Here is a 71426-nt window from a genome sequence, read left to right on the forward strand (position 1 = left end):
GTGCTGAGATTCTGCATTTCTAAATAACCCCTAAGGGATCCCAATACTGCTGGTCAAAGGACCACATTTTAAATAGAAATGCCTTAGAAAAATATTTACCCTGGAGTTCACACTCAGCTGCCCCAAATTCTAGCATTAACACTGCTTCCTCAAGTGCTAGTACTATCATTAGTTATTAATATGTTGCTGTGAATCTGTCAGTAGGTAGCAATAATTCACAAGCAAGGAATCATTTTCAACCAGGAAGTAGTTTAGTACTGAAAAACTATATTAGTTGAATAGTCTTTTATGTCACAGGAACTGAAGAGTAATAATTATATAATACTGAACCATAGTGCCGCAGACACACAGAAAGTCCCTCTAGTTTGGCTCCTGAACTCTAATCCAGGAATTGGAGGCCACCTGAGGAGATGAGGGTTGAAAGTGAAACAGGAAATAATAAGGACATTGTATTGAGATTTTACCATGTGCCAGACTCTGTGTCCAGTGTCTGTTGTCCATTGCCACTTAATCTCAAAACGACCTTGAAGCAAGTGCCATTGTCACCCTCATTTATATACGGGATACTGAGGCACAGAGGGGCTCTGTAAACCCTCTCAGCTGGTAAGTTGCAGCCTTCTCTGTCTCCAAAGACCATCCTTAAATTTTTGTTCATCCATTCATTCAGCAAATAATTTATCTATGCCTGGAACCCTAGAATGTTCTAGATGTACAACAATAATTAAAGAGATTGTGTGTCCTCAGATGAACCTGACCCAGAGAAAAATCCAGTGCTGACTAAAGAGCACTGTATGGAAGGCCTTTGGGAAGGAGGTTTCTGACGTCTTCCAGTATAAAGATCCAATAGCTACAAGAGCAAGAGTGAAACTTCCTAAATTCTCATTAACTGCAAGGATGCCTTCACCTGGTTTTCCACCTGTGGATGGCGTTGCTCCAAAAAAGTAAACAAAGGGTGGTTTGGTGGCAGCTGGCGTTTTGTAACTGAGCCCCACCCCTAAAGCGGCAGTGAACAGTGGCTTCGGTCTCAGCGAGAGAAGGCAGGCCGTGGAGGCTGGCAGCCCGGGAAGCAGCCCCAGGACCGCACAGCCACACCATGGAAAGTCTTTGGCTAGCTAGTAGGGTCTGAAGTGTCTTAGCCGCGCTTGTCTTTGGGAGAAGAAAAGTGTGGCAGATATTGAGCGGGCCCACGGAAGTTGGGTGCCCGTGCTCCGTTCCTGGGTGAGGGCATTCTAATGATTGTCCTGGCTGCAGTGAGGGGGCGCCAACGGCGCTGAGGGCAGAGCCGCAGAAGGAGCCACCCTCACCTCTGTCTGTTTCTCTCGCCCACCCACCCCCATTCCAGTCAAATACTCGAAACAGTAAATGATGTGGGTCCTTGTGAAGTCTTCCCATATGTCCATTCTCTGATGGGTTTTTAGTCAGAAACTCTTGAAAATATGTCACCTAAAAGCCTAGGCGGGAAGGTCTCCATAAACAATGGGAAGTTCTAAGGTCAACTTCTACACAAACCAAAGTACTTCTCATCACAAGGAAAAATAATTTATAACTACATTTGGCAGCAGATGTGAAAAAGGCTTATTGTGGTGATCATTTTGCAGTATGTACAGACATCAAATCATTATGTTGTACACATGAAACTAATATAATGTTGCATGTCAATTATACTCAATAAACAAACAAAAAAACCAAAGTGCTTCTCAATGATTATTGTGAATATTTTTCTGCAGGAAAGTCTTTTGTGATCACTATTTAGGAGAGTGAAAAGTTTCCTTAAAACATTTTCCCCAGCATAACTAGCAAGCAGGTAAACATCTTTTCAGGAACTGGATATAGTGTCGCTGAGATGCTCTATCTCATAAAACAGGTGGGGCTGACCTCCAATGGGCTGCTCGGGCAGAGGGGACTGCAGCTGGAGACTGCAGCGTGTGAGCAGGCTGTTTACTGAGCACTTGCATTAATCCTGGAGGAACCAGGAAACCAGACCCAGTGCAAGATGAGAGGAGAACTAGCATGGCAGGTGCACCAAAATCAAGAAAAAAGAGGCCAGGTGGCTACAGTGGTATGAGAGAAAGGGAAGCAAAAGGATATGGGGGGAAATCAGGAGGCTTTTCCTAGTTTGGAGCCCTGGGGGTCCAGGGGCTTCCTGGGGCTGGGATGTAATGGGCCAGGTCTGTGCCTTGGCCCCCTTCCCTCCTGTCGTCTGACACTGACTGATCCACCCACTCATTCAACACACGGTTATCAAACACCTACAACTTGCCATATATTCTTTCAGGCTCTGGAAATATAACAGTGAACCAGATAGACTCCCTGCCCTCGTGGCGAAGAGGAGGTTGGCCAATAAGCAAATAATATCATCAGAGGCTATGGCAAAGCATACAGCAAGGTAAGAAGGTTGGCATGGTATGGCCTGGGTGGACTTGCTATTTTATAGAGAGTGTTCAGAAATGCTGTAGCTGCTGATGGGCAGCAGAGACCTAGAGAAAGGCAGGGGCAGGTTCTGCAGACCTCTGTAGCCATAGTGCTTTGGGCAGAAATGTTATGGTCCTTAAGCACAGGAGGCCTGGAAGCGCCCAGAAGCTTATATGACCGTGGGCTTTTAGCATCCACACAATTGGCCTGGCTCACAGAGCATTCTGTTAGCTTTCAAATTAGTTGGTCCCATAACTGGATTTAGGTGGAATGAGGCTAGCTGAGGGGTCCAGAAAAGGCTTTCCTACCAAGTGACATTTCAGGTGAGACCTGAAAGATGAGTTAAGAGTCAGCCAGAGATGGGGGAAAGGGCCAAGTAGCCCAAGCAGAGGGAACACCATGTCAAAGGGCCTGCGAGGGCTCGCTCATCACATCACTTTCAAGCTGATACTTGAAATGTCCAAGCACAGGATGGGTGCTTTCTCCTTAGTGCAAGCCAAAGCTGGTAGCCCATCCACCCTGCGGGCATGCTGTCTTCTGCATCCTGGCCCCGTGCTGCTCTCCAGCATCTTTTTTATATTATTAGATGCTGGTCTTTTATTTATTTTTTGTGCTTTTTTTACTTGTTGATTTGAGAGAAAGAGAGGAAGGGGGAGAGAGAGAGAAGCACTAATGTGAAAGAAAAACATCGATTGATTGACTCCTGTATGTACCCTGACTAATGACTGAACCTTCAACCTAGGTATGTGCCCAGATCGGTGATCTAACCCACAATCTTGGCATATCAGAATGACACCCTAGCTAACTGAGCCACCCGGCCAGGGCTTGGTCTTTTAACTTCTAAAGCCCTCCCAAAGCCATACGACCACTGCTTAAGGCTCTTTCTGATGTGGGCTGTGAGGGCAGCCGACCTGAATTCCTGTTCTCTTGCTTCATTGCCAGATGCGGCCAGGCTTACTCAGTGACCTCTGGAAAACAATTTTCCTGCTCCATGTTTTAGCTTTATAAAACTACATGCCATTTGAGTTTAGTATTCTTTGAAGAAAATATGTAGTTATATTTAGTTTTATTCTAGATGTAGCAGAGAACCAGAAGTGTAATTATAGGTGTACCCAGTTTTTGGAAAAACTGATACATGAAAGTTCTCATAACATCATTATATTTGGAGAGACTTTTTCACATTAAAAAAATCACCATAGTTTCCTCTAAATAATTTCCCCACTGTAGTTAAAATAAGATCAAAATTTTAAAAATTCAATCCACAGCCAATTCTTCAGCACCTGTAGAAAGACGTTCCTTGTATACAAAGAGGCACATCTGTATTGCTCTTTGCTCCACACCAAGATTCTCCTGCCTCCACCGCCTGTAAGTTATGCCTTCAGTTTCGCCTGCTCGTGCTCATGCGGAGACTCCGCCCTCATGTGGAGACTCCGCCCAGCTCAGACTCTGGAATGAGAGCTGTCCTTGCAAGGCCTTTGGCTCACTGGCCTCTTGATCCCAAACTCCAGCTACCACCCCATTTCTTTGCTCTCTTTCTAACAAAACTCTTTAGAAAGTTGCTTATACTAGTCTCTAATTCCTCTCCTCCCATTACCTCTTGAACCCAATTTAAACAGGTTCTCACCTCACCACTGCTCTGAAACTGCTCTTGTCAGAGTCACAGGCAAATCTAATGGGCACTGCCCAGTCCTCATCTTAGTTTACCTCTCAGTAGCTGGTTATTCTGTCCACGGTGAAACCCTTTCTTTTTGGCTGGACCACCACTCTCACATGCCTCTCCTCCTTCCGTGGTTACTCCTTGCTGGTTGCTCCTCATCTCCCCAACCCCCAACCACTGAAATTCTCTGAGACTCAATCCTCAGATTTCTCTCTTCCCTCTGCATTTGCTCCCTAGGTGATATCTTAGCTCATGTGGCTTTAAATATATCATGACAACCACCACCAAGTTCCTGTTTCAGTTGGGACTTCTCCTCCGAACTCCAGGTTTATTTATCCAACTGCTGACTTGGATAGTTAACAAGATCTCTCAAAGTTAACATGTCTACAGCTGAGCTCTGATTCCACCTTGCAAAACTGGCTCCTTGCACAGTGTGACTAATGGCCTGCCAAATATGTCCATGTCCTCATCCCCAGAACCTGTGAACAGGGCAAAAGGGACTTGGCAGTTGTGATGCAGTTAAGGATTTTAAGATGGGGAGATTATCCTGGGGGGGCCCAGTGGAATCACAAAGGCCCTTCTACAATGGAAGCAGGAGGATCAGAGTCAGAGAGAGAAAAAGGAGTTGTGACAAAAGAAACAGAAATTGGGATGATGCACTTTGAAGATGGAGAAAAAGTCCATGAACCAAGGAAGGCAGGCTGCCTCTACAAGACGGAAAGGAAATGGTTTCTCCCCTGATGCCTCCAGGAGAAACATAACCCTGACAACACCTTAATTTAGACTTGTGACCTCCACAACTATAAGAGAATATGGTAAATTCATGCTATTTTAAGCCATAAAGTTTGTGGTAATTTGTTACAGCAGCAATAGGAAACCGAGACACACAGGATTCTCCATGTCAGTAAATGGCAACTCCATCCCTTTAGTTACTCCAGAGGGACGCTGGAGTCATCCCTGTTTTTCCTTTCATATCCCACATCCAATGAATCCATCAGCAAATCCCACTGGCTCTACCTTCAAAAATATCCAGAATCCAACCACTTTTCACAATCACCAACAGTACCATGTACTCCAAACTATCACAACCTCCTTATTGCAAATATCTCCTAACAACTCTTCCTGCTTCCCACCTTCCTCATCTATAGTCTATTCCACTTACCTGCCAGAGCGATCAGATTAAAATGAAAGTTAGAATTTAGCACGCCTTTCTCAAAACCTTCGACTTCCTACCTCAGGTGGAATAAAAGCCCACTTCTTTACCAAGGCCTATGTGGAAACAACTCAGAATTTGGAGGCTTTGACTAGAAATAAATGATACAGATTTATTCAAGAGTCTTAGAGTCTGTGAATGGGGAACACAGCTAGGCAAAAAACCCAGAAGTGTTCCAAAGAAGAAAGAAAAGTTAAGAGTTCTTATAGTAAAAAGTACATTCTTAAGAATTATCTGTCCTGCATTCTTAGTTGTAGCATTGATCCAGGGCGGCTATCGGTCAGAAGCCCTGCAGTCTGCAAGGTAGGTGCCAGGAGGTCTGGTCATGTCTGCTGGTCTGGATAATGGACACCAGGTGGTTGGGGTATGTGAGTCCTTCACGGGATAATTAGAGGGTTATCTGGAGGTCTAGTGTATGTCCGGCTGTTGACACACCACAAACTGATGTATATCCTGGCATTGATGCAAGAGTGAAAAGTTCAAAAGTTTAGCTTCCTCTGCCTGACTTACTTCACTTAGCATAATACACTCTAGGCCCATCTATGTTGTTGCAGATGGCAAGATTTCATTCTTTTCATGACTGAGAATAATATTCCATTGCATATGTTTACTATATCTTCTTTATCCAGTTGTTTATCCAACTGGATGCAAGATATATAGGTTGCTTCCATATCTTGGTGTCGTAAATAACGATGCCATGAACACAGAGTATACCTCTTTTCAAATTAGTGTTTTAGATCTCTTTGGATAAATACCCAGAGGTGGAATCTATAGAACAAAGTAAACAAACAAGACAGAAACAAACTGATGGCTGCCAGTCATAAAAACAACAGTCACAGGATGTAAAATACAGCACAGGGCATGTTGTCAATAATATTGCAATCATTATGTATGGTGTCAGATGGGTTCTAGATTTATCAGGATGGTCACTTGATAATTATAGAAAATGTCTAATCACTATGTTGTACACCTGAAACTGATATAATATTGTATTTCAACTGTAAAATTTAATTTAATTTTAAATTAAAAAATTTAAATTAAATTGTTTAATTTTTAAAAGTTTAAGTTCCCAGGCTGGTTAGAACAAGAATAAGATTGTTTCCTCATGCTTCAACCTTCATAATGTTAAGTTTTAGCAGCTTAGTCAAAGTGACTGCATTTTATATTTTCCCTGTCTTTACTCTTCCCCTGTGCAAGCTGTCCCCTGGATGCCTCTCTGAGCCCAATTTCTGTTGCTCTCCTTCAATCACACCAGCATGCAAGGAACAGGAAAAGGCGCTGCCGGAATCACCCTTCAGGAACTGCCAGCCCCAGCCGACAGCCCTCAGGTGGTACTGAGAATGACCTCAGTCAAGGGGAGCTGCCTCCCCCAACTTCTTACCACACTTTTCCCATGGCAGCCACAGACGAATGACAAGAGGGTGCAAGGACCCAGTCCCCTCTCCTCCAGTGCAGAACAGCTCTGAAGGGTGACCTTATCTTCAGAACTCCCCCTGGTAGTCTGAGTCAACCCTTCTACTCCAATCCCTTCCACAAGTTGATCCTAAGAGCTCGCCCTAATAAACATCTTGTATGCTAATCGCCACCTCTGAAATGTTTCCTGGGGCAACTGACCTGGGAAACAAAGCTCTTTGCTTTTTCTTCCAATGCCCCAAGTTCGCTTTGCCTCAGGGGTTTTCTCATTGCTGGGACTTCTGCTTATCAGGCTCTTCTCCCAGATATTCACAGAGCTTACCCCCTCACCTTTTCTCTGCTCTAACATTCCAGAGCAACTGGTCCCTTCTGACTGATTTAGGTAAAATAGCAGGCACCAGCAGCACCAAGGTTACTATCCAACCTCCTTACTCAGCTGACTTGTTTTTTGTACTGTTTGTCGTCAGTTGATATACATTTCCTTGTTTATTTATTTGTCTTTCACTGTACTCCATCTCCCTAGGGGCAGGGACTTCATCTACTGTGTTCACTGCTGTTTCCATAATAACTGGAATAGTGCCTGACACATAGTAGGGACTCAGCACCAAGTCAGGCTGGTGCTGGTCTGGCTCTAACCTGATGCTAATCATGGCCACTGTTGTATTCCTCGTGACAAAAGCCCTGCCTGTGGGTCTCCATTTAGAATTTTTCTCACTTCAACTCAGAGGCAACACCTCCATGGCATCTATCCCCCACAACTAAGGATCTGCCTCGTCACTTCCTCCTCAGTCTGTCTAGAGATTGCAGCCCTGTTCCTACATCACCATTCCTACTTACCTGCTACTAGATTAGCGGGAATCCCACCTCTCACTCTCCAGGTGTCACTGTATTGTCAATTACTGGAACTCCCTCCACCCCTCACCCAGTCGAAGTCCTCATCCTCATCAATGCCCCACCCACAGTCTAGTCAGCCTGCCGGTCACTCCAGACTGGGAGCCACCCCTCTTACCTTCAGCATCCAGCAGAGCGCTCAAAGGCAGTGTCACTGCTGCGGGGCCAGAAGGACCTGAGTGTGTTCTCCAGCTGTCATTTACAAGGGGACAGACACCCTTGTGCCAGTCACTCACTTCCCTGTGCTCCAGCTTCCTTCCTTGGAAAGTGCAACCAATGATGTCAGCCTCTCAGCGCGCTCGTTAACATGAGATTGTTGTGTGAAAGTGTCTGGTGCACAGTAGGCAAATGTCAGATTTCTCCTGACTTTACCCAAATCCTCTGAAACATCTGTCCTATTGTGTTCAGTGGAGTCACACCGTGTCCTCAGCAGACAACTCTGAGACTTGGTAGCTCTGTGTGCAAAATAGAATATGTCTTATGGAAAAATATTCATCATTACATGAAGTTCCATAATAATTTCAAACATTTTGGGACAATACAACAATAACCTGTACAGCAAAATTACATTGTCAGTCAAATAAACTAGGTCCAGGCATTGTGTCACGTAGAGGAAAGCACAGCTTCACCCCAGAACACCTAGGCTTGAATGGACACGTAGCACTAAAGCATAATGAATAGACATATTTCCCTCTCTCATCTTCACCTTTGTCAGATCTGATGGAGGCATTTGTACTAAACCTTGCTGAGTGCGCAGAAGCTTTTCTAGTTCTCATTAATATGCTATTCACAGGAGGGAGTAATTGCTCCCATGGTAGGGTGTGGCATATTTAACAGGGTGCTGAAAACAAGTTCAACACAAATGACCAATGTTGGCAGATTGCACGATTCTGAAGTTATTTTTGTGATGGCCAATGTTTTCCTCCCTCTTGAGCTGGCTCATGATTCCCAATGACTAGAAACTCTGTGCAGTCCAGTCCAGTTAGCCCACAGTATTAGTGCCAGTGACAGGAGCTGAGTCAGCACTTTTAATTTTAATGGACTCCCTGCATGGTAAAGATGGAAACGGAAGTGCTATTGGATGTTCATTCGTAATTTGTATTCTTGGTTTAGAAGTGGGTCATCAGCAGAGAGAGTATAAGAACACATGATGAAGGAGCCACACTTTCTGAAGTCTGAGCCATCATCTCTCTGGGAATCAAAACCTGGGTGGACACATTATGAGAGCGTTTAATATTCTTCCACGTGACCAGGCACAGAGCTTCCCTGGCCAACCTGGATGAGCTTTCCGGCTTGGCAGGCAGCGTTAAGCATCACGTACATGCCGAGCTCACTCCCTGCTGTCAGCGGGCTGCTCCATTCCCTGCCAGCTGCATTTTCTCTGCAATGCTGCCAGGAAGGATGTTTAAAGTCATTATTGATTACTGTTAAATCTGAGAGACATGGTATCTCCCCTCAACATAATGTATCCATCTTAATGGATAGTATCCAAGAAGGCAGTCAAACTCCTTTTCCATATTCAGCCCATGACTGTTCAGAGGTTCCCAATTTCCTCCTGGGAGGAAGTTGAGTGCAAGAGACAAGAGGAATATGTGCGCCAACAAATGTTTTCCAAGGGAAGCCTTGGCATATACACTCCAGTATTAAAAAGTATTAAATGGTATGGTAAAAAGAAAATAAATTAAACAGTACACAGTGAAGTCTCCCTCAGCCCACTGACCCCCCAGTTCCCTCCTCTAGGAGCAACTCCTGTTACTAAATTTTGTGTCCTTCCAGACGGTCTATGCAGATAAGAGGAGCTTTGATTTCTGAAATGCATTTTTTATCTGCTCAGCGGAAGTGGTTCACAAGATACCTTTTCCAAACATCTCTCCATGGTAACAAACTTTGGAACACACACAACATACACACTCACATGGATGTACACATGTGCACCCATAATCATTCTCAAGCATGAAATGGAGGGGAAATGATGCAACAGAGTGACTAGATGTATCACAGTTAACCGCAGTGGTTCGCGGTTCTCGGATGGGTCCAGATAGCTTTTTATACACAAATAGCCCAGTGAGAACACCCAAGCCTACTCAGCCTACAAAACAAATCCCGGGAACTTGCCTGTGTGCCATCTTCCTCGTGCAGCTCAAGTCTAAACACATCAGAGCTTGGCAGGCCCCTCAGTTGCTTTAGTTGACAAACAAACGACAAGTTCCTCAGACTCTCCTTGCTTTTTCCCTCGGAGCCGGTAGGGTCTTCTCACCGACTGTACCTGCTCCTTCCCTTCCGCCAGCAACAGGCAGAAGCTGAAAGCCCCTCAAGTTTCTCTTGCTCATGAGCAGCAAGAGCTAAGGGGACAGTCACCTACAAAGGAGTTCCCATCATACTGTCAGCAGACTTCTCAAAAGAGACCTTACAGGCAAGACGGGGCTGGAAAGAGGTATTCCAAGTCATGAAATCCAAAGACCTACATCCAAGATTACTCTATCCAGCAAAGCTTTCATTTAGAATGGAAGGGCAGATAAAGTGCTTCTCAGATAAGATCAAATTCAAGGAGTTCATCATCACCAAGCCCTTATTATATGAAATGTTAAAGGGACTTACCTAAGAAAAAGAAGATAAAAAAATGAACAGTGAAAGGACAGCAAACTCACAGTTATTAACAACCACACCTAAAATGAAAGCAAACTAAAAGGACAGCTAGACCAGGAGCAGAAACATAGAAATGAAGATCTCAAGGAGGGTTAGCAACAGGGGAGTGGGAGGAGGAGAAGGGGGGAGAAGGTACAGAAAATAAGTAGCATAGACAGTAGATAGAAAATAGATGGGGGGGCAAGAATAGCATGGGAAATATAGAATCTAAAGGACTTGAGACACATGGTCATAAACTAAAGGGGGGTAATGGTGGGGATGGGGGGTAGGGTGGAGGGGAATGAGGGGGGGAATAGAACAACTGTAACAGCATAATCAATAAAAAAATTTAAAAAATATAAAATAAAAAAATAAAAAAAAATCCAACTCACACTCAAGAGAAAAGGGAAAAGGCTGGTAAGTATAAAGCTAAGACACATATGTGCATGTCTGGCAGAGAAAAGAAAAATCATCTTGTCTATGGGGCCATTCTGAAACAAAGTGATGCGTGGTGCTTTTCAGGGCGCTGTCTCTGTCTCTGTTTTCGGAACAGACGTCTGTGGCCGAATGGGAGTGACACAGAGTGACTTGATAAGCTGGTGGTCTAGAGACGTTTTCCATAACTACAATGTGAATGAGGTCACTGGGACGGCTAGCTTTTACCTAAGTACTGGCTCAGAATAAAGGAGCTGTCATAATTATTAATAAAAAGAACCAATCTACAGGAACCTGAGCAAAAAAAATCTCACATCAAAAGCCAACATTACAATATAGGAGCCGCAGGGAAGCCAATAGATAAGGAACACTTCCACTGACCGGCAGGTGCACCAGGGGTGCAGGTCTCACTCTGGGTTAAGGAAATCATTATTATGAGTATGGTTTTGGGGACACTGGAAAGGTCACACTCCAAGAAAATATTGCCTCACCTTCTGACTAGTGACTTGCCTGAAAAACCTTTCTGGTTGAGAAAGCCTTAAATTCCTTAATAACAGATAAAGTGTAATAAGCAGAACCCCCTGAAAAGAACAGTGATAATAATAAAGCTCATTTCCTGAGGACTTACTTATGGTCAATGCTTTACTTACATTCCTACTCGGAACTTGACGTGAGTGATCTCCTTTCACCCCTTTAGTAGCCAGTGCGTAAGACAAGCCCCTCAAAGACCCGGCCTCTCTTCTGATTCATGTCCTTGCAAAGTGCCCTCCCCTTGAATGTGCGCTTGTCTGGGACTCATATGTAACTAGCAGAATGCAGCAGAAGTGACGCTGTGTAGTTTCCAAAGCTATATCGGGAGAGGTCCTATAGCTTCAATCTTGGTCTCTTGGACAGTCGTTTTGGGGAAGGTGAAGTGTCATGTAAGAAATCTAGTTCCCCTGAAACCACACCAGGTCCCAGACATGTGAATAAGGAAGCCATCCTCAATGTCCAGCACAGGGCAGCCCTGGGGTGATTCCGGCCCCAACCTCTGACCACAATTGCATATGAGGCCCTAAGTGAAAGTTGTCCAGGTGGGCCTAGTTAACCCACAGGACCATTAGAAATTATAATACATTGCTGCTCTAAGCCACTAAGTTATGAAGTGTTCAGTTGCACAGCAATGATAGATTACCGAAACAGTCTCCACAAGTACTTTGCAAGGCTATGAAGATCACAGTTAGCTCTCCAACATCTATCACACCAGCAATTTGGGACTTGACCCCAGTCCAGAGGTACCCCTGATTAGTATATGCTAGTAGTTCCCGAAGTGGCGTCCCGCAGCATTAGGGCCACCTCAGAACTTGTCAGGAAGGCAAATTCTCGTGCTCTTCTCTGGACTTATTGAATCAGAAACTCTGGTGCTGAGGCCCAGTGAGCTTTGGTTTAATACATCCTCCAGGTAATTCTGATGCATGCTCAAGTTTCAGAACCACTGGTCTGTATACCAATCATGGTAATCTTGTCCCTACTTTGCTAGTAATTGGTTCAGAAACCCAGGTCTAAGCCAATCAGCACACAGCATTCCCTGGTGTCAGTTATTAGTTCCTGGTGGAGGCAGTGGCTCACTCTGTCCTGCTGGCAGCCACCCTGACTTCGAAAGGGGACTTAAAATGCTGCTGACACTGAGGATGGGAGGCAGAGCTGCAGAAAGAACCTGGGTCCCTGACACTAGGGTTCAATCAGTCTGTCCCACCTTTGAACTTCTGATTATACAGGTCAATACATTTCCTTATTGGTTAAACCCCCTTGAGTTGGCTTTTCGGTTACTTGCAAGTGAAAGCACACTACCCGGTGTGGTTAGCATTATTACCTGTATTTCACATTAGAGAGATGCGTTAATTTGTGGTAGTTGAGACAACTAGGAAGCAGAAGAGCAAGGACTGGAATCCAGGTCTCTGCTGTCAAAACCCACCTTCATGATAAAGCCATACACACAAGGGTGAGGTTTGTTCCTTACCTGAGAGTAGAGGAGCTTGTATATATTTTTGGTGGGTTAGGGCACTAAGCATGCGTGAAGGCGGTGGGCATTTGGCAGAAGGAGGGGTACCATGGAATGAGGAAAAGGCCCAGAGAGAGGAGGGAGGATACGTAAATGACAGGTAATTCCTGCTGAACTCTATTCAAGGCTGGCCCATGCTCTGGTATTTATGTCCTGAAATTGAATGATGTCCTTCTCCTCTCCTTTCCCCAAACAGATTGACATATTATGTTGTTTTGCAAGAACAACGCTGGAAGAGTGTAAAGCAAGTGTTCCTTTGAGGAGTAGGCTTCCTGGCCCAAGCAGCTCTATAAACTGCATCCGCCCACACTATGCTACTACAGAGACAGTCTGTAATCACAAAAGGAACCGTCTGGAAGATTCCAGTTGTCAAGCAGCTAAAATGTAGCAGCAGCAGGCCTTGCACAAGAGACAGCAAATTCAGGATTTTTCTAATCTTGGGAACCCGTAGGCTCAGTGAACGCCGATATTTGAGGAGGCCCGGTCTCTCTCCCCCCACATGACTGTCTACACTGCAGGTCTATTTCATCCACTCCCACCCCATGCCTGCCTCCCCTGGTCCCCCTCCCAGGGTGCTGTTGCTAATTTTAACCTGTAATCTGAAGCCCAGTCCAGGGCAGTCCCGAGGTACCAGGGTGGCCACAGTTAAAGGACACTTTCAGGGAAAACGTGAGACAAGGCAAACAGGAAGGTGACAACTCTTGTCTCCCACACTCCTCCAGAGTTTAAAATAAGGTCGGATTATCCTGGACAAAAATTCTGATGAAGGACTCTCTTCCATTTGAAACAGGTTGCCCAGGAAACAGATAAGCATTTATCAAATGCTTTGCTGCGTACAGAGCATGATTTAAGCACTGGGAAAGGACGCCAGTTAGGGGACAGTCCTTCCACTGATGTTTAGGAACAACGATAAAACAACATGTTAACAAGTAGAGAATAACACATTCAAGATAGTAAAAAGAGCTAAAACTTACAAAATTGTTCCTAGCTACTGGGTGTTCACAAATACACAATAATTTAATCTTCATCTCGCCCCTGTGACATAGGGGCTGTTATTGTCTCTACTTTACTGATGAGGAAACTAAGCCACTGCGAGGTTAAGTCACTTGCCCAAGGTCACACAGGATTCAAACCAAGGCAGCCTGGCTCTGGAGGTCCCGCTCCTAGCCACGCATGCCACAGCACACCATCAGGGAGGGACACAGAGAAGAATGGGGCTGACCCAGACAGCTTCCTGGGGGAGTTAAGTTTTGACAAAGAATTATGGAGAGTGAGGACAATGTTGGGGGTGAATGAGAATGAGTTACATTTTTAAAAATAGGTTTCCTTTTTTTGCTAACCTATATTAGTTTTAATGCCTGTAAGAGCATTCCTTAATGGGAGGCCTTTTCCATAAATGCTTCAAGTTTATCTTTCCATGAGTAGTGGGGACATGTTTCGGTGAATTCCAAGATGGAGGTGCTTGAAAAATGAGAGTTGTGGGTCTGGGAAGAACAATAAAATCATCTGGTTCACCTCCTTATTTTACAGGCAAGGAAACAAAAGCTCAAAGGACCTCCTGATTCTCAGTCTAGGGCTTTTCCACCCCCACCCCCCGATTCGACCTCCTGAATGCAGCAGCCTGAGCTGAAGAACTGGGCCTGGGACAACAGGAGCAGAGTAGGATGGCATTTCTCAGGTGATGCCAGACATCTAAGAGGGTCACGGTCGGGGAACTCTGAGGCACACTCGGCTGGCCTGTGTTGGCCTGGGTCAGTGTAGTTAGGGATGTGGGGAGGGAATCATGAGGTCATGTCAGGGGTCTTCATGGTGCTGCGTAGTCTGAGCTCCCTGGATGGTTGACCTCTGGGTGCCCTGCCTGTTACAGCGTCCCCTGCTGTCCCCATACTGACTCAGTCCCTGGAAGAGGTTCTGTGGTCAGTGTCGCTGGCCCTGGCCACCTTGGCTGCCATAAGCATGGTGCTGGCCACTAGGAATGAAAGATGAGCAAACCCTGCCTCGGCCTGGGGCACCAACAGAGTGTTGGGGAGACCAGCTCGTAAATGGGTGACTTCTGTTTCTCTCCCTGAGCCGAGCAGGAGTCGACGCTGCCCCTCATCGAACATTTTCAGTGTAGTGATGATGACTAGATTTCATTTGGTTATCACCGAACCTTAGTAAAAAGTAATTTATGATTTCACAGAAGCCAAGGCTTCACCTGGGAGACTAGTCAGGAGTCATGTGGTGCACAGGGAGGGGGCTGAAGGAGGAGCTGGCTCACTCCGGTTGCAGTCTGGGCTTCCGTGCAGCCAACGGCACAGTGCTCTGGCTCTGGCTCTTCATCTGTAAATTAAAGGTGTAGATGGCCTTAAAAAAAAAACAGCTTTATTGAGATATAATTAACAATTTACCTAAAGTATGCCATTCAGTGCAATGGTTCCCAGCGTATTCAGTATGCAACCATTACCATAATTTTTAGAACATCTTCCTTAATCCAAAAAGCAACGCTGTCTTACTACCACTTACTCTCTATTTCCCCCACTTTCCAACCCTAAGCAATCTACTTTCTGTCTCTATGGATTTGCCTCTTCTGATGAAATTGTGTATTTATACTTTTAACACTCAAGAGGTTGGGGTGAAAAGCACGGTGTGCCCTGCGAGTGTGCCCGTTCTTCTTTCCACCTCTGAGATCTGAGCCCTGCTTTGCTTGAGAACAGTCGGAGACACGTGGTTTCCATGGGAAGCTGAGGGCGGGTTTTTACATAAATGAAACAGCACTTGGACATTCCCCAGGATCTGGTCTGGATTTGGTAGCACAGATTTCTGGGAAACTTTTGAAAAGCATCTGAAACTCATTTTATTTTTTTTCATGTAGTGCTATATAGACGGTGGACTTGGTTGACTTGGCTGATTACGAATGAAATATCCTAGTTCATGATCACACCATAAAAGGAAGTGTACTAAATTAAATAAAGAACTATTTAAATTTGGATGAATCTAAGGCTTAGTGTCAACATCAATATTTTAATGTAAAGACCTCCAAATAAAAATGTGAACCTTCACAATCACCCTAGGATTTACAGAAGGCCTGGTGTGGGATAGCACTTGAGAGCTTATACTGGTTTCCTGTAGGTTTTCTTATTCCTCCAATACCCGCTACAATCTGTACCCTAGAAGTTCAAAGGATTCTGTTCTTTTGCTAAGATACTGCATCTTCCTCAGTGAAAGTGCCTGTTTTGGTCCTCTGGAGTGGTTGCTAGGGAGCATACTAAGGGAAATCTTCTTTTTGGGGTGATAGTTTAAGAATACTACTAGTAATCAATCACTAAGCAGTCCTAGTCAGGGCACATGGACTACATTATGTTTCCCATGCATGTGTGGCTTTACAGTTTATGAAACATTTTCACATAATCGTCCTCATTCAGGCTTTACCCAGTGTTACCCGTTGGGCAGGGTCTCTATTCCTTGGAGTCAGAACGCTTGGGTTTGAGTCGGGCATCACCACTTCGCAGCTGGGTGCTTTTGGGCCAAGTTATTTCAACTCTCCCTGCCTTGATTTCCTTATTGGTAGAAGACAGAGATGATCATAGTACACTGCTTCCTAGGGATGTGATGAAGGTTCAGTGAGCAGGTAAAGACGCTAGAACTGTGCCCGGAATACAGTAAACAGATGTGCTGTGCTTATTTCCACTATACTTATTGCTGTTGTGGTTTTAGAAATGGGGAAACCAAGGCTTGGCAAGGTTAAAGGGTTTAAAGTGGCAAGGTTGGGAGCTGAACCCCGGCCCCCAGCTCACCATATCAGTGGCTGTAAAATTATCTGCCTGTAAAAACTGGTGTTTAACAAACAGATTAAGATATTGTGTAGCTAAAACAGTCGTGGTTTTCCTAATTGGCAGGAGGACGTTAGTAGATTTTTCTGTCTTAAACTTTGGGGATCGGTCACTGCTTGTCTAACAGCACTTGGTGGTGCTCGTAACCAAGGCACAGCATTCACAGAAATATTAGTGCAGAAAACTCAGACCTGACTGACTACACTTGGTTCAACACGTTCTGTTTTCATGAGCACCCGACCTTGTGATTTAATTGCCTCCATGCATCACAGGCACACTCTGCCGGTGCACCTATCCTAGGTCATGGGAAGGGACTGGACAGGACCAGTAATTTGCAGTGTCCCACAAAGAGCACATTGTTCAACAGAGAACCCCGTGCCTTTTGGTCCCAGCCCCAAAGAAGCCCAGTCATCTCTCCCCAGCCTCAAATTCTAACATATGCAGACTTATTGCAACCATGTGAGTTTTAGATTAAGGATATATGTTCTCGGTTATTCTTATAGGTGATAGTTAGCAAAGAGGAAACCAGGAAGCTGGGAAATAAGGAAGAGAAGAAAGATGAGGTGAAGGAGACATGCTGTTGACATGCAGCTGAAAGGAACCGAGGCAAAAAATAGAAATAAAAAACAAAACCCTGTAGGTGCTGAGGGATGAAATAGCTGTGGGAAGGCAGGGGAGAGAGTGGTGCCTCGGGTAGGCTGTGGTTTGGCCCGAATACTGCAGCAGAGCTAAGGATAGATGACCCTGCATATTGAGGAGGAGTTTTGAGAACTACTTTAAGTGTGTACGTGAACTTGTTAACTAGCAACTCCCGCCTGCCTGCCACCTCCCCACCCCCCCAGCTGCTCAAGCATGCAAGTTAATCCAGAACAATGGTGGACCCCTGGAAACTGCTTCATAAAGCAAAAACAGGAATTTAAGATTTTGCTGGAGAGCCAGTAAAAATATTATGTGTCATAGAATAAAATAAAATCACCCACATGTTATTAGAAATAAAGAGAAAGGACATTCTGAACTGTTTCTAGCCACTAAAGGGTGGTTACTTAAAAGTTAATGGTATGGTTTTCTTTAGTGTTCAGCCTGTGTTTTTATTTTAATGGGCATTGTAACCAACACTATTGAATGCCAACCAACAGCCATTCCTAGCCTCTTTCTCTCCTTGACCTCCTCCTACCAGAAAAATCTTGCTATGTAGGTGGCTATGTGATCTAGTCCTGGCCTGAGACATAAAAGTGATTTCTGTGAGAGGGGAAAGAGCATTCTCCTTGATTAAAAGAAGACATAGAGAAGAAAACTTTTCCATCTCTCCTTTTGCTTTGCTTTGCTTTGAAGATGTGATGTCTGGAGCTGTGGCAGCCATACTGTTGTCAAGTTTGTGATCAAGGCTGAAGCTGAAAGTTAACAAATAGAGGAAGGTAAAAATGCAAAAGATGAAAAGCGAGGTCCTTGAAAGCAACATCGAGCTGCCAACCTTGGAGATCACCTATTTCTAGACTCAAGTAATTAAAGTTATTAAGCACAAGCCACAGTTAGTTTTATGTTACTTGCAATTGGAAGCATCCAATTGACACAAATGCAAAAAAAATTATGAATTTTCTCATGGGTTCATTGAGTATCTCGATCTCCTGGCTTCCATCTTTACCCACAAAGTCTTACCACTAAGGTTTTCACAGCAATTCTTGAGGTTTGAGAGAGAGAGACCACTGCCTGTCCCAGGATTGCTTGAGTTGCTGTGAGGTTCATCCAAACCATAAATTGCTGTAAAATTAAAGGGAAATAGTAAAAAATACTTCTGTGTTAGGCAGACACTGACTTTCATGCCAAAAGGGACAAGATGCCACTAAACAGCTGTTTTCTTTTCTCCTGGGAAGAATGGGTGTTGTCAAATCTAGATGGCCAAGAAGGAAGGTTTTTAAAAACCTCTAGGGGGTAAAGGACAGAAAACTGTAATTGAACAACAATTAAAATTAAAAAAAAAATAAAAGCCTCTAAAGGTAGCAACTTCGGAAATGCCACACTAATCTGAAACTGTGGAGCGGCTTTTGGGGCTTTAGTATTATGCTGACCTGAAACTTTGAAATCATAAATAGCTGACTAGGGTTTATGGAAACAGAGTATTCAGGGGGAAAAAAAAGATTCAACGGAAAAGTTGAAATGACTACATATTTCAAATTCTGATTTCTGAGTGCTGGCTTAAAAATTAGTTACCTGCGTCTGTGTGATGTATACAAGACCAAGCATTATTGCTCTCTAAGTAAGGACACTAAAGCTCAGACCCTTGAGGTTCACAGGGGATACTCTGACCCTCTTCAGGGTCCCAGAGTCTGAGATCTTCGAGCGGCAAGGGCAGAGTTAAGGTAGAGACACGACTGCATGGCGAAGCCCTGCTGCGGAATGCCAGAGGCCGATTCCAGAGAGAAAGCTATTTCTAGACGTTTTATTTTTTAAAGAAATCAAAGCCCCACAGATGTGAGAGCGGGGCCAAGGTGAGACATTGTAGGTGGATGACCTACATCTAAAACACGGATGGCACACCATTTTAAACACGAAGGATGACTTAGCAGATCGTTTAGAGCCTTTAGAAACTTAACAGGCTCACCCTCAAATCCCTCAGTTTATTTGACGCTAATTTTGGTAAAAGATTTCTGGAGAAAATGAAGTGTTTCTAAATTTACCTTCTGGGCTGTCATTTACCTACTTTCCCAGTGTTCCTCTGCTCTCCTCCTGAGCAGATGTTTGTTGCTCCACAGGTCTGCCAGCGCAGGCCGACTGCAGAAGAGCTCAGATCTCCAGGGGTGGGACGTCTGCTCCCAGGTCCTCAAGGAAGAAGCAGGCAGCAAGGAACTGGACCAGTGTCCCTGTGGGGAGCCTTCTGCTGGCAGCTACCTCGGCTGCTGGCTTTGGATACTTCCTTCCAGGCTTTTTCAAAGTGAAACTTTCTAACAAGTTGCTGGGCACCTGCTGGCTGTTTCTGACTCTTCACACCTGAAGTTGATCTGAGAGAACTGGGCCCACCATATGGGTGTGGCTCAGTTGGAGTTCTTCACACACAGTGAAAGGGGGAGAATTAGGTTCCTCGGCAGGGCACATGCCAGGGTTGCAGGTTTGGTCCCTGAATGGCATGCGCACAAGAGGCAACCAATCCATGTTTCCCTCCTTCCTTTATCCTCTCTCTAAAAATAAATAAAATCTTTTAAAAAGAGCAGTAAGAAGTGCAGAGAGATGAGTGTGATGGCATTTTAGTTTTGTTCTTCCTGAACTTTGACCATGTAAGCCAAAAAACGACTTCCTTTTTTGCTGAAGCTTGGCTTGATTTACATTTCTATCACTTGCAACCTGAATCCTCAGCTATTTTAAAAAACTTGTGTATAAGCCCCACTTTTCTTCAAACAAGTAAAGTATTTTACACAAGCATGCTAAAGGAATTCTTTTGAAAAATAAAAATTTATTTTATAAATCAAATACTTTCAAATTTATCTATGTAAATTCAAATTTTTAGGTACTACATTTTCTTATAATACACCACTGTTATCACATACAATTGGAAGGAATAACAATTGAAATACAGTGTAGGCAGAGGTTGTTCTAGTATTCATATTCAATTTGAATAAATAGAAAAGTGTATCAGCCACACAGAATTACACATTTTAGATAATAAAAATGACACACATTATACCCACTTTACTATATTGTAAAATTCAACCGAATATTTGCATAAGTAATGAAAGGGTTAAGAAATGATTTGGGTTATAATCAGAGGATTGTACGTGTAAATTTGTAGAGATATTTTCCCAATAAAATTCCAACAAAAGACTAAACATTACCAAGTATTTTATATCCATAAAGAATTAATTATTTCTGGTTAACATATTTTTGCTTTCATGTCAGAAAAATCACAAATTTGATAAATGTGCATTAAAGCCAATGTTTTCTAGGCCTGAGTTCTGTGTCACCGTCTGTATGGGGTCTGTTTGGAAATGAGGCCAAAATCCCTAGAACAGGCGTATTAGGGTTGGGGAGAGAGATGCTGACACCGTTAGTAAGCGGCAGAGAGGCTGGGAAGGAGGAGACTAGAACTGAAGAGGGAAGGTCGCGTCCCTAACTGCTGCTGCAGAAGGAAACGCGCAAACTAGCCCCAAACAATCCAGTCAGGGTCATGCTGAAGGTGGCCGAGGGTAATAGGGCTCTCAAGCATTCAGAGACAAATTCCAGCAAGATGTCTGGTTTGAGTTGTCAAGCCTTTTTCTTATTGAATTTGTGACTTCTCAGCTGAGGTACTTGACATACTTAAGGGAAAAATACATTCAGATTTCGTTTTGTTAGCTATTAAGCTAGAAAACTAGGCGAGAAGACCAGCACAGAAACCAAAATTCGTGTTTCCTGTAAAGAACTATACACACAAACAGGTTTGCTTATTAAGGGGGTAGGAAAGAAATGGAATTGGAGTTTGGGATCTTTCACAAGATGAAGGCCAGAGGACGGAGGAGGAGGAACTGGGAATGCAGCGGAACTCTGAAGAATGGAGTGACTAGGAATAGTTTCCGTCAACCTGTTCTGCGTTAGGCATTTGTAGCTGAAGCACCTGTACCTAGAGAGGTATGTTTTCAGGATCTAGCTATGGTTACAGATTTTCTGGAAGTTTTTACAGGCATCATTCCCCGTCTGAGTGCTGATGCTTAACTTCCTAAAGTGATATGAATCCTTCTAAGCAGAGATAGCTCAGCAAGTGGTCGTACTGTGTCCAGTCACCGAGTGCTCACACTGTTCACAGACGTCTGGCCCATCAGTGGGAAGGGGATGCGTATGTTTGGCTCATACGTTTTTCAGATAGAATACATTTGACCAAATAAAGCATCGTCCTAAACCCTCTTAACCCCCATATAAGCACGCAATCCACTCCATCAAAAGGGGAGTTCATTGTTCCTGAGATGGAGGAGAAAAACAGTTTCGTACCGCCAAGAACTCTACAGCAAAATCAATGGCTCATACTGAGTGATGGACCGATGCAGCCCACTATCACCAGTAGGAATGTCATTTGGAGTACTTTGGGCAGGTTAAAGAATGTCACCTCCCTGAATGATATTTTAAAAACATTTTATCAGGATATAAGGTCACTTCACTGTTTTTAACCTATACAAGTTAGTGTTTGCTTTGAAACATAATGATATATAGTACTTTCTCCCTTGGGTGTTCTTTATTTCATAGGAGTATCTGCAGCCTAAGGCCTTTATCTAAGCTCCACTAACCAGTTACATCTGCATTAAGTAGTCTCAAATGTGGTCCTAATGGGATACCATCTACTTAGAAGTCTTAAGTACTTAAGGCAATGGCTAAATGTGCAGTATTTTCTGGGGGTCCTTCTCCAAAAGGGGAAGAATATATCAATAAAATATTTTCTGAAGCAGTTAAGATAATTTCATATCTAGCTGGAAAAGATTAAATTAATAACTTGGAAACTGATACCGCTAATGCAAAAGTACTTGATTTGCATACTTACTTGGAATTCAGAATCTTCGTGCTACATAAATATTTTCCAAAAAGAGAAAGACCTACACTTTCCAGTTCAGACATGACACCCACAGGACAAAAGGCAACTTTTTCTCGCCAGTGTGGTTGGGAGAGTGACCACGGGTTTAGTCCACCAGTCTGGTCAGGAAGCCCCTGCGTGGTTTCTCCTCTGCACCGACGATGTTCAGATGTGTGCGCGTGGAGAAAGAAGAAAAAGGTCCTATTGATGTCATCTTTTCTGAGATGTTTATTTTCTCCTACCTGCCAGCCATTTAAATAAAATGAGAAGGAGCTTTTCCAAAGTAACCACAGTTGTATGTAGGAATTTATTTGTTTTAAATATAGAAGTAAGGTAAGAATGAGAATACCTATAACAGCCAAAGAAATCCACCTAAACTCAGATGATACCTGGCATGACAGTTCGCTAATTTTGAAAGTATACAATCTGAGCTTGTAATGCGCAAAGGCATATTCATTAAAGACATTTCTAAAAAATGCATACATTATCTAAGTATCTAGATGTTGCTACAGAAGGAAAACAGACTGCCTCCCTTCTATAAAGAACAGAAGACCAGAAGGAAGTACACCCCATCCCACAAACTGAAGTGGCCATCCACACCGAGAAATAGCAAGCTTTCTATGTAGGCAATGCCACAAGTGGAGCATTATTATAGCTCAGATTATGAGGGAAAGGAAGAATGACCAAGTGAGAGGGAGGAAGAGAAACCTAGAGGTCAAGAGTCCCTATTACAATTACAACACTTCATTAAGCAACAAGATTTTCTAGCTGGAAGGCACATAAACATAACTACAACAGTAACTTATGTAGACAGTGGAAGTTAAGAGAGAAAACCTCCTCTGGATGTAAAGTACGTCTGTACTACCAACATGGGAGCCCGCCAGAGCTGAAACGCAGCACTCTCTCACAGAGGCTGACTGATGGGAAGGGCTGCGGTGGCAGGTACAGAGGATTTGGTGCTCCTGGTTTAGTTTCAGAAATTCTTCAACACTTAGTAAAGCCAATGGGCCTTTTAAATATCACCCCGAATCCTCTATTTGACAAAACATTTACAACTGTAGAGTTATACAGATAATTACTGTTGGTGTGTCCCCAGGTTAGGCCAAGTTCACCGATCCGGCTGGTGGAGTCTTCCAGGCTTTGTCCACCACCACTCAGCATTATAGAGTCAACCAAACAGAAAGGGCGAAAGGAGCAATTGTGAAATTCCTGACTGCTTTGCCTTCGTGATAGGTCCATAATTTATATAAAATACATAATATGTATTAAATGAAAATCAGGGGTAAAAGTTGAAATGGGAGGGGAAAAGCACAACAATCTGGTATTCTTAGGGCAAAACAATAGCAATCTTTTTAAATAGACACTTTATTATATCCACAGTCGATAAAATCCCAGAGCTACTGTTAGGCATGTAAATACAGACCCTGTATGAAAAAAATAATTGAACACAGTATTAGTTATAAAGTTACTTGAGAGAACACTTTTTTATTACGAAAATATAGAGACACTTATTCACCTATCCCCCCAGAGGGGGAAAACACTAAGAAACTCGTTCACTGATTTACCACATTCCATGAAACATCTGCCCATAAGAAAACAAAAACAAAAGTAAAAACGAACCCATGGCTTGAAATCATCTCTGAAGTGCAAATGTATCCAGGACTCAAGAAAACTTTTCAGCGGAAGCTCAGAATCATAGTCTGTGGTCACAAAGTGTGTGTGTGTGTGTGTGTGTGCCATACAGGGACACACCCTTTAGCTTGCAAGCAAAATGTCACTTCTACATACTGCTATAACTTTAAAATATTGATTAACCCCAGAATATTAAATCTGAGTTAAAATAATGGCTAATTTTTTTTTTTGGTACATGAATCTTTATTCCCTCTTTTGGCTCAAAAATTGTGAATAACTCCTTACGGGCGGAAAGATCACAACTCTGTACAATATTCCATGTCTTGAATTTCATTAAAAATTATTTTTTTAAATAACTATAGTTCAGAGATAGTATCTTAACAAACTTAAGATTCCATGGACTATAAAGTACATCATTTTATTTACTTCTAAGAAAAATATTGCCAATTATAGTATGATACTGTATTGGGAATTATAAGATGCTTGCCAATTTCAAAGATATTAAAATATGAAAAAATGTGTTGGAATCAATGAAATACAGTGAAATAACTTACTGTATAGATTTTGTTTATTTGATTTTCAGCCTGTTTTAACTGCCTACATACAGGATGGCTTACCTGCTAAATATTTAATATTATCAAGCTTGTGCGACTCCAGCATGGTTTTGAGGCCAGCAACCTCAGTGTCGATCTTCCTGTCCGTCTGGGTGACAGCCCGGTCTTGCTGGGCGTGCTTTTAAACCAAAGAGACACAGCATTACACCACTTGGGCTACACCACCTCCTCTGCCGTCAGTCCTGAGAGTTCCTGCCCAACAGGGTACAGTCAGGGGACCTGGGTCAGATGAGGACACTTGGGCTTTAGTGTCAGTTCTACCGTCCTCATGCTATGTTATACTGGACAGGGCCTTTCATAAATGTAGGCCTGTTTCCTTCTGTTTGAAAAAAGGGAAAGAAAATGCCATTAGCCCTGCCTCCGCACAGGCTGTTTGGAGAATCAGATGTGATAATCTATGTAAAAAAAGCTTTGGGACATTATAGATTGCTGTACAGGTAAGATTAACATAATGAAGCCAGTCTGCTCTCGACAGCAATCAATGTGTCTTATCCTCCTCTTAATGAAAGGTATACATGTACGCATTTAAAACTCAAATGGAATCTTGGATAATCTAAAAGCAACAGTGCTTGCCTTGACACTATTTCCATTCACATTTTTAAAAGTTTTCTTTTTTTATAGTTCAAACACCAAGTGTTTTGCTATGAGGCTTGGCTATACCAAAGGTCTACTTGTGTTCTTTCCCAAATATAATACAGCTAAATTAGATACATGATTACTCCCAAAGGGTGGTGAGTTTGGCTGATGTTATAAAAGGATTGTCGTATTTCATTAATACATTAAAGCACTGGAGATGCTTCACTAAAAATTCTAGGCCAAGTAGGTAGCTTTCTACAACTAACAATTCAGGTGATGAATAAGAAAATAAATGCCTGGATGAATGGAAAAGTATTCCAGAGGAATATTCCAATATTCTCTCATGGAAGTCTCTCAGGTTCCAGAGGTCCCAGGTATTACAGGATGGAAAAGATGTAAATGCATGTTATAAGTTAAAAATATAATAAAAAATCTATGTTTATTCCTTATTATTCTTCAATCACTGAGATTTTAACTTTTATTAAAATAATCAAGTATTTGGTTAAGTGTGAAAAAAAATCCTATGATACTCCACTTCCAGGTATATGCACATACTCAAAAAACAAAGACCCCCCGCCGACATTTGTACCCCGTGCTCACAGCACTGTCATCCCTAACTGCCACCAGGGGAAGCACCCCGACTGTCTAGCAACAGGGCACTCAAAGTGGGGCATATCCGCACAGCTGAATATTGCTCAGCTTTGAGACAGAAGGAGATCCTGACACAGGCGACAACATAGATGAACCCTGAGGACATTATGCGAAGTGTAATAAGCCAGTCACAGAAGGATAAATAGTGTATGATGCCACTCGTGCACGTTACCTAGAGTGGTCAGGTTCACAGACAGGAAGCAGAGTGGTGGGTGCCGGGGCTGGGGGAAGGAGATGGCGAGTTGCTGTTTACCGGTGACGGCTGTATGATCATGTGAACGTACTTAAGGACACTAAACCACACACTTAGAAATGGTTCAATGGTAACATTTATGTTTATCTTACTACAATTTAAAAAAAACCTATGACACCAAGCCTGCATATATTTTCCTACAACACATCATTACAAATACCAGTAACTATTCACAGGATGAAGCAGAGATGAATAAAATGACCGAGAAAAGTCGGTCCCATTTCTTACCAATGCCACCATTTCTGTCCTCATTTCCAGCAGCTTCCTTTCGTTTAATGAATACTGAAACAAACACGTCACAGAGGTCAGATTCTGGTTTCTTTCTCTTTCTCCTCCTCCTCTAGGGTCTTAAACACTTTGGTCTCACTACTTCCAAGAATATGTGAGACTGGAAATGGCCCCCAGAATAGAGCAGCCTGCCTGTCCCTCTCCTTTAGGTCTGTTGTCCTGAGGTTTCTTATTACTATTCGCTCATTGCTCCAGTATTGGATGCCCTTTTGTCACCTTCCCCTTTCTCTCTGTTACGTTCTTCTCTTTTCATCTCCCCCTGTGTTGTGGCTTGGCCCCTCTCACTACTCAGCATTCTCTGGGTCCAACTTAGAGGAATGCTGAGTCATACCCTTTTTGACAGGAGAGAGCCAAAAAAGCGGGAAACGATTTCATCTAGTGGCTATCCCATCACAATCGCAAACAAAACCTGAGGCTTAGACAAAAGATAGGAAGGATATAAAGTCGGGGGAAAAAGAGTTTCAAAGAATATTATTCTGTGACATGGATGCTGTCTTGTGATCATAAAACAGTGTAAATGCAAGAAATACACTATTTCATCACATCTGATTCAAAACAAACAAACAAACCCACCTGGGCACGGTCACTACCCAGTGTTACTAAAGGAACTAGTTCCACAGGATTAAAATGGTGTCTTGCCTTTGGCTACACTATAATGTCTGTGTGAAGACTGGTGAAATTTTGCAGACATTGAGACCAAAATCAGACATGTGTCCACAGTAATGGGCACTAGGATTTAGTTGAACAAATGCAAATCTATCATTTAAGAGAAATATTAAAATTTTTTTCACTAACTTGCTACAGGAGAAAATAATTAATGCTTTGAAATATCTAGAAATTTTATAGCTATGAAAACTTTTATAGCTGGGTCTGCCAGGGGTAGAGTATAAAAACAGCACCATTGTAAATTTAAAAAAAGAAGAAGAAAAAGCCCCCAAGCCCCAAACTCCAACCTTGGTCCTCGTCACAGGACCAAAGAATGCCTGCTCATCTCAGTCTTTAAATGACAGGGCGTTAGACGCGGAGAGGACTGTGCAGCAAATCACCACCAGAGGGCAGAGGGGAACTGCATTTTCTTCACGCCTTCAAACTCTGGCCTTCAGTAAGTCCACACTGGCTCAGTTGCAAGAGAAATGAAAAGCCCGCATCCTAATATTGCCATGATTTTTAAAAGAGTTACATACTAGCTGAATAATAATATGCTACTTTCCTGCACTTCAGAGTAAGTTTAGTATTACCAAGAACAACTTCTCAGCTAGGGCAGTAAATCACATAAATTCGCTGGCTTTAATCCAGGCTCACATCCCATACTTCCCAAACTTCTCTGTATTTCCTCCTAGGATGGTTAACGATAGGCATCTTCTTAAGTCAAGTGAATGCCAAATTTTTGTTAGGCTCCCAAACCATAAGGACAAAGGTAGCTAAGACAGCTTCTCCTCTTCTAGATACAATACTAGTGAGAGGCTAGTAGTGATCACTAAATATTTCAGTGATACTAAGGGATTTGATCTTCATGGTTGAAAAGTGTTTCAAGATGAGAAAGACAGGTCACATGAACATAATAATTATCTGGTATAACAAAGCTCGGCTTAACTCTTGAAACCCAGAGGCAGTTCCAAAGTATAGTGAAGGACTTGTCTGAGTTTGAATATTAGTTTCATTTATCGTCACAGCACATTTTGGTTGAAAGCAAATTGTGAAAAACGAGAAAACGATGACCATTTGGTTTCTGCATGTGTATCTACTTCTGTGTTAGTGAAAAACGCTTTACAGGCCCCATTTCACAGTAAGCCAGGAATAAAAAAGGCATCTGCTGAATGCTATCAAATTCCAATAAAGCCTGAAGAAGACGGTAGATGGGTGAAAATCAGAGGCAGCCCAGCGCACAAAGATTAAAACATACGACGCACTGAGCCCCACGTCCACGGCAGCATTTACACAGCCCGAGCATGGATGCAAGCGAAGAGTCCACCAGAGAAGAAGCCACCAGTGGATGAAAGGCCCAGGAACATCTGAGATATATCCTTGTGTAGTGTACACCTCTTTTTAATTCTGCCATAAAAAGAAGGGAATATGGCCCTTGTGACAACATGGATGAACCTATGTGCAGTGAAATAAGTCAGACAGAGAGACAAATACTGTATGATCTCACTTACATGCAGGCTCTAAAAAAACCAAGAAACTCCAGGAGCTCACAGATACTGAAAACAGATTGAAGGTTGCCGGAGGGAAAGCATGCAGGATGAGCAAAAATGGGTGAAGTGGGTCAAAAGGTACAAATTTGCAGTTAAAAAAATAAGTAAGTCCTGGGGAGGTAATGTCCCACATGGCAACTATAGATAATAATATCGTATTGTATATTAGAAAGTTGCTAAGAGAGTAAATATTTAAAGTTCTCACCATAAGGAAAAAATTCTTAACTATGCTATATAGTGATGGATATTAACTGAATTTATCATGGCATTCATTCTGTAATGTGCACACATACCAGATCATTACGTTGTATGCCTGAAACTAATACATGTCAGTTACAACTCAATTTTTAAAAGAACGTTACTGTGAACCCTCTGAGGGGACACGACTGTATTTCCAGGCCTGGTCTTTAGAAAAGCAAGGGCCACAGAGCTGTGTCTCCAGGGCGCGGCCCACAAGGCATCGCATGGGGGGTGTGTCTGCTCCAGCTTAATTTACAGCCTACATTTTGTGAGCTCTTTTTGGTAACAAGTGTGCAGCACTACTTCTAATTAAAAGGTTCAATTTAACATAACTTCATCATTTAGAATTTACATTTCAAAACAATGCAGTAAAGTCATTAACATTTCTCATTTTAAGAAGAAGATAATATGGAAATATGTTTAAAATCTTGAATTTCAGTATAGAATTTAATATTATTTCATATTAATAATTTAATATTATTCAGGTCAAATAATCAACTTAAACTTTTGTAAAATCAGGACCTGTAGAAGTTTAAATTAGCATGAAATAGATCAATATTGGGTTTAATTTCTTTATTAATATATAAATGATACCTAATTTAGTATCTCTGAAACAAAAAAAGACTCAAACATATTTGACCAAGACTTGAATTTTAATTATGTTTTTGAAAGCACCAAATTTGTGTTAATCTAAAATATAATTAAAATTATGAAAAAACTGTGTCTAACCACCATATACCAGTAAGCATCTATTTTTTTTACATTTATTTATTTTCTAATTTAGTTATTTTTCAAGTACAGTTTTTTGTCTATTTCTCCCATCCAAGCCCACCCCCGTCCAGCGCTCCCCACTTCCCCCCCATCCCCACCCCCCAACCCTCATCTCTGCATCCCTCACACTTGTTCCCCCAAAATTCCTCCCCCCCCCCCTTAACTTCCCTTCCTTCTCCCCTCTGGTCACTGTCCCCTTGTTCTCTATTTCAGTGTCTTTGTTTTTTTTTTCTGCTTGCTTGTTTGTTTTGTTGTTTAGCTTCCTGTTAAAGGTGAGATCATATGGTATTTGCCTTTCAGCACCTGGCCTATTTCACTCAGCATAATGCTTTCCAGTTCCATCCATGTTGTTGCAAAGCGCAGTAGCTCCTTCTTTCTCTCTGCTGCATAGAATTCCATTGTGTATATGTACCACAATTTTTTGATCCATTCATTTACTGCTGGGTACCTAGGTTGTTTCCAACTCTTGGCTATTGTAAATTGTGCTGCTATGAACATTGTGGTGCATAAGTTCTTTGAAATTGATGTTTTAGGATTCTTAGGATATAATCCTAGCAGTGGAATTGCTGGGTCAAAAGGCAGGTGGATTTTTATTTTTCTGAGAAAATTCCATACTGTTTTCCATAATGGTTGTACCAGTCTGCAATCCCACCAACAGTAAACTAAGGACCCCTTTTCCCCACAACCTCTCCAACATTTGTTTTTTGTTGCTTTGTTTATGATGGCCATTCTGACCGGTGTAAAGTGGTATCTCATAGTGGTTTTACTTTGCATCTCTCTGATAGCTAACGATATTGAGCATCTCTTCATGTGTCTCTGAATATTCTGTATGTCCTCCTTGGAGAAGTGTCTGTTCAAGTCCTTTTCCCACTTTTTAATTGAGTTAGATGTCTTCTTATAGTGGAGCCGTGTAAGTTCTACCAGTAAGTATCTAATAGTACTTGTGAACTGTATATAAACTTAGACTTGACCAAGCATTCCATCCAGTATAGAATTTAATTCATACTCTATGTTAATAAAGGAACATACCAATTCTTTTACTCTGCTCTTTTCTAGATTGAAGTCTAGTTTGGAATCTGTTCGGACTTTCACCACTTCATCCTAGTAGGAGGGCAAACAATAGAGAAAGAAAGAAAGAAATCCAGAGTAAGAAATCCAGACCTGCTGAGGACGTGAACCTGAGCCAGCTGCCAGCCTACGAGCCCCTCCCAGGAAAGGGGCAGGACGGGAGCTCCCAGGGCTGGGAATTGGTGTCTGGGGAGACCTGGGCCAATCCATACCCAGAGACAGCCCTGTTTGGGGATGTCTTGGTTATATACACAAAGAATCCCCTTTTATGCTTAAATTAGCAGAGTTGGTTACTGTTGCTTTTAGCTTCGAGATTCCCAAGATAATATCCTTGTGGAATTTATGGTTAAAGCTGGTTCTTGGACAACTTTGGAAAGCAGAGATAGACTCAAAGAAATAAAACATTACACTCTTATTTGGATAAAGCCTTTTTCCTGATGCTCATCAAAATCTCTTCTTTCACACCAATGCCCCTGCCACTTAAAAAAAAAAAAATCAAATGTGGCTCAGTTGGAGCATCATCCCATAAACCTGAAAGGTTGTGAGTTCAATTCCCGGTCAGTGCACATGCCTAGGTTGCAGGTTCAGTCCCTGGTTGGGGTGCATATGAGAGGCAACTAATTGATGTTTCTCTCTCATATAGATGTTTCTGTCCCTCATTCTCCCTCCCTGCCCCTTGCTCTAAAAAATTTTTTTCTTTAATTAAAAAATTAAAAAAATCAAACAATTGATAGAGTGAGCATTTTAAAAACATATGTCATTCTCTAAAGACAGTCTATTCTAAGAAAATATAGGGTTTCACGTGGCTACTTTAAAGAATTTTTTATTTAAAAATAATTTAATTCCTCCTAGAACACAATTTTATTAATGAATTTGGTTACAGACATCAATAATTTATTCTTTGGCTATGTTCTTAGCTAAATCTTCCAATGTGTACTTCTGAGACATATTACACAAATATTTAACATAGAATTAAGTTTTTGAGAACAAAGTATTCCTGACAGTATATTTATTAAGCTTATGTAATTGTAAACAAGCAAGCAAACAGGAATGAGGATCTTACCATTATTTGTTGTTTTAACCGAAGTAGTTCAAGTTTTACTTTCTAAAAACACATTAAAAAGAACAAAGTCAAGGATATGTTTAGAAGGTTAGAAAAAAATATAAAACTTGGTAACAAATATTAGAACATGCATTCACGCACAAGTTCTTCCCGCAGTCAACGTGAAGCTGACCATTTTCAGAGTGCCGCCATAACTGAGTGGTCTCAGCAGAAGCGGTCACCTGTCATGCCAGCATGGTTCAGTTCTTTTTACATACACATATGCCTTCAGAGACCTTGCTCTCTTGAATATCTCCTTTAATTTTTCTCTTAACTAAATGCCTCAAACAGTTGATTTCATGGATAATTCTGAGAGTTTCAAATTTTACCTTTTTCTAGCAAAAAGAGAATCTTTGCTAGAAGGTGTCTTGCAATACTAAGACTAATATAAACAGGCACTAAATGAGCTTCCTTTAGGGGACTGTGACAGAATTGGAAACACAAGGACGATGCAAAAACAGCATTTATGTAAACACCGATCCCATGTGTCACACTTTAAGAAACTAGGATATTTTACAGCAGTACTTCTTCATGATAAACAAACATTAGAAACAATTCTAATATACATCACAGCAGAATAATGTGGCACGTTCATATAACACCACAGGCAATAGAAAAGCATGACCTACTATTACAAGACACACTGTATGATCCCATCAGTTTAAATTCCAGAATAGGCAAAACCAGTCAGTGGTGCTATACCCCAAGACAGTGGTCTCCTCTGTGGGAGGGACTGGGAGGGGGCAGGCGCAGGACTTGTGGGTGCCGGCAGTGTTCTACTTCTTGATCTGACTGGTAGCATATACTCTGTGAAGATTCATCGTGATGTACATTTACTTGTGCACTTCTGTGTATGTATATTGTATCTCAATGTCCGGATATAAAGCATTTTATAAGTGGCTGTTTAGTTTTACCTCATTTTCTGCTCTGAGAGCTGAAAATTCACTCTTCTCCAAAATAATCATATCTTTTTTCACACTAGCAATCTGAGACATTATTTGCTGAAGAGTGATCTCCTAGGAAAAGAAAAACAAAACACATTACCTAGTGTAGTCTAGGAGTACTCCTCCTATGGTCTCTACCTGGGATCACCTTAATGAGAAACTAGAAGAATGTGGACATAAGAAAAGAGGTTCAGCAAGGTTGCCCTCTATTCCAAAATGAGAAAAGGAAAAGAATAAAAACTCAAGTCCAGTACCACCATCAACAGAATCACAGCTAAAGGGTGGCAGTCAGAGGACCAGTGGCTCGAAAGCACACTGCTGTAACTCTGGCCACCTCCTGATTCACTCAGACATGGAGGGCTGAACCGTCGGTTTTTAAGCACAGTGAGCTTACAAGCATAATGATTCTACAACAGTTCACTAAGTAGCTTTCAATAAATACTTTTTATGCTACTGTAATAATTTGCCTGTCAACTATGGTTAAAATTTTTATACTTTTCAATAGAACATTATCCAAAAATACATATTACAAATGAAACCCTCCCTTCAGATTTCAGATTTGCAAAAGTGCCCTGACAAAGCTCACCTGTTGCATCTTGGTGACCATGTCTTTGTAGACGATATCCATGTTGGCCTCTGTGATCTTGACCAAGGCAGATACAATGATTTCTGCTTGTTGAGTAGTAAACCCTAAGCAAACACACAAAGACAATTACATTCAGGAGATTCTAGCTGTCAAAAAAAAAATCCTTTACAGAAAGGGAGAAAACACAAACTTACACACTGAAGTGAAAGTCTGCATTCAGAAGCAGGTGAGAGCCTGCGGAAGGAGGATGAGGGAACCAGTCACAAGCTACGATGTGTCTGTCCCTCTGACAAGCACGCCATGTTTGAGTCTGTTCCCGTGTGAAATGGGCAGCTGGGCTAACTGCTCTATACGGTCCTTCCTAGCTGTCCAAAATCAGGTTTTCAGAGAAAGTCTAGTAACCTAGGGGATGCCTGCCAGGCAAGGCCAGGTGAAAAAAAGCAAGACTCAATATTACAGATACAATTTACCGCTTTTGTGGTTTAGCAAAGATTCTAGATAATTTTTATTTTCTTTAATGGATGTGACTTCTTCCATTATAAAATATACATATCAGCAAAAAATATTTTAGTAAGTAGAAAAGCTCACTTATTTTATATCCAGCTAAATCAGTCAAATTATTGACTATGGAAATAGTGATTTTGTTCCTAGTTAATTTAATGTTCAAAGACAATGTTAAAATCAGTTCTTTTGGTTGTCCTCCACAATTCTCTGCAGTCAGTAATGATGCAGGCCAAGACAGGAGGAAAATGTATTCTTTGATACTCAATAAATGATACTGAATTGAACTGTATAAAGATTCAATTTAGCAGTATTGCTGTTTTTAACAACTTTAGATAGTAATTTATATTTCATATTGGAAATTCTCATAAAAATGCTTAAAACCAAGTCCCTGGAAAGTAATTCTTTCTATTAAATATGTCTGTCTATAAGAATCTCAGAAGAATCTATGATTCTTATAATTAATGGAACATTTGTTTGAATAAAGTTATATATAGGTGATAAGATTATACATGAGAGTATAGTTTTTTTTAAAAAAAGGGCACAGTTTTAAAGGCAACAACAAAAAAAACCGCTTCAAAGGCCTACTCCCTTCAATTCATTCAAAGTCCTTTAATTTTCAATGTGTGGGTCATGCACACCTAGAAAAATCACTAAAAAAATCAGTAGAAAAATCATTCAAAGGGTTGTCTGCCAAAATGGTAATATGTGTAGCCCTCAGATATTGGGATTCGGAGTAGTTTTTGCATGTTTTCCCCCATCTTCCTAATTTTTAAAAAATGTATATGTCTTGCAATTTTTAAAAATTTAAGAAAAGTTCATAGTTAAACATAATGAGATTTGGCAATTATGAAGAAAAGAAAAAAAGAGACAGGAAAAAGGAACTTATGCTGGTAATAAAATAAACTCCAAAGCCTTAAAATTAAACAAGCACCAATGGAAGGTGAAAGGGGACCAGGGAAAGCAGAGCCTGAAAACCTGCTGAGCTACCAGACGCAAACCATTCCTTTGTAGGACAAAACCCACTGGGGTTAGTGAGACTGTAGACCTAGCGAGTTTCATTAACCAGCAGACACAACTGAAGAAACAAGGATAAAGGAGGGAGTATTCCGCGAAGGGTGAGCCGTCTGGCCGCACCCTGACCTGGACGCCTCACGCGTCCCTCACTGATCTCACAGCCTTTACACCCTACACACGCGCCACTGGGGTCCTCACGGCGCTGGTCTTGAACTGTGCAAACATTCATGCATATTTCAAGCTTTGAAACCAAGAAAAGTAGGAAGTATATACCCCCAAACATCATATTTTAAAAATATACAATTTTTTTATTTGTATAGCTAAATAAATAAAATTTTAAAGGGGAAAAGGGAAAATAAACCCCTCCTCTCATTAGGAGGAAGGATTGGTGGCCATCTGGAGTCCACTGCAGCTACCTTGACAATGTTACACTTCACAGAATTAGTGATGCCCCCTAATATCATCAAACACCTAGTGGATGTCGGTATGCCCCCATGGTCTCTAATATTTCTACTCTGAATACATATACACATGCCCACAGAGAAGATATTTTAGATGGCCCTCTTCTCACTTCCACTTTTTTTTTTTGCCAGTAAAATAAGTTTTTGGTAAAAAGGGCTCTTCTTCTCACTTCCGCTTTTTTTTTTTTTTTTTTTGCCAGTAAAAGAAGTTTCTGGTAAAAAGGGCCTGCTAGTTCAAGTTTGACAAGAAAAGCTTGTAAAAATATTATACAACATTTGACATCTTTTCCAGAGTGCATTCAATAACAGTATTTAATATTCAAAAGGCCCTTTGGAATGCTCAGCACGCCCATGAGGAACAACGAGGAAACTGCAGCTGAGGGTGAAAGGACTGCCGAGGCCGGGCCCCAGGGCGGCCGGAGCCCCGAGCTCCTGACCCCCACGGGGGCATGGAATTCACTCCATCACCTTGATCTGGGCATGTTTAGTACATCCGCAGAGGATGGCTTTTCAGGTATGATCATGTACAACTGGATAAATAACTATACGATGAAGTAAAAACACAGATCTATTTATTTCCAAGGAATAATCTATGATATATAAGATTCTGATTTTGAGATGTATATGTCACAGTACAGAGAATTATAATTGGTGTACTTGTCTAGATAAGATGAAATATGAGAATGTTCTCTCTATATAAAGTGTGCTTTCAACAAATGTCATATGTGTCCAAGCAATCTGGTTTTTCAAATAATTTTATTTTTAGAGGAAAGGAGGGAGAAAGGGAGAGAAACACTGATGTGTGGTTGTCTCTCGTGGGCCCCCTACTGGGGACCTGGCCTGTGACCCAGGCATGTGCCCTGACTGGGCATTGAACCAGAGACCTTTTGCTCTGCAGGCTGAGCCACGCCAACCATGGACAGAGCAATATCTTATATTAATGACAATAGCAATAAGAGAAAATGTTAGTCTGAATATTTTTAAAGAGAACACAATGATGTGATATTATCAATAACTGCTGCTCAGCAACATTTTAATTTCATAAAAACTATAAAAGCACACAAGATGCACAGTAATAAAACTATCACTTCTGTGCTTCAGACAGTAAGAACCACTCCTGAGTTGTGCTGACTTGTGCCTACATTCTTATCTTTAACACTGTATTTCTAGAGTGATGTTAAAAGAATACACTCCACTTGGACAAAATATATGAGAAAAACTCTACTGTATTGCTGAAGCAAAAATATCCTTCAATAAAAAAGGAGGACTAAAAAATGGAGACTGACTAAAAACTACCTGCAGACTTAAAAGTCAAATAGAAATAGGAGAAATTAGATGAAATCGTAAGAGAAGTAATAATTCACGGTGCAGTTCTATGGCACTGAGTGACCAAAGAGAAGGGATTACCATTTTCTTCCAGTAAACACACTAAGGCATGGGTGTCAAAGTAGAGCTTCTTGCTCCCGGAAGAGGTGAAATCTCGGTGTCTGCGCTCCAGCTGTGGGCACCCGGCAGAGAGGCTTAGCTCTAAAATGGAAAGGACAATCACCTTCAAAATGGGACCTAATGGTAAACCAAAGCATCCCAGCAACATGAACAAATCAGGCATGCCTCAACAGCCTTTTTTTTTAAACAACACCTTTATTGAGCTCGAATTCACATACCATACAACTCACCCATTCCCCGTGTACAATTTGATTGTTTTTAGTATATTTACAGAGTTATGTAAGCATCCCCACAGTCAACTTTAGAACACTGTCATTGTCCCCCAAAGAGACAAAACTCCCCAGGTCTCCACTCCCAGGCAACTATTGATCTACATCCTGTCTCTGTGGATGTGCCTACTCTGGACACTGCGGATGAACAGAATATAAGATATGTGCTACTCTGTAATTGGTGTCTTCAGCTAGCATGATGTTTTCAAGGTTCATCCACCTCGTAGTATGTGTAGTACGTCACTTCTTTTTATTGCCAAATACTATTCCATTGTACAAAAATACCAATTTTACTTAAACTATTGATTAGTTAAAGGATACTGGAGTTGTTTCCTTCTTGGCCAGTGTGAATAATGCTGCTATAAAAATTGTGTACAAGCTTTTGTGTAAACGTGTTTTCAATTCTCTTGGGCACAGACGTAGGAGTGGAACTGCTGAACCACGGGGTAACTTTCTGTTTAAACTTATGGGGTTACGTCAGACTGCTTTCCGGAGTGGCCACACCATGGACATTCCCACCAGCAGCGTACGAGGGTCCCAGTTTCTCCACACCCTCAACACTCGTTTTATCTTTTTTATTATAATCACCATAGCAGGTGTAGAGTGGTATCTCATGATGGTTTTGAGGTGCATTTCCCTGATGGCTAATGATGTTGAGTATCCTTCCACGTGCTTATTCAACATTTGTATATCTGCTTTGGAGAAATATCTATTCAGACCTTTTGCCTTCATAAAAAATGGGTTATCTTTTTATTGCTGAGTTGTAAGACTGCCTATATTTTAGATACAAGTTCCATAATGTACCAGTAGGTATGATTTCAAATATTCTGTGAGTTGTCTTCTACTTTCTCAACAGCACCTTTTGAAGCACAAAAGTTTTTAATTATAATGAAGCTCAATTTATTTTTTTATTTTGTTCCTTGTGCTTTTGGTGTCATATCTAAAAAATTACTGGCTAATACAAGTATACAAAGATTTATACCTATGTTTTCTTCTAATTATTTTACAGTTTTAGCTCTTACATTTAGATCCTTGATCCAGGTGAGTTAATTTTTGTACATACGGTGAGATGGGAGCTCAACTTCATTCTTTGGAATGATGTGGATGTCCAGTTGTCCCAAAACTATTTTCCCTCTTAAACTGCCTTGTGACTCTTGCCAAAAACTAATGGACTGTAACGTAAGGGTTTATCTCTGGGTCTTCCACTCTATTCCACCGATCCACACACCTGTTCTTCTGCCAGTGCCATGTTCCCTTGATGACTGTGTGGTAAGTTTTGACATCAGGAAGTGAGTACTGCGACTCTTTTCTTTTTCTAGATTGTTTTTTGGCCATTCTCAGTCCCTTGCATTTCTATATGAATATTAGGGTCAGTTTATCAATTTCTGACCATAAACATTTGAACAATATTAAAGTCTCCCAACCCGTGAACATGAGATGTCTTTCTTTTTATTTAGGTATTTAATTTACCTACTAATGTTACGCAGGTTTCAGAGTATAAATTTTATGCTATTATGTTAAATTTATCCCTGAATATACTTTTTAATGCGACGTAAAGGGAATTATTATTTCATTTTTCAGATTGTTCACTGCTAGTGTATAGAAATAGAACTGATTTTTATCTATTTTAAAAATATATTTAGTATATTAATCTTATATCCATCCCGTTGAACCTGTTTATTAGCTCCAATAGTTTTTTAGTGAATTCATTAGAATTTTCTAAGTACAAGGTTGCTGTGAACAGTTGTGGTTTAACTTCTTCCTTTAAAATCTGGATGCTTTTTTCATTTTCTTGCCTAACTGCCCTGATTCGGATTTGTAGTACAGTGCCGAGTGGAAGGATGAGAGCAGACGCCCCTTACTCCTGACATCAGAGCAGGGTTCTCCAACCTCTGCGCCAAGGGGCGCTACTGGTAGGCCTGTTAGGAACTGGGCTGCACAGCAAGAGGTAAGCTTGAATGTAATGTGCTTGACTCATCCCAAAACCATTTCCCCCCACACACTGGTCCCTGGCCCCCAGAAGGCTGGGGACGGCTGTGTTAGAGGGAAAGCATTCTATCTATTCCCAGTAAGTATACTGAGGGTTTTCACAGATGCCCTTTATCAGTCAAAGCAGTTACCTTCTAATTCCTAATTTGCCGTGTGTGTGTGTGTGTGTGTGTGTGTGTGTGCTTTACATCATGAAGGGGTGTTGAATTCTGTCAAATTCCTTTTCTTTGTCTTTTGAGATGATCATGTGATTTCCTTTATTTTGTTAGTATGGTGTATTACATAAACTGATTTGCAGATGTTAAGTGAACCTGATATTCCTGGGACAAAAATCCCATCTGGTCATGGTGTATAGTCATTTTCACATATTTCAAGAGTTGGTTTGCTAGTATTTTCTAGAGGATTCTTGTGTCCTTATTTACAAGAGATTGATCTGTCATTTTCTTCCCTTGTGATGTCTTTGCAAAAGCCTACTTTTAGGGAGATGAGTTTAACAATCGGTATGACCATTTTTATGAATTTCTATGCTCTAAGGCACAGATCCAACCCATTTTGTAAACTTATTTCAAGGTTCTCATTTGATGGAGGTAGCATAGTAATGGTTTCCTGGCTTTTGTATTTCATGAACCACAATACTAGCTTTTTAAAAACATGGAACGATTGTAGTTTCAATTTGTAATTTAGCCAAGAAAGGACATTTAAACATCATAGTTCCTTACTATTACAGTCATACTTAAAAAAAAAGGACATTTTGATAGCAAGGAGAAAAAAGGGATGGACAACATGGAATTAAAACCTTTCATTTAAATGTAACAAACATAGTTACGTGCAAATTTTGCTACATATTTGTCCTTACTTTTCAAGGATGCCAGGTGATGTAGAAGAGCGGTAGAAGAGGTAACAGTCATCTACTAACTCAAAGTTCAAAGGTTTGCTCAGTAGGTCTCCTAAATGACCAGAAGGATACTTCAGCTTATCAACTCCTACTCTCAATCCCTACTCCCTCTTAGAGAAAGTGCAAAGCAAAAACCTGACAGGGACAGGCCCCCACAGATCTGATTCTTCCCCGTAAGCCTAGAGCAGCAGTTCTCAACTTACTGGCTACCAGAAAGAATAGGCTTGCTGTGGTTACGGTAAGATCAAGAGATCCAACAATCACTCTGTAGTACACACGGTAGACTGACAACATATAAAATGCAACAACTATTGTCTGTATGTGTGTGTTTAGTGGTTAAAAAAACGGCCCTTAGATTCAAAGAACCACTAGCCTATATTATAAAGTCCTTGGCAAGGCATACAAAGCCTGTTCCAGTTTGACCCACATTTATCTTTTCAGCTTTCTTTCTAGCTACCGAAGCTCTCCTGTTTTCTGAACTTTCATTCTTTGGTATTCCGTCCTTAATCTTGGTTTGTTCCTCTTTCTCAAATGGTAAATTTTAAGCATCTTCTTTACTGCTCTTCATTTCATTTGCCAGTTTCCTAAACACTCATTACATTCTGGTTATGGTTATATAATTTATGGTTCTCTCTGCCAACTCCACCCAGGTCAGGGGGCCACCTTTATTGCTTCTTTATCTCAGCCCAGTACAGCTAGCTCTATCATAGAACTTATTATGTTACTTCCACATCTGTATCCTCTATTAGTTTATAATCCCCAAGAGGAGCCATTCTTAGTCATTTTTGTATTGTTGGCATCTATCAGAGGGCCTAGCATACTGAAGGCAAAAAATTATTAAAAACAAAAAATGCAATTGTATGATTTCTAAGATATGGATCATGAGACTGTCTAGGAAGGGGCTCTCTGTAGGCCGCCCACCCATCTTGGAATTGTGCTGGACTGTGCCATGGGTTAGGAATCTTGAAAACCTTTGAGTATAGAACCGGCTTATGAAGAGTGATGGGTTTAGTCTAGTCCCAGATTCCTTCTTTCTAGTAACAAAATAATCATTATGTGATTTAAAACAAAATACTACAAACACAAAACAAAATATCACGACTCATTTCTAAGCAAGAGCTAATTACAATTTAGATACTGCAGATTTTCCCCCCAAATTACTGGAGTTTATTTCAATTACAAGCTTATTTCATAGAAATACTGTCATCTGAGAAGTGGAGAAAAGGGCTGGCCACTCCCCACTTGGCCCTCCAAGCCCTGCTGACAAAGGGTGAGTGCCAGCTGGCCTCTGTCAAAGGGCCGAGGAGGCAGCAATACCAACACCCAGAGCACCTCTGACTCACTTTTCTTTCTTGTGACAACAAAAGCAGACCCAAGAACCACAAATACCTACTAATAACCAGGAAGAAAATAAACTGAGCTATATTAATATAGAGTAATAGGAAATTCTCCTTTGGGGGACCTTCGATATACCAAAAGGATGTTAAAAACACACACCAAAGAAGCCCAAAGTTAACCTTGACCAGAAGAGGGCATCAAGTACTGTATTTTGCTGTGTATAATGCACAATTTTTTTGCCCAAATTTTTGAGAGAAAAATAAGGACGATCATTATTCATGGGTAGTACTAATTCTGTATCTATAGAAATATTTATAATTCTTTTATTTTTTTGTGCTTATGCATTAAAAGTATAACAAGATATCAATAATGATATCTGTATGCAAAATAATACCCTGAAATATGATGGTTTTGTTTCTAAATATAAATACAGACATTGAATTAAAAAATTACAATGAAAGATTTTTTTCCTTAAAGTCTGGGCAAAAAACATAGGTGCACATTATACATGGGAGCATATTATACATGGCAAAATAAAGTACAAGTTTCCTATTTGCAACATCCTTAAGTCCAAGTAGCCCTACTTAGAACCTATGGCACTAAACAAACTTCTAGGCTGAAGATAAAGGAACGAAACTCTCATTTGCTGATGGTTAGTGGGCACACACGATTCTTTAACTGTCTTGGCTGTGTCTCTCCATATTTATGTATCCATACACATTTGGTGAAGAATGACTTCATTTGAGACTAATCCTACATTATTGCCTTTCGGATACAATGTCAGAAGACTGATGAGAAAGAACCTTTTCTCCCTTTTGCATCATAATCTTGATTATGAAGAAAATAAATCACAAGCTTCCAGCTTGAGAAAAAATAGGACCAAAAGGCAAAGTACAGAAATAAAGTTCAAAGCCATCTCTAGTAAGTACTGCAGGACACTGACAAAGTTCACTCACTACTCATTCCACACCTTCTACATGTAAAACTTCATTCACTGTTGCTTTACCAATCAGTTTCTCCCCTAGCCAAAGGTATTTTTAAATTTTAGATGCAGCTCACATTTACTCGCCATTTCCGTTGAGAAAAAAGAAAAAAGCTATTGGAGTGGTAGAGTGGTTACTGATGGAAAAGTATGTTCCCAAAGTGATATTTTTGCCATGTGTGCTAATAATTACTCAAAGTGATGACCTTTTTACCAACAATTTGCTATCTAATAAATTGAGCCTGTTTAGATTTCCTTAATTTCATGTAGGGCAGTGACTGCCCTCACCCCCTTCAAGTATTTAGTCAAAGGCCACCTTCTCAATGAAACCTATTCTGAAGACGCTATTAAAGTCATAACTGGAGGCCCACCTCACTTCCTAACCCTTACCACCTCTATTTTTCTTATAGTATTTATTAGATTATGTACATACAACTATTATATTTGCACATGTAAACTGTATATGTATACAAAATTAGATCTATAGCTGTTCATTTAAACATATATGTATATCACTTCTTTTGTTGGAAGTAAGCTCCAAGAAAGCAAACATTTTGTTGACTGACAGGTCCCAAACATCTATTAATGTGACAGGCACAGAGTAGGCACCAGTGCTTAATGAATGAATTAACAAATACACTAGAGTAAGTTGTGAAACAATCCCTTCATTTCCCGGGGTTCCACTTCTCAAACTTGCCAGCCTCCTGCACACCCTTCACCCGAGTCGGGACACGGTGAGTACCGGCAAAACTGCAACCTGTATGGGCACTAGCTCACTGCCCGGGCTCGCACCACCCTTCCCAAACCCCATTCCAATTTTGCGCCAAAACCTTTATGCCGGCATTCCGAGTAATTCAGATTATTTTAGCTGGCCAAGGCCAAGACCAAGACACTGCGGACCAGAAGGACGGGGCCAGACAGACTTTCGTCCCCACGCCCTAGAAGAAACCTGGTGACCTCTAGTGACCGGACCTCTGGGTCTTCCGGTTTTCCCGTCCCGCTTCCCCAGCCCCGCGAGGCGAGGCCCCTCTCTGACGGCCTGATCCTACCTCTCCTCGAGGAAGCGAGGGCTGGCACCCAGGCTTGGCACAGGTGGAGAAGGCGGGCGGCACCAGCGACGCCCAGGGCGGGGCCCAGTTGGCCCCTCGGTGCGGAGCCGCCGCTGTCGTGGCCACCGGCTTGGGTAGCCGAGGTTTCCGGGCGCGAGCGCTCCCAGTCTCCTAGTGGTCGGCGCTGTGCGGCGGCGGCCAGGCGTGGGGAGGGAACCAGCACCAACGGGAGCAGCGCGGAGGCACGGGAAGCGCCGCGGGACCCTAGGACTCGGGGGCCCAGCGCCCCCGGACCTTCCGGGAATGCGGACAGGCAGCGGCGTGCCGGAACGCCGCGGCCGCCCAGGCTTCCGTGGCGGCTGGCGAGTAGGAAGAGCAGAAGCCGCCGGCGATCCGGCGGGGGCTTCGGCCCCTTTCCCGAGACAGAGCTACAATCCATCCCCGAGCCTGTCACTGGCCCGGGAGCGCGCTCATGGCGCTCGCGCGCGGCGCCGGTCACGCGCAGCTCGGTCCCGAACCCGACCGCAGGGGGCTGTGCGGCAGCGTCGGCCCGCCCTTTCCAGCCCGCTTGGCGGGACTCCCGGCGCGGGGCGGGGCAGGGGGCGGGGCTCGTCTCTGAATCCGCGGGAGGGGCGAGTCCCGCCCGCTGAGGTAGGCAGCAGGGTGGAGCGGGTTGGGGCTACCAGCGCTCCCGGAACTACAGTGTGCTTTTGCTGCCATGATTTGCATATTCATTACACTGGTGTCCTTATAGAGAAATTTATGACCCTGGCGCCCTTTAGACTTCGGTGAAAAGTCCCTTCACCACCAGACTGCCCTCGATTTTACTATCCCCTTCTAAAATCCCCCAGAGTCTGGCGCTCGGGTGGATATTAAGGAATTATTAACAGGGCCAATGGAAGGACCCGGCATACTCAAAAACATTTAAAGGTGAAACTTTCAGAGTTTTGTTTCCAGATTAGTGAACCATAGAAATGAGAAAGTCTCAATTTGGAAATTTAAAACGCGGGGCAGGAACGATGAATGAGATAATAAAGTAATATGTAATACCAGTTGTGTTCAGTTCAGTGAACATTTTGAATGCCTGTTGCACCTACCTCAGTTACTGGTGTATTGTGTGAACTCAGTAGGAGTTCCTTGAATGAATGAAAGACATGCACAGGCACTAGACTAGGAGATAAAAAAAAAAAGAGATTGTACTTCTCCTCCAGAACTTTTTTAAACACTTGTAAATGTACACATACATGATGGAAGAAGAATATAAGAGAGCTACAAAGTGCTGGTAAGATAGAAGAGACTGCATACGGTTGTGGAAGAGGTGTAAGTGGCTATCAAATTATAAAGAATTAAAAATATTAAGGTGCAAGTAGACACTTTCATAAAAGGTTAGGAAGTATACTTTTGTCGAACTGGTAGGAAAAGCATTTAGCAATATGTGTCAACATTCTATTGTGTTAATAAATTTTGCTCAAATCTCTCAACTCTGAAAATTCAATGTAAGGGAATAATCCAAAATATTCAAAATTTATTATGATGGAACATATGGACTTGTCATTTTTATAGACAGAAATATTGAAGATTGGTAATTTTATGTGGATCAATGTAATAAATGCACAAAGATATTTATTTCATTATAATTCATGATTGTGAAAAAGTGGAAAAAACTAATGCCCAACATTAGAGGAATGGTTAAATCAATGGTACAAACTGTATTTAATAATAGCCCTCCATACAATAAATTTTTAAAGTTGAATTTCCAAATAATAAAAATCTTCAATCTTACTTCAATTTGATGGCTTTAATCAATTGTATATATTCATATAACCACCACTCAAACAAGATACAGAACATGTTCATCACTCCACAAAAGTTCCTTTGTGCTCCTTTCCAGTTTTTTAGGTAATTTCCTCCCCCAAAACAACCATTTTCTGATTTTAGTCACCACAGATTAGTTTTTTCTGTTTTTGAACTTCATATAAATGGTATCATACAATAAGAATGCCTTGGGTTTGACTTCCTCCTGCCTTGTGTCTGTTGTCAATATAGTATCTGTGAGATATATCCATATTGTTGCATCAGGAATTAGTTCCTTTTTATCCTTGAGTAATGTTTCATTGTGTAACTATTCCACGACTTAGTTATTTCTTCTTCTATTGATGGAATTTGGTTTCCAGTTTTTGGTTTTTATGAATAAGACTGGTATGAACACTTTTCTATAGGTCTTGGTGTGGACAAATATTATTTATCCCTTCTACGGTAGTATTATGAATAATTAATAAAAATTTTGAGTATTATTGATAACACAAAAGATCTAAAAAAATTCTAAAAACATTTTATTAATTCAAAGATCTTTTACCATGTGTGAAAACTCACTTTTTCCATAGTATGAAAAACTCAGTTTTATAGTTTTATAATATAATACATAGGACATATATGTATTATATAAATATTTTTATGTATAATTATACTTATTTATATGTATAATAAACATTTATACATAGATATTTATATAATATACATTATATAAAGGAATGACCAATTTGTTTAGAATTAAATTTCTTTAATATAGTATCTGATTTGTTTGGTGTGGAATTTGAAGCAAATCTCGAGATTGAAACTGTAGTTTAAAAAAGGTATATTTTAAGGAATGTTAAAAATAATTAGATACTCCTGGCATTCTGTAACTGCCTTGTTGCTAAAGAAATTGAGATTCCGTACTAGATGGTGTGCTGTCCTTCTCTCAAGCCTGCTTCTGTGCCTGAGTGTACTCCACTTATAACACTTAGTCATAGACGGTTTACTTACTGTCTAGGACACTTAGAAAGCTCCAGATCACTCGAATTAACAGAGTCCCCAAATAAATATAGTTCCAGCGTTGGATCATCCTCCCAAGGAACAAAATCAAAAAATGATTCCTTGATAATTTACTTATTTCCTCCTTCAAAAGAAAATTTTGTTTTTGGATCTTGCCCTGGCTGTGTTATCGTGTACATGAAAGGTTGCCAGTTTGATTCCCAGTCAGGGCACATACCTAGGTTGCAGGTCTGATCCCTGGCCAGGGTGTGTACAGGAGGCAACTGATCAATGTTTCTCTCTCACATCCATATTTTTCTTTCTCTCCCTCTCTCTTCCTGTCTCTCTAAAACCGGTGAAAAAAGAAAAAGAAAATCCTTGGGTGAAAATTAAAACAATTTTTTGAATCTTTTGCAACTTGGATGTGTTTATACACTAAACTTAGTTGAACTATTTGAAAATATTTTCAGTTGCATAAGCAATGAAAGAAAAATATGAAGGTTGTTTAATTTATCTAGTTAATTATTTTTATTTTCCTAAGTGTGGCTCAAGCATTTGATCATTTAATTTTGGATTTTAAGACTTAACTATTTATAAATCCAAAAACTTTTCAATGCCTACATAACATTCCATTAAAAGCTCTGTGCTCAAACACTAGTCTACATTAACACATTGAAAAGCCTTATTGTATAAAAAACGTTATGAAAATAATAAATGATTACTTCAATCAGGTAAGCAACATCGGGGTTTATACCGTATTTTTCAGACTATCAGACACACTTTATTTCCCCCAAATTTGGGAGGAATAATGGTTGTTAATGCTGCTGTTGAGTTCTTTTTACATTAGTGAAATATTATGTTATTTATGTTATTAAATATTTTACCACATTTTTTGCTTCAAAAAATTTTCCCTATTTTCCTCTAAAACCTAGGTGTGTCTTATGGTCTGAAAAGTAGGGTAATTGAAGTTTGAGATTTCCTACTTTAATTCTGTCCTTTTGAAGTTCTTTTCTTCATGGCCAAAAACCATATATTTATAAAATGTAGTCATTGAAACTTAAAAAAAAATGGAATGATGCTAATTTAGTTATTTTGAAGTTTGTTATTTTTTCCACCTAACTTTATATTATGAACAAATCTTCATGTCACTGTATATTGTTCTAATTCATTATTTTCATTGCTGTGTGTTTTATTGTACCATTTTTATAGCCAATGGATCTCTGTATAACTTTAGAATGACTTTAAACAGTTTCTCAAAAAGTTTTCTCCAAATATTGTATTTTACCAATCATGTTATACTTTCCTGGTGGAGTACATTTTTATTGATATAGAGCAATTTTTAATGTTTCTCTATGTTATTAAAAACATAATAGCAAAAATGTTCCATTGATCCACTTATTTGTCCATTCTTTCAACAACTAGTTAGGGATCCATTAGGACTGGTTCTAGAGCTTAATGGTTCATCAATGAGCAAAATAGACAACATCCCTGGTTTCATAGATCTTACATTCTAATTGAGAGAAAGAGAGGCCAGAGACAAGTGAGACAGATGATGATGTTATCAGAAAGGGGACTAGGCAGGAACGGGTCTGCTTCGGGCCTGACACTCACTCATGTGTGGCTTCTTTGTTGAGGAAGGACTTCAGGACAGAGTCTAGGTGATTGTGAGAGAATGCTTATTAGAGCTGAGGACAGTGAGACAGGAAAGGGCTTAGGAGAGAAGAAGCAACACAAGAGCCTAGACAGAGGTGTTTCAGCTCACTGAGAAGTCAGAAGGGACCCTGAGAGTTTAAAAGGTGTGTGCCTGTCGGGAAGAAAAGGGAGAAAGGAAAGTTGCGGGCGTGCTTCCAGTAGTTAGCATTCTGGGAACCTGTGTTTTGAAGGTTTTTAGAGGCTGGAAGTTTAGGGATGGTCTTGGGGAAGGATCTCAAAGGAATAGTCATCAGCTTTTCCAGGTATGCCCTTTCAGGATCGTGGTCTCCATTGATTGGTCAGTGACAGGGCAGGGGGTCATTAGTCATTGCAGCTGGTCCTGGCGTCACCCACTTAGTTTTGCTGCTTTTCTGGACCTGGAGCTGAAGTACAACTGAGGTGGAGATGTTATTTATAGGGAGGTGATCTTCTGTATCTGGCTGTAAATTGCTCAGCCAATTTGTTCAGCTATCTGTCTCAGTTTCCCTTGTCCACCTGTCCTGGCTTACTGGTACCTCAATGACAGATGTTGTAGAAAAAAGTAGAGAAGAGCAAAAACAAAAGAAAACAAAACAAAAAAAACAGATGATGCTTGGAGGTTTGCTATTTTATATAAAGCAATCAGGGAGGGCTACAATTGATCGGGTAGCTTTTGAACAAGGTCTTCAATTTAGTACTGGGAAGAATCTAGTAAATATCAGGAGAAAATTCCCAGTTGAGAGGATAGTAAATGCAAAGGCCCTGAGGTAGGAGTGTCTTTGGTTCATGTGAGGAATAGTAAAAGGCTGGTGTGAATTCAGTAGAGAAAGGAAGAAGAGTTGGGAAAAGATGAGATTAGAGAGGCCCTTGTGAAACCCTACCCAGAGCGAGAGGGGAAGTCACTGGATAAGAATGACAGGATCTGACTCATCTTTAAAGATAGCTCCCGGCTAGCATGTGGTGAGTAGATTGTATTGGTAGAAGGGAGACTAGCTTGGAGATACTGCAGTAATCCAGGGGAGAAATGGCTGTGTCTAGAACCAGTCAGGTAACAACATGTAGTAATAAGAAGAAATGGTCAGATGTTAGATGAATTTTGATGATAGAAGCAATGAAATTTGGTGCTGGTTTTGTTGGGGTGAGTTCTGTGAGAGGAGGAAGGAAATCAAGGTTGACTCAAAGGTTAGAAGCATAGACTTCCGTGCCTCAATTTCCCCATCTTCAAAATGGGGATGAAAACAGTACTTATCTTAAGGCTGTGTTAACTAAATAAAATTGTGTAGGTAAAGCACTTAGAGGTCCAAGTAAGTACCTAATAAATGCTATTATTATTTCATCATCAATATTTAAATAATGAGCTCCTTTATGTTTGAAATATTTTATTATGTGATATGAATGAAGGATCACTGACCTTGGGTTGAGAATCAACGGATTTTGATCCCAATTTTAGCATCTGTGAGATGCCTTGAGCACATTGCTTAACCCCTTCGGGCCTGAGCTTCCCCACCTATAAAATCAGATAAGATGGTCTCTAAGTACTCTTTCAGCACAAATATTGTCTGCCTCTTTTCATGACTTCTGCTAAAACTTGGAGATGCCTTAAAAAAACTGTCCTAGAACTAAACCTACAGTAGTAGTATGTACATATTCACTCACAAACACACATGCTCACACATATCTTATCATGGGAATTACTTTATACATTCCCAGGCTGATGCAGAATCCTTGAGCAAAATAGAAATTGTGTGAACTCTTTTTCAGGTGGCAGTGTTACCACACTGAAAAAAATAGTATTTAAAAAGCGAAAGAAAAAAGCCCCCAAAACACCATTTTAAAAACATTAGCACCATTAAAAAGAAAATATGCCCTGACTGTCGTGGCTCAGCTGGCTGGGGTGTTGTCTCATGGACTGAAAGTTTGCTGGTTTGATCCCCGGTCAGGGCACATGGCTGGGGTGCAGTTCAGTATCTGGTCGGGCAAGCGCAAAGGGCAACCAATTGATGTTTCTCTCTCACATCAATGTATCGCTCCCTCTCCTTCTCTCTCCTTTCCTCTCTCTCGAAAAATAAGTAAGTAAATAAAAAATCTTTAAAAACTCTAACATGATACATTCAGGTATTGAAAAGAAATTAGCTTAGTATGGGTTTTTCTGAAAGTTGAACCTCAATCGAATACTAGGGAGAGGGTCAATTCTACAAAAGAAGAAAGGAGTGGAGATAGGTAGACCGGAGAAAAGGTGAGTTATCCAGGTGATGGGGGTTCGGTTCCACTGAACAGCGGGGAACAGGCAGCAGGGAACAGACAGCCTCAACCTGTAAGATGAGACCATGAGGCATTATTCACCACCAGCTCTTTCATTCTCCATTGGTTAAGGGTTGCCCTTGGAGTGTTTGTTGCCCTGTGTATCCAAGCCATGTTTTTAGGAGGCCAAGCAGGCTCCTGAGACTTCAGAGAAGGGCTTGGGGCAGGACGCGGAGACTAGAGGTCAATGCTTGGGTGGGCTTCTGTTGGTGTGACTAAAATCAGAGCTGAGTCAAGCGGATGGGACATGGGTACCAAAAGAGGCTGCTACTTCCCATTAATATGGGTACTTGATGTCTCAGCCTGTTTGGACACACACTTTCTCTTGAGCTCCTTTCTATCACTACATGGAGAGTGACTGTGGGCGATGGACCAGGTGGGCACTGAGGTGAAGATCAAGGATGCCCGCCTATCTGTGGTGAAAACTGATAATGCAAAAGAAAGAATTTTAACAATTTGGATGTAATTATTTTGATGTAGGGCTAAGGAAATGGTATAGACTTAGTGATGGGGTAAGGCTCAGGTGGGAGTTAAGTGTCAGTGATGTTTGTTCAAAATAGCCATAAGCAATAAAAATAGGGTTTCTTCACTTTGATGTAATATTTCGACGCAGTTGACAAACAGCTAGTCAAAAACTTCTTCCCTTCAGCCTCTGTGCTCAAATGGCCCCTCTGTTCCACTGTGTAAGCTCACCCCATCTATTTGGATGTACAAGAATTAAAATGTAAGTGGGTTTTGAAAAAGATATTATTTATACTACTGTCTGTACTAAAAAATGGATACTAGGAGAAACACATTTGGGTGATATATCATTCTGGCCCTGTAACTAGGGAAGGGGGATCTAGGAAAATCAATATTTTCACACAAACATTATGATGATGAGAATTTGTTGTATGCTAAAAAAGTGATTCAACTTTCAACTTTTTTAAAAAAGATTTTATTTATTTATCTTTAGAGGGGAAGGGAAGGAGAGAGGAAGTGAAACATCAATGTATGGTTGCCCTTTGTGTGTCCCCTGCTGGGAACTGGCCTGCAGGGAACCAGCCTGCAACCCAGGCATGTGCCCTGACTGGGAATGGAACCGCAATCGTGTGGTTCGCAGGCCTGCGCTCAATCCACTGAGCTACACCAGCCAGGGCAACTTTCAACTTTTAAAATTTACCAAATGGCATGCTTAACAGATACTGCTGCCTCTCCTGGTCCCCATCCCATCCTGACTCTCCTTCAGTCCTTCTCCTTTAAACATATTCTATTTTTAGTGCAGCCACTGTGGAAAACAATATGGAATTTCATCAGAAAACTAAAAATGGAAGTGCCTTTTGACCCAGCAATTCCACTGCTGGGATTATACTCTAAGAATCCTCAAATTCCAATTCAAAAGCACCTATGCAACCCCAATGTTCATAGCAGCACAATTTACAATAGCCAAGTGCTGGAAACAACCTAAATGCCCATCAGTAAATGAATGGGTCAAAAAACTATGGTACATTTACACAATGAAATACTATACAGCAGAGAGAAAGAAGGGGCTCCTACCCTTCACAACAGCATGGATGGATCTGTAGAGCATCATGCTGAGTGAAATAAGCCAGGTGGTGAATGACAAATACGATATGATTTCACCTATAAGTGGAACCTGATCAACAAAACAAACAAGCAAACAAAATATAACCAGAGACATTGAAATTAAGAATAATCTGACAGTAACCAGAGGGGAGGCTGGGGGAATAGTGGGAAAAGAGGGGAAGGTTTTCAGGAACAACTATAAAGGACATAAGGACAAAACCAAGGGAGCGTGGAAGCAGAGGTGGGGATGGCCGGGGTTGGGGGGAGTTGTGGGGGAAAATGCAGACAACTGTACTTGAACAACAATAAAATAAATAAATAAATAAAAATATTATTTTTAAACCTATGCTTTTTACAAATTTAAAAACTTGTGATAAAATATACACAACATAAAGTTTATCCTCTTAACCATTTTTAAATGTCTGACAGTGGCATTAAGTACGACACACTCCCATTGCTGTGCAACCGCCACCACTGTGCCACTGCAGAACTCTCTCCCAGCGGGAAAAACGGAGACTCTGTTGTCCATTAAACAGTAACTCCCCATTCCTCCTGCCCTTTAGCCATGGCAACCTCCATTCTACTTCCTGTCTGTGTGAGTTTGACCATGCTAGGTATCTCAGAGAAGTGGAATGACAGTGTCTGTCCTTTTGTGACTGGCTTATTTCGTTCAGCATAGTGTCCTTGAGGTTTGTCCATGCAGCAGCATGTATCAGGATTTTTTCCCACTTTGGGGCCAATCATATTCCATTACATGTAGATATCATATCTGCTTAGCAATTTACCTGTTGCTGGATACTCGTTGCTTTCACCTTCTGGCTATTGTGAATAATGCTGCTCTGAACATGGTTATAGAAATGTCTTTTTGATATTTAATTTCCTTTGGGTGTATGTCCAGAAGTGGGATTGCTGGATCTTATAATAATTCTCTTTTATTTTTTCTGAGAAGCTGCCATATTGTTTTCTGTAGTGGCTGTACCATTTTACATTCCTACCAGCAACGGACAAAGGTTCCAATTTCTCATATCCTCACCAACACTTACTTTCCACGTTGTTGATAGTAGCCACACTAATGAGTGTGAGGCATTTCTTTCCTTTTAACTGGTACAAGGATGTGTCGATTCCAGTAATTTAGAATCAGCTGCCTGAGACAACCTCTGGGTAAAGGAAGCCAGTAGCTCTTGGCAGTGGTTAAAGAAACAGAGCAGAGGTATTCTGAGCTGGAAAAAATGCATCAACATGCAGGAGTTAATTGGGATCAATATAACCATTTATTGTGCTCAGTCAGATAAAGAGAAAATAAATCCTATTAAGTTATGATGCTGTTGTCACAGGTGGGCACAGGTAACCAGGTTCTTGAGAATCTCAGGCAAAGAATTGAACGGAACACACAGAGAATTTATAGCAGAAAGAGAGAAGCAGATTTATGAAGCAATAGTAATACTTCATGGAACATGGGAGCGGGCCAACTCCAAGCAGGGATTGACCTCAGGGGCTGAAGGGATTTTATTCTTATAGGGCAGATATTTCCTGCTAGTTTTGGTGGACTTTTATTTCTCATGTACAGGTAATTACATTACTTTAAAGCTACTGTGCGTATGGTCTTGCATGATTTTCCTTGATTGGTCACCAGGGCAGGGGGTCGCACAATGTTTATTTATTATAATACTATTATAATAAAGCAGGGGTCATGTAGCATCTTCTGTGCAGGTGTATTCAGGATTCACCATGATTCAGCACTTTTCCAGAAAGTCGGAACAACCAGCGGGTCTTAGAACAGGGTCTCCATCCTGTATCATGTCCTTTATCTTAGGCCCAGGGCACCTGCGGAGTTTTTTCCTTCCTGGCCATCTCCTGCCTCACTGTGATATGAGCTATGAAGGGAAGCTCATATTTCTGTTTTGCTCTAGAAGTTCAGCAAGGAGCAGAAAGTAGTGAAGAGATACTTGAGAGGAATGGCTGTGAGCAGTTAAAATTGCTGAGTTTCACTTTGGAGAAATGCTCCTTGGAACACGCTCACCTCTAATTCTCACGAATACTCACCAGGCAGCCTTAAGGCAGTGGAAGAAAAATGTCCAAGGAGGCAGTGTTAGCCAGGGTGATGCCTCATGTATGTCAGCTCCAGCACGTTGGCTTTGACTTGCACTTTTTTCTTTGCTTCTGGTGAGGGCAATTCCAGGCACTTTTTAACCTCCTGTCTAACGTCCACTCTTTGCATTAGTGGAAGTTAATTGTGCTGTAAGGGAAAGGTTTGTTTTTCCCCAAACCCTTATATTTTGTTTTACCAATAACCACTAAAAACAAGTTCATGGCACCATTTGGAGCAGCTGGGATGGAGCCTCAGGCCAGTGTGAGAGTGAGGGGAATTGAAGATAGGCGACAGAGGAATGTGATGTGTTTGCTGTGGCAACAACCTAAGGGTCACCTGTGCAGAGGAAAGACCTTGAGAGGACACAGCAAGAAGGCAGTTGCCTATAGGCCAAGGAGAGAGGACTGAGGGTAAAGAAACCCTACTGACACCTTGATCTGGGTCCTTCAGCCTCCGGAACTACGAGAACGCCTATTTCTGCTGTTTAGTCCCCCCACTCTGTGCTACTTTGTTTTGGCAGCCAGAGCAGACTAACACAGTGACTTTGTCCAGGTGAGTTGAAGAAATGGAGGAAAAACTGGTTTGTCTTCTTTTTGAAGAGGGGTGTGTGTGTGTGTGTGTGTGTGTGTGTGAGAGAGAGAGAGAGAGAGAGAGAGAGAGAGAGAGAGAGAGGTTGCAGGGAGGAGGAATGGTGGAGGTGAGAGCAGGATTTTCTTTTCTTGTGGAGAACAGAATTAATGAGCTGCTACTATTTCCTCCCTCAAAAGAGGGGAGCATTCGTATGTTTGTCCCATCCCACGCAAGAATAATAATCACCCTCTCTAGAAGTGGGGGTCCCCAAGGGAATTGAGGTGGGGAAGAGCCAAGCATGCTGTGTGGGTGGGGAGAGACTTGGTGACAGGTGGGGTCACATCCACCTGTCACCAAGGGCAGGGCAGGTCAGGGTGAGTATTGTTACCCTATGGTTGCTGCAAAGAAGTGGCCATCCTGGTGGGAATTCTGCTAGACTTTGTTGTCAACAAGGATACTTAGGTTGCTACACTGTCCATTGAGCTTACCTGCCACCCCCCACTTTTATAGTCTGTGGATTAAGTGCCACTAGTAGAAGCCCATCCATAGCTGGTGAGCCAGCAGCTGCCAACCCGGAAGGAAGGTGAGACCAGGTGAGTTGCAATGCAGGTGAGTGCAGGAGTGGGCAGCCTGTGCCCCTCCCTGCTCTGGGAGAGGGGCTCTACCTCAATAGTGACCCCAAATGACACATGGAAAAAGCTAGTTTACTCACCTGGACTGAAATTACCAGAGGTTCTGAAACGCTGTTAATTACTAGCTTTTAAATTCTTTCTCCCTGGCTCTTAGGGCGCCCAGGGTAGAGTGGTGCAGTTCCACAAAGCTAAGTCATTGTTACTACTGAGAAGGATAAAACCTCTCCATATTTGTTCTGAGTAAACTGAGAATCTTGTATCCTGAGAACCCTTGAAGAGTTGTTTCAAAGACCACTGTTAGACAGCAACTATTGTGTAATCAATACTCGTAGAGTCTGAATTCCAGAACTAACACAAGGAAAGGTGTAGCTATGTTAACACCAAAACAAAACAAAACTAGACCTTAAGGCAGAAAGTACTGCTAGACAGAAAAAAGGTCACTTCATCATGATAAAATTAAATTTCTTATTTCAGAAAGAAATAACACTACTCGTGTGCATTTTATTACAAAGCCTTTAATACATACATCAAATAAAACCTTCAGGAGAAATAGACAAATCTATCTTCTTACTGAGATATTTTAATGCACTCTTTTTCAAATACTGAGGATCAAAAGATAAATCAATAAAGATATGAAAGATTTCAAAAATACTACTAAATAATATTATAACATATTATAAACCCTCATGTCAAAAACTTGAAGAATATATATTTTTTATGAGAACACATGGAACATGTACAAAAATTGACCATGAGTGAGCCCTAAAGCCCATCTTGACAAATTTCAATGATCACATTTTTTTACCACAGTAAAATTAAGTTAGAAAGCAATAAGAAAAACTAAAACTTTCATATATTTAAACATTTTAAAAACACATGTCTAAATATCACATGGATCACAGAAGAAAGCACAATGGAAATTTTAAAATAATAGAAATGGAAGGGTAATACTACACAGTAAAACTCAATGGATGTTGCCCTGATTTTGTTGGCTCAATGGATGAGCCACTGGTGTGGCTCAGTGAATTGGGTATCATTCTGAAAACCAAAATGTTGCTGGTTCAATTCCCAGTCAGGGAACACTCCTGGGTTGCAGGCCAGATCCTGGTTGGGGGTGTGTGAGAGGCAACTGAGTAATGTTTCTCTCCCTCTTATTCTCCCTCCTTTCTCCTCTCTCTAAAAATAAATAAATAAAATCTTTAAAAAATACTTAATGGGTGTAGCTCAAGAGGTATTTCATGACAGCTTTTTAGTCTTAAAATGAAAAGCTGGAAATTCAGGAAAGACAAATAATGAAACTGAAAACAAAGAAGCAATAAAGAATATTAACAGAGTGAAAGCTGGCTTATTGAAAAGACAAATTTCTTGGAATGGTAAATAAAATGAAATCTGCAATTAGACATATAGTGAAAAATTTGCAAAATATCAAAGACAACACGAAATTCTTAAAGAAGGTAGAGAATTTCTTTTAAGAAATTCTTTAAGCGTTTCCTTTCATTATGCCATATGGAAACACTGACTATGCCATAAAGAACAAAACTGGACCAGTAGTAGAGGTGCCAAGAGCAAAACGGAAACCAGAATACAAGGAAATGGTATTGAAGTGCGGAAGGGAAATAATTACCATCTAGAATTATGTTCTCAGCAAAACTGCTCTGCAGGAAGAAGGCTGGAATATAGACAATTCCGATAAATAAACAGAGCTTATCACCAATAGATCGTCACTAAAGGGATTTCTAAAAGATGCACCGTAGGAAAATGGAACACCGGTTCAGAAGAAAGAACTGAGGTGCTTATCTGGACTCTTCTAACATTTTCTAATCACAGAACTTATAACAACCTTCTGACATATTATATATTTTTTTATCCATTTGATTTTTGTCTCCCTCATTTTCTCCCCTCCTCACCCCTGCTCCTGAGAATACAAGCTGCAGAAGAGCAGAGATTCCCAGGGAATAATACATAGCTCCCCTCCATAGGTATTCCTGGGGGTGACAGCGTTATTGGCAACATAAGGAGGGTCTTAACCTCATGGAGAGATTTAAAGTGATAAAATAAAAAATGTTGTTTTTAAAGCTTTTCTCGGTATCCGAAGTTACTACAGGACTAGCTCCCTAACCCGCAGGCAGTGTCTGACTCACAGGGCCATGCTGCTTCCCTGGCCTGGGCCGCAGAAGGATCTGTAGCACGACGGCACTCCTATTTGCTGCTGTTATGCAGAAGCCATGGTTTGGCTTGTTGTGGGAGAGACTTTTAAAGACAGAGGTTCAGGAGTCTTGCCAGTTGGAGATTAATTACAATGGAGGCAATGCATTTTCAACTGGGTCATTATTTTTTTCCTCCAAGTATGATTTATACAGTAACAGGTGTTTCCTCGGCCTCCCACTTGAATATTCATGGTAGTTATGAAGAACAGTGACAAACGGCGATTTTGAGGCTCTAAGTGCTGCATCTACTTCTGGTTAGCAAAGCCTTTAAATTCCTCCTTCTGGCTAAATGTGAGTGCGTGTGTCATCATGTGTGTAAGTGTGTGTGTATGAGCATGTCCAGGTGTGAACAGGTAGGGCGTATGTGTGAATGTGTGTGTGTGCATGTGTGCATGAATGTGGGGTGTGTATGTGCACATATGTGTGTGTGTGAGAGAGATTTGGGGATACCTCATGGCTATTCCTGCCTGGCAACATCTGGCCCCTGGTGCTTGGGTCACTGCGGAGACTGTCTCTACCCTCTCTACCCACATGACGCTGGTCTGGAGGCTTTCTTCTTTGGCTAACTTCATGGGACCCCATATTGCTGCTGCCAACCCTGTCCCTTTTTTTCTAAAACCCAAAGACATTTTATTGCTTCTAGAGAGAGAGGAAGGGGGACAAAGAAACATCAGTGTGAGAAAAGCATTGATTGGTTGTCTCCCACATGTGCCCAGAGCCAGGACTGACCTGCAACCAGGGACCAGTGTGTGTGGGACCAGCCTGTTCCGGGTCTGCGCTCCCCGCCAACAGTCTGGATGGATGTGGTTTCTTTAGTTCTGTAGTTGTAAGATTTCCATTCAACTCAGTTTCTGATGGTTCTGAGTGATGGTTGTTCTATATTTCAGTGGTAATTTTGATGTGGTTGTGCTAAGGGGCAAACCACATCTGTCTATGCCACCATCTTGACCCAGGGGTTGCTGTTTTAGATAAGATCATCTTGGAAGACTTCCCTGGCCAGGGCAACTTTAGCTGGCACTAATGAGCAGGAGAAAGGTCATCCCCAGGTAGAGGAAACAGCAAGAGTAAAGGCCCTGAGGTTTGCACTCACTAATTATTAATCTCCCTCTTATGTTCTTTCCATTATTGAAGTGAATAAAATAACTCAATATGCTACAAATTCAATCTCAGGATTAGCACTCTATAGCAATAGGCCCTTTATCTTCAGCTGTTCATGTTTTGTTGAAGCAATTCTCAGACTTGTGTGGACCCTATTCTCTGGAGATTATAATTTAGCATGAGGTGGGCCTAGACTCGTACCTTATTAAGAAGCTTTCCATCTAATTCAAGAGTTTGAGATGCACTGTGTTACACGTAGGACAGTGGGCCCCAATTTTCAAATGTGCTGTATTCCTTACAGAACATCCATCTTAGAGTTTGAAGTTTGATTCTTTCCTTCACAGCTCTTCCAGTGAAATTTGGAGTTAGATGAGGACTCATTCGGTTGTGAAATGAGTTAGTTGTGCGCCAAGCGAGGGGAAAAATGTGCCCATGCTTTTGGCACCTGTTAATTGGAGATGAATGTTAGCATTTTGGAGAAACGCCAAGTAGCAATTGAGAAGAGAAAAGAACTAGCAGAATTATGAAGCTTGTACAGATCGTTTCCAAAAGCTGAACATCCTCTGCTCCATAATTATAGTGAGAAAAATGAAGTGTCCACAGGGAGATTTATCAAAGCCAGAAAGAAATGCTTCACAGGAGAAAAGTGGTTCCTTTACCAAGTATAAGCTTCTTCTTTTAAGCAGCTAAAATCTGAAGTTACAAATGAGGGAAATATTTATATCAGTCACGAAAATATAATTTATAAAATAAAAAACAAAACTATTGTGTTGAGACTACTCATACATTGTTTAGTGGAAAATAAGTATTTTTGAAAAGATGTGATTGTATCACCCCAAAACAGAGGAAGAAACCAGAGTAAAGGAGTGGAACACATTTTTAAAGAGGCCAAAACAGAAGGGAGAGAAAGAAAGAGGAGGAGGAGGGGGCCCTCAGGGTAAAGCAAAAGGCCTTCCTGGGGATCAGCAGGCAGGCAGCTGGGTTGGACTACAGCGATTCTCACTAGCAGCTCCCTGAAAAATGAAGTCTGTGGCAGCAGTGAGACAGTAAATTTAAAAGAAAGGGGCAGGTACCCTGGCCAGTATGGTTGGAACATCATCCCCAAACCGAAGGTTTGTGTGTTCAATTCCCAGTCAGGGCACATTCAGGAGGGATATCTCAGAAGTGATGAGTCCCAGCCCCACACCGGGCCCTCCAGCCCAGGGTTCCAGTGCCAGGAAGATAAATCACCACAACTTTTCATTGCAAAAACCAGTAGGGGCTGGGTCAGTGGAAAAAACTGCTGGAGCTCCAAGCAGTTCCTCTTAAGGGACCCACACGTGATTCACCTATACAGACTGACTCCCTCTGAGCTCCAGCAACGGGTTAGCAGCTTGAAAGGGACCAGTGGTACACAGGGAGAAACTGAAGTGTCCAGCATCAAGGTGAGCAGAGGCCATTCTCCCTTTTCTAAACCCTCCTTCCCAACAGAGCCACCAAGCCACAGACCCAGAAAGTTGGTGGCATATCTGAGATTCCATCCATCTTGCTAATACTGATTGACCCACCTTGGAGATCCCAGAGATTCTGCCCTGCCCAATTTACGGACCCACCCAAGCTGTTTTTCTATGAGTAGCTTGTCTTGGCTCAAGCTTCACAACTTCCTAATTCCTCTCAAACAAGCAACAGCAGGCCTCAGTGAGCCCCAGGCCCAGCACTAGCACCAGCCAGCCTAGATTCACAACTTGGCTTTGCCTGGGAATCTCCAAGCCCAGCACAAGTAGCAGCCATCTCAGATTGCTTTCCGGCTCATGCAGGGTGGCCCTGAGAAAACACAGGTGAGGGTGGCACAACCCAGGAAACCCCAGAGCCAGCACACCCAGTGGACAACTACGGACCCAGTGGGAGTGGCATTGCCCTACTTCTGCATAGCTGATCCTCCACATAGGGCAGAGGTTGGTGGTAAGTGGTCACAGCCAGTCCTTGCGGCTGACTGGCCTAGAGAGATCCCTTCCATTGATCTGCCAACTGCAACCAGAGCTCAACTACAGGAGGAGGGTATGCTCAGCCCACATGAATGGCACACATCAAGTACCCAGTTGGGTGATAGAAACATGGCTCAGATGAAAGAACAGATCAAAACTCCAGAAAATTAACTAAATAAAATGTAGATAAATAATCTACCAGATGCAGAGTTCCAAACACTGGTTATAAGTATACTGAAGGAACTTAGTGAGGACTTCAACAGCATAAAAAAGATCCAATCAGAAATGAAGGATACACTAATTGAAGTAAAGAACAATTTACAGGGAAACAATAGTAGAACTAATGAAGCTGAGAATCAAATAAATGGTTTGGAACATAATAAAACAAAAAAACAGCCAATCAGAACAACAAGAAGAAAAAATATCCCCCCAAAGTAAAGATAGTATAAGCAGCCTTTGGGACAACAACAAGAGGCCCAACATTTGCATCACAGGGGCACCAGAAAAAAAAAGAGAAACAGCAAGAAATTGGAAATTCATTTGAAAAAATAATGGAAGAAAAATTTCCCTAACTTGGCCAAGGAAATAGACATACAAGTCCAGGAAGCACAGAGAGTCTCAAACAAGATGGATGCAAACAGACCCACCCCAAGACACATCATAATTGAAGTGCCAAAAGTGACAGATAAAGAGAAAATTTTAAAAGCAGCAAGAGGAAAGCAGGTAGCTACCTACAAAGGAGTTTCCATAAGACTGTCAGATGATTTCTCAAAAGAAACGTTGCAGGCTAGAAGGGATTGGCAAGAAGTATTCAGAGTGATGAAAAGCGGGGACCTACAGCAAAGACTGCTCTACCCAGCAAAGCTATCACTTAGAATGGAAGAGCAGCTAAAGAGCTTTCCAGACAAGAAAAATCTAAAGGAATTCATTATCACCAAAGCCCTTATTATATGAAATGTTAAAGGGATTTATTTAAGAAAAAGTAGATAAAAACTATGAACAATAAAATGGCAATGAATACATATTTATCAACAATTGAATCTAAAAAAAATGAATGAAACAAACTAGAAGAGACTGAATCATGGAGGTGGAGAGCATTTTGATTTTGCCAGATGGCAGAGATGTTTAGGGGAATGGGTGAAGAGGTGAGAGGATTAAGAAATACAAATAAGTAGTTACAGATTAGCCATGGGGATATGAAGTAAGTACAAGAAATGGAGAAGCCAAAAAATTCATATGCATGACCCATGGACATGGACAATGTTTGGGTGATTGCTGGAGGTAGTGAGGGATGGTGGGTTGAAGGGTGCAAAGAGGGAAAAATAAGCACAAGTGTAATAACTTAATCAATGAAACATAATTTAAAAAATTTTAAAAAGCATCTGGGGAAAAGGGGAAAATAAAATAAAGCAGCCACTATTTTGACTTGTACTTTCCATTATTTCCTTCTGTTCTATTGTTTTGATAGTACTAATTGCTGTCTGAAAATATCTTGTTTATAGGCTGATTGTCTGTCTGCCTTTAATAAAATGTACCTCTTCGTTCCTCAAGGCTAGAAGAGTACCTGGCACAAAACATGTACTTAAAATTGAACAGATGAATAACACAAATGCTGAATTTAGCATATACACTAAACTCTAATAATCACTAATCTCCACAGCAATTCAGTAATATAGATGCTAGTCTCTACATTTCACAGATGAGGAAACTGAGGCTCAGAGAAGAAGAAAAATCACTTGCCCTAACCTCACTTAATTACCAGTTTGTGGAATTGGAATTTGAAGCAGGTCTCCTTGACCTCAGAGCCCATGTTTTTTCTTATAGCATATATCAAGCAATAGGAGGTGTTGTGCACAGTGAACAGAGATGTGAATTATTTCCTGGTCAACAAGGAGATTAAATCTCAGTGGGGTATCATTTGCAAACACCTACATACATAATGGGCAAAGTTTGACTGTGGTGATGGCAGTTAATGGGGGTAACACTGTACTTTACTCCTTTCTTTGGATAGGGTACCACCATCTTAAAAATGTTGTAAGGAAATCGTCCTTACAGCAATTTCCTTGAGAGGTCGCCATGCTTTCTCAACTGATTTATTGCAAGAACTCTGGGACAGGTCTCCATCACTCATTCTCTCTAACCCATTTTCCATCTTCCATCTAATCCATTCTACAGCCAATTTCTCTGCAAAACAAATTTTATCTCATCCCTTTCCTAAACCCTTCAATGCCTCAGCATAGCTCTTCATGTAAATTCCAAAGGCCTGGGATGGCCTGGTCGCACTGTACTCTTTCAGCTTCCTTGCTCACCATTTCACCCTCTCTCACCCTACAGTCTACCCTACCCTTCTGTTAGTTAACACACCATCAATACTCATTTCCTTACCATTGCACATGCTGCTCTTCATTCCTAGACTATTTCCTTCCCCTCTCAGCCTTATATCTCCTACTTATCCAGAAGCCCTCCATGACCACCCAAGTCTAATTCAGTGATCATATCTATACTTTCATGATACACCCATTGTTCATCCTATATCATTGCCCTTACCATGTTATAATAATTACTTCTCTGTTTATAGTCTTCAAGACAGCAGGAACTATGTCTAGCATGCTCATTGTATTGTTAGTAGATAGAAATTTGCCTGACAGAGAGAAGGTGATTTATAGTATTATTATTATTATTTTGGTAGATGATGAAGTAAATTGCTGGTTACATTTCTCTTCCTCTCTTCTTTCCTAAAAAGGAATTTATGAGGATAGAAGTTAAGGCAGGTATGGAAGACCTATTTGATAAACACTAGCCTGGCATTCTGTATTAGTCTTCTCAGGCTGCCATAACAAAATACCACAGGGTGAATGACTTAAATAACAGGAATTTATTTGCTCACAGTTCTGGAGGCTGAAAATCCAAGATGAAGGTGTTAGCAGATTTGGTTTGTTATGAAGAGGCCTCTCTTCTTGGCTTGCATATGGGGGCCTCTTTGCTGTGTCCTCACACGGCCTTTGCTCTGTGTGTGTGTGCATCATGGATGTCTCTTCCTTTTTTTCAAGGACACCAGTCCACTAGGACTCACTCACATGACCCTATTTAAAATCAATTGCCTCTTTAAAGGCCCTATCTCCAAAAAGAGTGGTGTTCTAAGGTATTAAGGGTGAGAATTTCAACATAGAAATTTTGGGGAATAGACCGTGCCAGTTCTAGAGTTCTTTGAAGGATTTGCGGAGGCCCTGTCACAACCGCATTGCAAAGCAGTTTCTCCCTCTGCCCATGTCCTGCCTTCCTCGTGTTTTTCCAGATGCCTCTTCTGAGAGCACGCTTTACTGTATATACTGTATATCTTCACTTCAGCATTACTTACACTAAGTGTGACTGAAGAACTTATCTCTGAGGATAAGCACCATTTATAAAAAAAGATGTGATAATATTACCAGCCTGAAAATGATATTTGTATAATATTCAATAGTTGAAAAACTGCAGAATGAAGAATAGCAGATGAAGTTTTAACCACTGTGACTCATTTTGTAAACCCACTTTCTATTCTTTATGTTCATTTTGGAGTTATTATATTGCTAAAAATATGTGGAACCGACTTGAAAAATTTTTTAATTTAATTGTTGTTCAAGTACAGTTTTCTGTCTTTTACTACCCTGTTTGAACTTTAAAGGTTCTTTTCTAACAGGCTGATGGTTTTGTTGACTCTTTAACTACAAATCTAGTAACCAACATTTTCAAGACAAGAAGGATTATGCCTCACTTGTATTTGCACTGTAAGTGGCAGAATAGCTTGGGTACTTAGGAAATTATTTACTTCAAAACTACATTTATCCCACACCATATCTCTTGAGGACTTTCCTGAAAAGTATGGGAAGAAGGCAACAATCAATGAGTATGACAAATTAAAAGTCTTACCATGTTCCCAGGGGAACTATGGCTCCAGTGTTTGTTTGGGTAGATCTCTAGCACCTTCCTCTCTTGCTTTCCCTCCCAGTGATTATTTGGTTCTTAGAGGGCTATTTGTCATGAGGCACTAGCTAATAACAGTGGGTCTTACATGCATTGTGCCAGGAATTTGTATAGCTTCATGGTCATTGAAATTATAAATTCAATTTTGGATTGACAAACTGCGCTAAATGTGACTTCAGCTAAAGCATACTTACTGAAGTTAAAAACTTGTGAAAACTTAGCAATTACTAGAGTTAAAAAGTACTCTAAGTCATATAATCAACTAGTATCTAAATAATTCGAGCTGTCCTCCTCCTAACGAAGAAAAGCCTAGGACCAAATGCTTTTACTGGTGAATTCTTCCAGATATTTAAAGAATTAATGCTAATCCTTCTCAAACTGTTCCAAAAAATTGAAGAAGAGGGAACACTCCCAAACTCAGTTTATGGGGCCAATTGTGAATACTTCTTTCCAGCCCTTCTTGCCTGCAAGATTTCTTTTGAGAAATCGGGTGACAGTCTTATGGGAACTCCTCTGTAGGCAATTAACTTCTTTTCTCTTGGTACTTTTAAGATTCTCTCTTTATCTTTGATCTTTGGCATTTTAATTATGATGTGACTTGGAGTGGGCCTCTTTGTAGCCATCTTATTTGGGACTCTCTGTGCTTCCTGGACTTTCATGTATATTTCCTTCACCAAATCAGGAAAGTGTTTTTTCATTATTTTTTCAAACAGATTTCCAATTTCTTGCTCTTTCTCTCTTTCTTCTGGCACTCTTATGATGTGAATGTTGGTTTGCTTATAGCTTTCCCAGAGGCTTCTTACAGTATCCTTATTTGGGGGGGTTCGTTTTTCTTCGTGTTGCCCTGCTTGTTTGTTCTTTGCTTCCTTATGCTTCATATCATTGACTTGATTATTGGGTTCATCCACTCTAGTGTTGATTCCCTGTAAATTGTTCTTTATCTTACTTAGTGTAAAATTCGTTTCTGCCTGGCTCTTTTTTATGCTGTTGAAGAACTCACTGAGTTTGTTTAGCATCCTTATAACCAGTGTTTTGAATTATACATCTGATAGATTGCTCATCTCCATTTTGTTTAGTTCTTTTTCTGGAGTTTTGATCTATTCTTTCACTTGGGCCATGTTTTTCTGTCCCCTCATTTTGGTGGCCTTCCTGTGTTTGTTTCTGTATATTAGGAAGAGCCACTATGACTCCCTGTCTTGCAAGCATGGCCTGTAGGCTCCAGTGACACATCCTTTCCTGTCACCCAGACAGGGTCCTCAAGGTGTTCCCTCTGTGTGGGCTGAGTAAAATCTCTTCTTTTAGTTGAGCCTTGATTGCTGTTAGCTGATCTATGGGAGCAATATCCCCAGGCCACTCAGCTGCAAGGACTGGCTGAGACCATTGACCTCTAACCTCTGACCTCTGTGGAAGATCAGCTGTGCCAGAGCAGGATGGTGGTGTTTGCGTGGTCTTCAGCTGTCCACTGGGTGCACAGGCTCTGGAGTTTGTCCAGTGGTGCAGGTGTGGGTCATCCACCACTTGCATTCCACCCACTACCACCCAGAGTGAGCTGCAAAGCAATCTGTAGGGGGCCGCTACTTGTGCTGGGTTTGGAAGTTCTCAGGCAGATCCAAACTATGATCCAAAGCCGGCTGCTGTAATGCTGGGCCTGGAGCTGCTTGGAGCTATGGGGCTAGGTGGTGGGCCTTAAGTGAGTGGCATGTAGCCTCAGGTAAATGCCAGGGTGGGACAAACAGTGTAAGTGAGGTGGGTGGAGTCTTAGATATTGCTGCCACCTACCAGTTCTGTGGTTCTGTCAGGGGAGGGCTAAAAAAAGGCACAATGACCTCTGCCCACTTTTCTGTCTGGGAGAAATCTGTCTCTTGGCTCTCTTTCTGGAGCTCAGAGGGAGTGTGTCTAAGTTGGCATGGGCTCTTTAAGAGGAACTGCTAGGGAGTCCACTAGATTTCTTCACTTACTCCAATCCCGCTGGTTTTTACAGTCAGAAGTTATGGGAGCTTCTCTTCCAGGCATTGGTTCTCTGAGCTGAGGGGCCTGGCATGTGTCTGGGACCCCTTGTTCCTGAGATATCCCTCCCGAATTTTTATTTACCACACATGGATGTGGGAAGTGCCTTTTCTGTACCTCCATGTTTTCACGTTTCCTACCAGTCTGGATAAATGTGGTTTCTTTAGTTACATAGTAGTCAGATTTCCATTCAACTTGATTTCTAATAGTTCTGAGCGATGTTTGGTTTGTAGTTTAGTTGTAATTTTTGTGTGGTTTTGTGAGGAGTATAGCTGTGTTTACCCAGGTCACCATCTTGGCCAGAAGTCCCCTTGCTGAGGTTTCAAATGGGTTTTAAAGCAAAAAATAAGTCCACCGAACTACTTTAGTGAATTTCTCATACACTTGCTTCCTAAGGTGTGCCATCATGGCTGCTTGTGGACCCTCTCCCAGATTTTTTGATATGTATATACTGACATTTATTACTGTTATTGTTAGAAATGAAAACATGCATAGCATTTTGCATCTTTTTTCTATTTATTGCAGATGTTAAATATCTTGTCACATTAGCACAGGCAGATCTACTTCATTCTTTTTAATAGCTGTATGGTATGAACATAATACAATTTCTTTATCTCATCTATTTTGATGGACATTTGGATTAGTTCCAAGTTTTCTCTCACAAACAATGCTGCAATGAGAGTTCTTGAATATATGAATTATTTTAATGAGCATTTACTGCTGCAAAAATGTGACTTTGAAAATAATTGTTGACAAGACTATTCTCAGTGAGCTGAAATGTACAGTATTTAAGCATCATTTAAACTAAAAAATGTGAATTTAGTTATTTCCATTAAAACTAGGTTAAAATCACAATGATCTTTTTCTTTTACACAGATATGAATCCTCTTGCTCCAGATGGGACTTAAAGCTCCTTAAATTGAATTCATTGCATGGGGGCTCTGATGGCCCTTAACAGATGGAAGAGTAATTTTGTTTGGATGGTTATGCTCTGTAATTGAGTGATTATCATGGCATCCTTCAGGGAGGAGGTGGCACATTAAGGATCTGTGGCAAAGGCAAGTAGAGAAGCTATGGATTCACTATACTTGTTTCTTTGTGCATATTTATTTGCTAGTGTCAATAAGATCAAACTAAGATCCATGCAGTATGACATCGTCTGACTAATGGCTAATCTTGAGATTTCGGAAATCAAGCATTTGGATACCAGTTGCAATTCAAATAGTTTATTGTTAAATGGTCTTGGAAGGATCATTCCATTCTTCTGAAGGCCTTATTTTTTTACAAGTATGCCAGACAAGGCCTCTAGTAGGAGGGTATGATATCAATATTCATTCATAGATATTAATTGAGCCCTTTGTATCAAGAGCTGTTCAAAGTAATAGAGTTATAGTTATAAACAAAATAGATGAGAATCTATTTTTTCTCCCAAAGGATACTGTTATTTTCCTTAGCTGAAAGTGATCTGATCTACTTGAATTTAGGCAACATACTATACCAAAGTTTAGCCTTTGTAAGTTACATCTTCTTAGTAATGCAGGTTAAACTATGGTAAATTTATTAGTCAAATCAACCTTGTCTGAACTTATCCACTCAACGGGATACTATTCCTTCTGCCTCATAACATGCCTCCATTACTAAAATCGGAGCCCATTTTTTCAACACACCCTATAATCCCCTCCTTCCTCCCTTCCTTCCTTTTACTTATAACAATGACTGGAGTAAGCATCTAGAACAGTGCACAGTAGGTACAAAATAAATTTTTGTTGACTAATATTCACAAATATTTATCTTTAAACTTCAGCACTAGGAATAGCTTTGGAGTATACAAGGATAAATAAAATACTGTTTCTTCTTTCAGAGTCTTTATATCTAGTTACGAGAAAGGCATTATCAACCAGAAATATGATGAATACTTTAAGAATTGTGTGCCCAAGTTTGTCTACCTTCATTTCCCTAATTAAAGTTGCTCATTTCCATTTTTCTATTTTATTTGCCTACCCCAGACTTTTTTAATTTGCCTAAAATTGGCAGAGAAGTTAAATCAAAACAGCTTTTTTTGTTTTTGATTTTTGGTGAATCAGAGATTACATTTACTATTCTTTCCAAGGATGCGTTTGGAGGCAAAACTGGGTAAATGTTTAATACTTACATGCAAAGCTGGTATAATTTTTTCAGGACATAATTGAGCTTCTCTTATTAAAGCCCATTCTCTGTCTGTATGTGGAAATTTCTAGCTATGGAAAGTACTATTTTAAAATAATTGTGAAGATCTTAATTCCATGGTAACCCCATCAAATGGACCTTGGCTATTGATATAATAGGTTTTGATGAGCTTATTTTTAGTTAGAACAATTATAATTTTTGTTATTAAAAATCTCTTAGTCTAATTTAATCTTTGATCTCTGCATTTTAAACTTTCTCTCATTTAAAGGCTGTGGTGAGCTAGACAAATCAGAGTCAATTTTTCAAACCAATAACATGACCTGGGAATCCCTGTTCTCAGGCAGGCTTGGTGATATTTGCTGTAAGGCTGCTAGATAGCCTAAATCTTCCTTCGTATGTTGATGCATATTAGGAAAGTCGATGACTAAGCAAAACCTTCTTTGGTCCTTTTTGTACAATTACATTTAAATATACAGTAATGGATATGATAAATTTTCATTCCCATGTCACTTTTAATGTCCTACCCATAGGTGGCAGCAAGTGACCACTCTGCTAAATCTCCCGGCCACTAGCCAGTCCCCGTGAGGCCCCTGTGCTGTAAAACGGTGGTAAAGGGAAGAATGTGGAAGATGACAGAATACATTTCTGGAGGATGCTTCAGTTGTCCGAGATGTGGCTCTTCTGGTCAGAGCAGGAGAACTTTGCTCTGTTTGATTCTTTTTCTTAAGTTTAAGAGAAAAACCCCAGCAGCATTGAAGGAATGGTCGAGGCCAGCACTGAGGGCCTGGGCCTTAGGGATTCTCGAGATTGCCCATTCAGTTTCCTCTGCCTTTTGCTGCAGCCCATTCAGTTTGAGCACTATGAAATGGAAGTTCCCTCTGATGACTGAGCCCTGTGCATTTGGTCACTGTGGGTCTGGGGTCCTTCTCTCTTATTTCCCAACCACCCAGCAGATTATATTCTGGGGCGGCCCCTGTCTGAGTCCTGTTGTGTACCGCTGGCCCCATGAGGTTGGAGAGTCAACTTGCATATGACTTTAGACAGAATAATTTAAAGTAGCCTATATATGTATACATATGGACACATACAAATCTCTGTGCATATATATGGCAAATAATATGTCCTTCATTCTGTGCCTATTATGTGTCTAGCACTCTGACAAATACTTTATATATAATATCTTATTACTCATAACAGCTCTATAAATTAGAGATTAAGAATCTCTTTTGACCAATAAGGAAATGGAAGTGAATTAAATTGTTCAAATTTACAAATCTGGTGTAAACTGCTTTGGCCAGTTTAAGGAGGCTCCTTATAGAGATGTGGTAAGACTTTGACCTTCTCAGTCAGTATGTACAGATTACTTCCATGTGCATTAGGAAAGATATAAAAATGTTCTATACCTTGAACACAGTGGGAGGGCTTGCACACATGAGAAAGACATTAAGAATTTGAAAAAAAACCTAAATTATGGTTATTGGGACCTTTGGAACACACTGGAATAAAAGCGTTTCCATAGAAAAGAAAGAGGTCAGGGTAGGAATGGAAGTTGAGGAGCCTTGTTGAACTCAATATACACCATCCTATTCTTCTGGTTTCCCTTGATTAGGATAACACTAAGAACATGGCTAGTGTCCTCACCTTTTGAAGGTCAAACTGTATGAACTGAATCTTCCCAAACTCTGGTGATAGAAGGTCTTCCGAAGCATCAACGAGAGGTGTTTTTAAAAATCCATAGGTTTCAAACAGCCAGTAAGGATGCTCAGCATCATTAGATATTAGGGAAATGCAAACCAAAACCATGATGAGGTATCACTTTACATCCTTAAGGATGGCCAGGATCAAAAAGTCAGGAAACAAATTTTGGTGAAGATGTACACAAATTGGAACACTTATATACTACAGGGGGAATGAAAACTGGTAGAACTGCTTTGAAAAAATATTCTGGTGGTTTCTTGAATAATTAAACATAAAATTACCATAGGACCAAGAAATGCTGCTACTGGATTTATTTATTTCTGTGAATTATTGATTATGTTGTTACAGTTGTCCTAATTTTCCCCCCTTTGCCACCTCCACCCAGCACCACCTACTCCCTCAGGCATTCTTCCAACCAGTGTTCATGTCCATGGGTCAAGTGTATAAGTTCTTTGGCACTCTATTTCCTATACTGCACTTTACATCCCCATGGCTAATCTGCAACTACCTATTTGTACTTCTTAATTCCCTTCACCTCTTCATCTATTGCCCCATAACCATGCCCAATCTGGCAACCATCCAAATGCTCTCTGTACCCATGATTCTGTCTCTGTTCTTCTTGTTTCCTTCGTTTGTTTTTTAGATTCAACTGTTGATAGATATGTTTTTTAGATTCAATTCTTGATAGATATTTTCTGTCATTTATTGTTCATACTTTCGATCTTGTTTTTCTTGTTCTTTTTTGATCTTCTTTTTCTTAACTAAGTCCCTTTAACATTTCATGTAATAAGGGCTTGGTGATGATGAACTCCTTTAACTTGACCTCATCTGAGAAGCACTTTATCTGCCCTTCCATTCTAAATGAAAGCTTTGCTGGATAGAGCAATCTTGGCTATAGATACCTGCTTTTTTTAAAAATATTTTATTTATTAATTTTTTCGAGAGAGGGGAAAGGAAGGAGAAAGAGTGGGAGAGAAATATCAATGTATGGTTGCCTCTCATGCGTTCCCCGCTGGGAACTGGCCTGCAACCCAGGCATGTGCCCTGACTGGGAATCGAACCGCGATACTCTGGTTCGCAGGCCCGCGCTCAATCCACTGAGCTACGCCAGCCAGGGCGATACCTGCTTTTTGAATACTTCTTGCCAATCCCTTGTAGCCTGCAAGGTTTCTTTTGAGAAATCAGCTGGAAGTCTTATGGGAACCCCTCTGTAGGTAACTAACTTCTTTTCTCTTGCTGCTTTTGAGATTCTCTTTTTATCTTTGACCTTTGGCATTTTAATTATGATGTGACTTGGAGTGGACCTCTTTGTATCCATCTTGTTTGGAACTCTCTGTGCTTCCTAGGCTTGCATGTCTATTTCCTTCACCAAACCAGGGAAGCATTTTTTCATTATTTTTTTCAAATAGATTTCCAATTTCTTGCTCTTTTTCTTCTCCTTTCTGGCTCCCTTTTGATGTGAATGCTGGTTAGCTTGAAGTTGTCCCAGAGGCTGCTTAAACTATCCTCATATTTTTAGATTCTTTTTTCTTCTTGTTCTGATTGACTGTTTTTTATTTCCTCATGTTTCAAATCATTGATGTGATTCTCTGCTTCATCCATTCTACTGTTGTTTTTCTGTAAATTGTTCTTTAATTAGTGTATCCTTCATTTCTGACTGGATCTTTTTTATGCTGTTGAGGTGCTCACTAAGTTTCTTCAGCATCCTCATAACCAGTATTTGGAACACTACATCTGATAGATTGCTTATCTCCATTTCATTTAGTTAATATTCTGGAGTTTTGATCTGTTATTTCATTTGGGATTCA

At 41.0% G+C, this 71426-nt stretch overlaps 1 protein-coding gene across 1 annotated transcript; it reads right to left on the reverse strand.

Annotated features, from left to right (window-relative positions):
• Nucleotides 1-19962: 19962 nt before the first annotated feature.
• On the reverse strand, nt 19963-43439 carry MCUR1 (mitochondrial calcium uniporter regulator 1). Its single transcript, XM_053668251.1, has 9 exons — nt 42894-43439; nt 36333-36452; nt 32947-33050; nt 32331-32432; nt 31378-31419; nt 30276-30347; nt 25981-26034; nt 24276-24390; nt 19963-23450 (listed from the first exon to the last, which is right to left on the reverse strand). The coding sequence occupies exons 1-9, from the start codon at nt 43330-43332 to the stop codon at nt 23395-23397; spliced, it is 1104 nt and encodes a 367-aa protein (XP_053524226.1). The 5' UTR covers nt 43333-43439; the 3' UTR covers nt 19963-23394.
• Nucleotides 43440-71426: the final 27987 nt, after the last annotated feature.

The sequence above is a fragment of the Artibeus jamaicensis genome, unplaced genomic scaffold (genome assembly GCF_021234435.1).
Source record: "Artibeus jamaicensis isolate MK-2021 breed Jamaican fruit bat unplaced genomic scaffold, CSHL_Jam_final contig_482, whole genome shotgun sequence".
Classification (NCBI taxonomy): domain Eukaryota; kingdom Metazoa; phylum Chordata; class Mammalia; order Chiroptera; family Phyllostomidae; genus Artibeus; species Artibeus jamaicensis.

Coding starts and splice junctions, on each gene's coding strand:
- MCUR1 (XM_053668251.1), bottom strand. CDS start 43,332: ATGGATTGTAGCTCTGTCTCGGGAAAGGGGCCGAAGCCCCCGCCGGAT. Junction 36,453..42,893: donor CCTCGCTTCCTCGAGGAGAG/GTAGGATCAGGC, acceptor TTTCCATTTTAG/AGCTAAGCCTCTCTGCCGGG. Junction 23,451..24,275: donor TAATATTAAATATTTAGCAG/GTAAGCCATCCT, acceptor TTTTTCATACAG/GGTCTGTATTTACATGCCTA.